The sequence below is a fragment of the Panthera uncia genome, chromosome D1 (genome assembly GCF_023721935.1).
Source record: "Panthera uncia isolate 11264 chromosome D1, Puncia_PCG_1.0, whole genome shotgun sequence".
In the NCBI taxonomy this organism is placed as follows: domain Eukaryota; kingdom Metazoa; phylum Chordata; class Mammalia; order Carnivora; family Felidae; genus Panthera; species Panthera uncia.
Genome location: NC_064808.1, coordinates 17114874 through 17184654, shown reverse-complemented (window position 1 = coordinate 17184654; position 69781 = coordinate 17114874). Strand labels below are relative to the sequence as shown.

The following is a 69781-nucleotide window of genomic DNA, read 5'->3' as shown; positions in this document are numbered from 1 at the left end:
GCATCCACCTCAAGGGGTGCTGGGCAGACTAAATGAGCAGGCCCACAAAAAGCCCCTGAGAGAGGGCCTGGATCGTGTCAGTCCTCGATACACGTGAGCCTTTGCGATAAATAGTGTTGCCATTGATATTCCTTTCTTCGGCAATTGAATAGGGAGGGAGTTTGGTTCAGACGGGACAAGGTGCGATGAGGAAAGGCATGACTGTCCTCAGGGAGGGCAGGGGCGGGGTGGGCCACATAGGCACCGCCTTTGTGCCTGGCCCTGATACGGAGGGTACAGACAGGCCCTACTTGAAAAGCTTCATGGCTGAAATGAGCTGGGGACAGGGGGGATCACTCAGCCAGAGAGAATGTTCCGACCCAGCAGGGTGAGTGCTGGCAGAGAGGGCAGCCAATGGGGAATCGGGGAGGCCCCAGAATGACCTTGGAGGGCCCTCAGAGCAGACTGGCATGGGCGAGGAGGGACCAGACAGGCAGACAGGAAGTGGGGAGGAAAGGAGGGGGTTCTTGATGTGCAGGAGACAGTGGGGGCAGGCAAAACAGCAGAGGCAGCGTAGGTATTTTCTGGAAGAGCAAAGGGGCCAGGGCCTGAGAGGGAGGCGGGGGTGGGGTGGGGTCGGTGACGGTGGTAAGAAAGGAGGGAAGTTTAGACAGCCGGCCTGGGCCAGGCCAAAGAGCATGAAATGCTGAGAAGCGAAATTTCGATTTCTCTCCCTAGGAGACCCTGGAAAAAAATAGTAAAGCAATCTACGAATAGCATATAACGTGTCAGGTGCTTAGACACCGTATCATTTCGCATTCTGAACAACCCTCGTGTCATCAACAACCGTTATTATCTCTGTTAGGGATACAGACACTGAGGATCAGAGAAGGCAAGTGATTTTCTCAAGGTCACACAGCTGGGCCGTGGTAGAAGCAGGAACAGAGCCTTGACTCGCCCTCTGGGCTGCCCTTCCGAAGGTAGGAAGGGTGGCGTTCCGGGCTGAGAACTGGGGGCAGGGATCCGGTGGCCTCTGCCTTGCTGTGTGACCCTGACTCAGAGCGTCCTGCTCTTTCTGCCGCAAATGAAGGGGATGCTGAAAGCGAGGCGGTCTGGAGTGTTGAGAGATGGCCTGGAGGAGAAGCAGGTGCTGGTGGCGCTGGGCCGTGACCCGGGCAGGCGCCAGAGGCTGGGCTCCCCCCTGCTCTGGGGAGCGATGGTCCCGTCGGGGCGAGGTCCCAACTCGGGAGCGTCCAGGGACGCGGCCTGGAGTTAATTAGCCCCTGGAAGGGGCGTGTGCAGTCCGTGACCTTCAGAGGCAGGCTGGCGTCCTGCTGGCCCGACACCGGGCCAGCACCCACGGCATCCGGCCCACTCTTAAGCAGGCTCAAGAGAGGCTCCAGGGTGAGGGGCAGAGGTGGGGTGCAGGTTGGTGGAGAGGGCCCAGCTCAAGCCTGGGAGTCAGGGGGCCTGGCTTCCATTCCTGGCTCTGCCCTCAGGCCCCGGAGACCTTGGATTAATCCCGGCTCACCTCTTGGCCAGTTTCCCACGCGGCTATGAAACACAATAGATGCAGCCACGGACTCCCTTCCACGGGCCCCCTTCCAAGCCCGTGAGCGTGGGGACAAGCCAGGGAGATAGGAAGTCCCTTGGGGGTGGGGGCCGTCTGGGCTGTGGGAGGACTTGCAGAGTCATCAGACTTGCATTTGGAAGGGACTTTGAGGAATTGGCCTGTGCTTTGGCTTAAAGCAGGCTTCTACTGCTAAAGGTCAGCCTGAGAATCCCTGAGCTAGGCCTCTCCCATTTCACAGAGACAGAGGCCCAGAGAGGGGAAGGGACTTGCTTGAGTCACACAGCCAAGGAGGGGACAGAGGTGGGAAGGAGCACCAATCCCACCTCCCTTATGCCTGTAACTCTAGCATGTTTTCCCCTCAAGTAAGTTTTTTAGTCTCGCCAGGTGGGCTCACGCAGGCACAGAAGTCACCCAGAGGTATGGCCCACGTGGGCCATTGGCTCTCCTGACGTCTTTGGGCCAGGAGACCGTCTCATTCATTCTTCATTCTTTGGCCTTCCTGCCTCAGAAATCCGGGCTGGTGACTTTTTCATTTCATTTCCACTCAGAGAGCCAGAATTGGTAAGGCGGGGGGGTCTGCCCCTGTCCCCAGCCTTCCCCAGCAGATACGGGGGAGAGATCAGCTGAAGAACAAGCAACGAGAAAGCAAATCAAACGCTTGCCGACCATCAGGCAGGGCCTGGTAACCTACCTAGTCCTGTCGTAGTATTACCACTCCCATGTGGCAGATGAGGAAACTGAGGCTTCAAGAGGTAAACAGCAGCCTGGTGTTCCCGGCTGGGAGCAGAGCCCAGGCCTTGAGACTCCGCAGCGCATGCCATGGCGAGGCCTTTTCTGCCCTCCCGACTGCAGGAAAACTTCACCCTGGTCCTCCATCTGCTGGGCCAGCGTCATCCTCAGGGTCACCTGCCCCTTGGTGAGCCTGGAACACAGGCTCAGGGTCCCCAGGTGCCCCATTTCAGAGACAAGGGCGACACCTGGTGGGGACGTGTGAGCCTGACATGCCGCTACCAGTTCCCAGGATAAGCCGGGAAGATGCCCGCGCCCCTCCCTCCCACTTCCTTCCTCCCTCGGTGCATATTTATTGAAGACTTACTCTGCCAGGCTCAGCCTGAGGTGTTGGGAACATAGCATTAAGTGTCTAGATGTGATGTGTTCTCTCAAAAACGTTCCAAAGTTAGAGAGAAGTTTCCTTCAAGAAACTTCCAGCATGTAATACTGTTCTGTAACCACAATGACCACACGAAGTATGAAAACCAAGCATTCGCCTTTTCCTCGGAGCAAATGAAATCCTGCATGGAAATGCAACGTGCATAGTAGCCAACACTTAGGGAGCATTCGCTACACGCCAAGCATTGTCCTCAGTGCTTTGCTTGAATTCAACAACCAATTCTCCCGACAACCCTTAGGAGGCGGGCACTATCATCAGCTTCACTTTGCAAGAGTAAACGTGTTTCTAGCTGCCCATAACGTCACGTGCATGATAATATCATTAGCTCCATTTGCAGACAAGTGATCAGAGACAGCGGGTTACATGGCCAGGGTCACGCAGCTCAAGAGACGCAGAGTCAGGGTTTGAACTCAGGCCGACTGGCTCTAGGATCCTTGCCCTTCATCTCAGTGTTAGACCGCCTCTGCGTGCAGCTGATGGAAATGAGGCTTTAGGGCGCCTGGGTGGCTCAGTCCGTTAAGTATCCGACTCTTGGTTTCGGCTCCGGTCATGATCTCACGGTGCGTGGGTTCAAGCCCCACATCGGGCTCTAGGCTGACCGTGCAGAGCCTGCTTGGGATTCTCTCTCTCTCCCTCTCTCTCTGCTCCTCCACTCTGCATCTCTCTCACTCTCAAAATAAATAGATAAAACTTAAAAAAAGAAGAAGAAGAAGAAGAAAGAAATGAGGCTTCTCTGGCTGAAAGGGAGGGGGATGATTTAGGAGCCATGCTTGTTCAGCTCATCCCCCACCTCCTCTGGGCACCCGAAGAGCCATCGACAGCTGTTAACCTCAGTGTGGAAAGCAGTACGTACCTCATGCGGAGACATTGACAGGTTTTAAGCAGAGAGGAGGAACAATTCGATTTTTGTGTTGTAATTTCTGTGTCCCTCCAGAGTGGAGCACGGGGCTCGGGACCAGAAGCCGTGATCAGTTACTGGGCTGGACTGGGACAGTCGCCACAGGAGTAGAGGGCAGGAGGGCAGAGGCGGAAAGGTGATCTGTCTTCGCCACGGAATCATGTGGACACAAGCTTAGCTTTTCATCTAGTTGGGAGGAGGGAGAGTATGTTTGTAGTTTGCTTCCTGAGCCATCAATTCATTCATAACTATTTATAGAACACCCGCTATGTGTCAGCCATTGTTCTAGATGCTGGGGATATAGTGGGGACACAAGGATACAAGGTCTTGCTCTCCTGGAGCTTACACGATAGTGGGGGGAGTCCAACAGTAATCTAAAAAGTAAGTAAGATAAATGAAGATGGTGATAAATGTTATGGGTCAGATAAAGCACGGGGCTGTGCTCAGAGAGGCAATATTTGTAGTGATTCAAAGTAAAGACTTCAGATCCAGACCAGCTGAATTCTTATATTGCCACGCGACTATGCAGATCTGGGAATAGAATGTTTCTAGCAGAGGGCACAGCAAGTGCAAAGGCCCCGAGGTGGGAAGGTGCTTGGAGTATTAGAGAAACAAAAGCGTGACTGAAGCAGGGGAGGGGAGGGGGCCCGAGATGCAAGGCAAGGGTCAGATCACACACATGGGAAGAAGCTTAGAGTTGTATCCAGGGCACAAGACACCATAGGAAAGTTTGGGGCAGGAGCAGGACAGGCTCTGATTTGCATTTGTTAACAAGCACACCGGCTGCCCAGCAGAAAAAGATTACAGGGTAGTAAGAGCAGGAGCAGTTAAGAGCTGATTATTTTCATGGGGGTGGGGGAGACGAATGGTGACTTGGAGGAGAGTGGACGTGGCAGAGATCAAGAGAAATGGAAGGATTCAGATATATTTGGAGGTTGAATTGGCTGGGCTTCCTGATGGGTTATTAATGAGGGGCACACAGGAAAGGGAGGAATCAAGAGTGTGTTTCAGAGGTCGGACCGTGGACGATCAGTGCTGGGATTTGCGGAGACAAGGAAGCAGGAGGAACAGGTGTGCAGCAAGAGGCTGAGGAGAACAAGAGCTCCACGTGTGGTTGTGCAAGAAGAGAAGAGACATAAACACATGGAGACGTGAATCTGGGAGTGATGGAGCAGATCCGATCTGGAATTATAAACTTGGGTGTCATCTCATTGAGAACAGGCAAACCATGGGCTGGGAGAAGATGCTCACAATTCTATGTCTGGATGCAAAACGAACTCTCATCAAGATCACTATCAATACCACCAATGTCAATGCCAGACCATTATCAGTGGTAATGTGAGTATCACAGCCATCAGGGTCATCAACAGTTACAATCTCCATCATCACCACCATCATCACCACCACAATCATCAACATCACCACCACCGTTACCATCATCGCATCACCCTCCTTGTCGCCATCACCATGATAATTATCACCGCCACGGCCGCTCTCATCAAAATCATCACCACGGCCGCCACCACTCTCGGTTCTCTATCAACACCACCAGCAGCACCACCGTCCTAACCATACCCATCAGCATTACTGTAACCATCACTGTAATCAGCTCTGTTACCTTTGTCCCCACCTGTGCCGTCAATCACCATCACTGTCTCTATCACACTCTTATCACCAGCAGTGACAGCAATGTATCACTGTTACCACCCTCACCAGCATCACCACCATGATCCCCATTACCTCATAGCTTACCACCACCCTCCTCGTCACTATAGCTCGTGCTATTGCTTTCATCACCATTACACCATCACCCCCCATCACCGCCAGTGTCACCATGAACACCATCAATGCCATTGCCAGCCTCACTGAAGCCCTACAGTCATCACCTCCATCCTTATCATCACCATCACCCCCCATCACCGCCAGTGTCACCGTGAACACCACCAATGCCATTGCCAGCCTCACTGAAACCCTACAGTCATCACCTCCGTCCTTAGCATCACCACCATCACCACCATCATCCCCCCATCACCACCGGTGTCACCATGAACACCACCAATGCCAGCTTCATTGTAACCCTACAGTCATCACCTCCATCCTTATCATCACCATCATCCCCCATCACCACCAGTGTCACCATGAACACCACCAATACCATTGCCAGCCTCACTGAAACGCTACAGTCATCACCACCATCACCACCATCATCCCCCCATCACCACCAGTGTCACCATGAACACCACCAATGCCATTGCCATCTTCACTGTAACCCTACAGTTATCACCTCCGTCCTTATCATCAACACCATCACCACCATCATCCCCCCATCACCACCATTGTAGCCACTACCATCACTGTTGTCCTCATCATGATTAGCTCCTGAATTTCATCCTTCCAGCAAAGCCAAAAGCCTTTCGCCTGTGATCTCACTCACCTGTAGTATTCCTCGGTGATGTTGAGCTCACACTCTTTACTTTACAAATGGGGGTGACGAGAGACTCGAGCAGGGGAAGTACCTTGTTCAGGACGAGCCATGGAATAAGAGGTTTTGGGTCTGGCAACGGGGATTTGAGTGAGGGGTCCTGGAATTTACAGATGAGTTTGGAGAAAAGGTCACTCTCAGAATCCATAGACACTGAATGAATCTTTCTAAGACAAGCTTCAAAGATACAGATAATCTGCTGCTAGCAAGACTCCAAAATCCAGTGGCATCAGTAAGATGGAAACTTATCTCTGTCTCGGGCCAGGCTGGCACGCCCAAGGTTGAGGGAGACCCAGACTTTCTGTCACATTCCTTCGTCACCCTCAACATGCAGCTTTCCATTCACAGCCCAAGAAAGCTGTCCCAGTTCTCACAGCTGTGTCCCCCCTCCGGGCAGTGAAAGTAGGGGTGAGAAAGGCATGCTCATATCCTGTGGGGACATGACTCAGAAGTTGTGCACATCACTTCTCTGCACACCCGGTGGCCAGAGAGAGGGGCCTCTGTCCATCCAAAGTTTGGATTCTAATAATACGAATTATTATATTAACGCTGGTGGTCAGACGTCAGCAGCCTTGTCTATTCACTCACCCATGGAATCAGGTTTAAAAGGGTCCTGGAGTTAGAATGCCTGGATTCAAATGCTAATTTGATGACCATGGTGATGATGATAAAGTTGATGAGGGGCCCCTGGGTGGCTCAATCAGGTAAACATCTCAGCTCAGGTCTCGGTCTCATGGTTCCTGAGTCTGAGCCCTGCATCAGGCACTGACAGTGTGGACCCTGCTTGGGATTCTTTCTCTCTCCCTCTCTCTGCCCCTCCCCCCCCCCCCAAAAAAATAAACACACTTAAAAAAAAAGAAATCTAAAAAAAAATAAAGGTGAATGGTGAGGCTAGTAGTGACACTGATGATGTCGGTGGTGACACTGATGACGGTGGCCGGTGACAGTGATGGTGGGTGTTCGTGATGGTCCTAGTCATCCTGTCGCTAAAGCTGATTTCTCTTCGGTGTGAATATTCAGGTAGGTGGGCCCAGCCGAGTGCACAGTTGAAACCCTGGTGCCTTCTGTTGTGTTGCTCAGCTCCCTCAACATTTGGCCGCTAGCTTGAGGTCTAAGATGGCTGCTGCAACTCCAGCCATCACATCTGTATTCTAGCCAGTGGGAACGCAGTGAGCAGGAGCAGGGGGCAGAGGAAAAGGCACTCTTCAGGCCTTTTAAGGGTACCACCTGGAAATTTTTGAAATAGAACTCGGACAACATTCTTTTAAATACAGCAATTGTGGATAAAGTTCATTATATGGCGATGTTCCTATCCATAAAGACCTGTAGGCGAATTCCTCTCAGATCCAGAAAAAAGTATTTAAAGTTTGTTTGGGGGCACCTGGGTGGCTCAGTCAGTTAAGTGTCCCACTTTGGCTCAGGTCATTATCTCATGGTTTGTGAGTTCGAGCCCCACATCGGCTCTCTGCTGCCAGCCCAGAGCCCACTTGGGATCCTCTGTCCCCCTCTGTCTCTGCCCCTCCCCGCTTGTGCTCTCTCTCTGTCTCTCTCCAAATAAATAAATCAACTTTAAAAAAATTGTTTTGTTTTGTTTTTAGATTCCAGTGTACAACAGAGATCATACAGTATTTGTCTTTCTCTGACTTATTTTATTCAGCATAATGCCCTCAAGGTCCATCTATATTTTCACAAATGAAATGGCAAATTCTAATTCATTTTTATGACTGAATACTATACCATTATATATCTATACCACAGTTTCTTTATCCATTCTTCCATCGATGGACACTTAGGTTGTTTCCACAGCATGACTATTGTAAATCACGCTGCATTGGGCGTGGGGTGCACGTATGTTTTTGCATTCGTGTTTTCATGTTCTTCTGATAAATACCCAGAAGTTGAATTACTGAATTAGAGGGTAGTTCTGTTTTTAATTTTTGCGGAACCCCCATACTGCTTTCGATGGTGGCCGCACCAGTTTGCATCCCCGCCAACTGTGCACAAGGGCTCCCTTTTCTCCGCATCCTCATCAGCACTCTGTTACCTTGTGTGTTTTTTTTAATTGTCGACATGCTGACAGGTGTGGGGTGCTAGCTCATTGTGGTTTTGATTTGAGTTTCCCTCATGATTAATAATGTAAGCATCTTTTCATTTACCTATTGGCCATCTGTGTGTCTTTTTGGGGAAAATGTCTATTCAGATCTGCTCATTTTTAAATCAGATTGTTAATTTTTTTTTTTTTTTTTTGCTATTAAATTGTGAGCTCTATATATTTTGGATACTAGCCCCTTATAAGTTATATGATTTGCACGTACATTCTCTCATTCGGTAGGTTGTCTTTTCATTTTGTTGACTGTTTCCTTTGCTGTGCAGTTTTTGTTTTGGGGGGTTCTTTTTTGTTTTGTTTTGTTTTGTTTTTTTGCTTGTTTTTTTTAAATCTCATTCTTTTTTTTAATGTTTATTTATTTTTGAGACAGAGAGAGACAGAGCATGAACGGGGGGAGGGTCAGAGAGAGAGGGAGACACAGAATCGGAAGCAGGCTCCAGGCTCTGAGCTGTCAGCACAGAGCCCGACACGGGGCTCGAACTCATGGACCGCAAGATCATGACCTGAGCCGAAGTCGGACGCTTAACCGACTGAGCCACCCAGGCGCCCCTTTTTGTTTTGTTTTTTTTTAACTTGACATGGTCTTATTTATGTTTGCTTTTGTTGCTTTTACTTTTGGTATCAGATTAAAAAAATCATCGCTAAGACCGATGTCAAGGAGAACTCCACCTACGTTTTCTTCTAGGAGTTTTATGGTTTCAGGTCTTACATTCAAGTCTTCACTTGATCTTAGCCAAAAGGCCGAGAAGCGATTACCTTCAAGTCTTCAATCCATTTTGAGTTAATTTTTGTGTATAATGTAAGATGGTTTCTTCCTTTTGCATGTGGCTGTCCAATTTTCCCAGCACTGTTTGTTGAAGAGACTGTCCTTCCCCCCACTTTATATTCTTGGCTCCTTTGTTGTGAATTAATTGACCATATACACATGGGTTTAATTCTGGGCTCTCTATTCTCTTCCATAGGTCTATGTGTTCTGCAGTTTTCTTTTCTTGTAATGTCTTTGTCCGGTTTTGGTATTAGGGTAATGCTGGCTTTGTAGAATGAGTTAGGAAGAAGTCCCTCTGTTTCTATTTTCTTTTACTTGTATTTATGGCGAAATTTAGGACATGCACCAATGACCACGAAAATGGGTATGTTCATTATAAGGACAATGCTAAAAACAAGTCTCTGTTCTACCCAAGCCAGGAATTGTGACCCTGGGATAATGACTCATCCTCTCTCTTCACTTTCCTCATGTGTAACCTACCATCAATCACAATAAACAGATCTCACCTATTCTCCTGTTCCAAGTGTCAAAGTACACGTTAAAGGCTTGGCATGGTGCCGAGGACATGAGAAGTGCTCATAATATTAAATATCACTATATCCAGGTCTATAATTTTATAGAGAGAGGTACGCTTCAGTGTAAAAATCTAATCCATGCCTGAAGTGGTAGGTCGTCCATGTTGCGTAGCGAGCGACTACATTCTTTTTTCTCTAAGAAGGAAAAATAATGCATTCCTAACCCACCCAGAATTCCCTACCAACTCCCCAAATGTCACGTAAACATACAAAACAGTCTACGAAGGATTTCTGTATAACATAAAACAGCGAAAACACCAATGGCCTAATCATTCCACCCCTAATGGATTCATTAGTCTGTCTGCTTGTCCCACTGGGCATGCCCGGTGCCGACCTGACGCTCAGGGGCTCCTTGGTGGACGAAGGTCGTCTGTCCACCATCCAACCGTTTTTCTAGGTTTTTCAGAAACATCATGTCGTGCTCAGGAGATGTGGTAATGCATTCCAGAACCAGCTACACTCTTATAATCGTCCGTTACTTTCTCAGACGTGAGAAAAAAGTACGTGCAGTAGGGTGGAGGCACGTGAGGGGCCACAGGAATGGTCCCACCCTTTTGTTTCCTTTATTACCAGACTCTTCTATCAGTAGATTCGATTTTCTAGGTCTCTTGGCTCACCTTCTCTCTTCACAGGCATCGCCTCTTTCAGAGAAAACATTTATACCTACCAATGCGGGGACGACGATCATGGTGGCTCATGGCCCATTGGGCTGTGTAGACACTGGATGTGGTTCTCCAGGAAGAACCGCAGAGATGCAGTTGTGATTCACAGCGGTCTCACCGGATCCGCCCGCAGTAGAGACGCCCTGATGGCACTTTCCTGCAGACTCCTTAGAGCTGGCTGCTTGCCGGGGTAAACATTTGTTCAAGTAGTGTGTGTGTGTGTGTGTGTGTGTGTGTGTGTGTCCCTCCCTCTCTTCAGAAAAAAATCTCATTCTGACATCTACAAAACAGCTGAGAGCCGGGCTGCCAGAGGAAGGGGGTGGTGGGCCCGAAGCCCCTCCCCACTGGACCACCACAGTGGACTCCAGGCACATCCTCAAAGACTACAAGGTGAATGTCACCATAAAGCTTGCTTTGAAAAGCACTGAACCAAAATCTTTCTATATTTCTATCATGGCAGCGGCTGCCAGAAGACCTAGTCGTCAGGTTCGGGCTCACCTGTAGGAGCTGATGTGGAATTCTGCTGTGTGACTTACTTTAACCAATGGAATTGAGCAGAAGGGATGGATGGGATGTCTGAGCAGGAGTTATGGGAGCCGTCATGGGGCTTGGCCACTGCCAAGAGCGTATCCCAGATAGGGGCTGATTTTTCCTCCTGAACCTATGAACGACAAAGACACAAGGAGCAGGGGCCACCTGACCCACAGCAATCTTCAGCCGTCATTAACATACATGAGAAACAAACCTTTGTTGTTATAAGTCAGTGCGGCTTTCAGGGTTCTTCGTTACTGTAGCATAACCTCACAAAAGCTGACTAATACAGGGCGAAGGCGGGGAGGGCCCTGGAGAAGCAGTTCGGTTAAGATGACCCCTGAAGTCCCTTGCAGGCCCTCATTCTAGACGCCCTGGGTCATTCTCGGTACATGGGACATGGGTCCTGAAAAAGAAGGCACTGGAGGGAGGCAATAGAACCCATTTATTAAGTTTTGGACTCAGGCGGTCTCTGGCTTGTTCCCAGCGTTGCCATTGACCAGCTGCGAGCTCTTATTCCAATGATTTAAACTCACCGAGCTTTAGCTTCCTTCTCTACAGAATGGAGATGGGATGTTCCCACCCCAGAGGGGCAGGGTGAAGGTGAGATGAGCTAGTTCCCGGTGCCCGGACCGCAGTCTACCTTCCGTCAGCAAGAGCTGTGGTGGACGCCTGTTACTTTCATAGCTGCCCTGTGTCTTTTGAATAGGCTTTCTGTGTGTGGAAAAACTCCCCCCTGCCAAGCTCCACCTCCCAAAGTGGGCATCGAACTCTCACCCCCAGCCTCCGTGCGTCCAGAGGCTCCCTTGCAGGGCTGGGCTTCAGAGGGAACAGGCTCTCACGAGGGGCTTCTGCACTTTGCTCTTGTGATGAGGGTAGCGACCTCCCGGGGAGGGGGGGGGGCGCGGTCTCCCAGGAGGGGCCGCGAAGTTGGCTTCCTAGGGCAGGGAGGCATCGGGCAGAACGTGGTGACAGGGCCAGTGGTCTTATTCGGCCACTTCTGCGTGGAGTTTGAGCCTGACGCTCCACTCAACAACTTAGGGGGCTTTGCAAGTGCCTTTTACTAAAGTTTTCTACGGAAACAACTAGATTCCTAGCACATCTTGTGCTTACAGGGCCTGCTGTCGTTAATGGGATTTAGTCACCATTGTTAAATCAGAGTCACCAGGTCCTCGAGGCCTCCAGACACCAGGGGAACTGCAGGCCAGCTGGCATGGGCTCTTAAATCCTACACCCCAAGTTTCCCTTTGTGGGATGGCTGGGGAGTCAGCTGGAGCCTCTAAGAAGATCTGATTTCATGTTTACCCGAGCCTGGCCCTCAGGCCAGGGCCCCACTCTGCTCCGGGGGAACTTGACCTAACAGAGGCCAGGAGCAGCAGATGGGGAGCCGGTGGGAACCCTTCCCCCGCCCCCTCCCTCCACCTTTTCTCTCCAGGCTTCGCCGGATTGGTTGCACTGAGCAGTGTGGACACCAGAGGGCAATACACGCTCGTTTTGGAGGGAAGGGTGTGGCGAGCTTTTGTTTTTTTTTTTTTCTCTCTCCATTTCTGTTGGTGACAGCAATGACTTGGAGACCACTAACATGTCCATCTTCCAGCGCTAAGGTAGCAAGTGCTGTGTGTGCACCTTACGGTCCAGGTAACAGACGCAGAGAGGTGAAGAGACGTGCCTCAGGTCGTGAAGTCAGCAGGGCGGGGACAGCAGCCTAGCCCATCTGTCACAGGGGCCTGTGCTAACCCTGCAGCTTTCACGGGGAGGGTGGTGGAGAGGAGGAAAAAAGAATGTGGGGTTCTGGTCTTCCTCAAAGGTCTGCGTGGTGACGCTGCCCCTCAGAAAGCTCTCAGTATGAACACCAGTTCAACCAGTATCTGTCGGACCCGGGATTGCAAACCCAGCTCGTCTTCAGGGGGCGAGCAGGCAGCTCACAGAAATAAGGGAAACAGGCTGGGTGGACAACAGGGAGTGGTGGGGACTGTGGTCAGCTCGAGGGCGTGTATTATAACCGAAGGGGGCAGCCACGCTGGGGCCCCTCCAGTTGTTGCCCTGTGGGAAGGCGTTCTCAGGGGGTTTGGATGTTCCTTTCAACAGAAGCCAGGCATCTAGATGTTACATGAAATTTCCCAACTTGGAAATGCTGGTGACAAACTCAAAGCCTTTTCAACTCATCCCTCTTAACCTCTTCTACCTCAGCCTGATCCAGAGAAGGATCTGGCACTGATTTTGTGCAGCTCTACCCATCGGCGGGTGTAAAATGGCAGGTCCCCGGGGAACCTGGGTGGCTCAGTCCGTTAAGCATCCAGCTCCAGATTTCGGCTCAGGTCATGATCTCAGGGTTCGCGGGTTCGAGCCCTACACTGGGTTCCACGCTCACAGTAGAGCCTGCTTAGGATTCTCTCTCTCGTCCCCTCCCCTGCGCGCGCTCTCTCTCTCTCTCTCTCAAAATAAATAAATAAGCTTTAAAAAACTAAAAAAAGAAACAGCTCCCCTTCCTGTTCCCCTTTCTGCAGCACCGCCCTGTTCACCTTAGAGACTTTTAAGTATCTGCAGATACTGACAAAGGGTTGCCCAGAGGACTTGTCTCGTTGGTTTGCTCCCACAACTCCTACGTGTTAGCATGGAGGCCGTGGTAGATGGACTCCAATGTGATCTACGGGCATTCAAGGAAACAATAACAGGACTGCTTTATAATTATTTTCATTTTTGCATACATTGAAACTTTTACACAATTTTTGCCTCCTATTTTTAAATTTTGTTTTTGTGCCTCGTTCAAACGATGCAGCTTGTCTAGCAAAATAGTACGTATGTCTCAATGATAAATAAATAGACTAACATATGTTGGGGTGTGGACCCAAGACTGTTTGGGGTGTCCGGCCCCTGCCACAGGGTTGAGCTGCTGCCTGAAAGGGGGAAAGAAACAGGTGTCCAGGGAACTGTGGATGGGGAGCTGTCACTGAATCATTTCAAACAAACAAACAAACAAACAAACAAACAAAGAAGCTCTATAATATGCAAAGTGCTTCGCAAATGCTAGTCATCAAGTTAGTTAAACATATTCAAGGTCATTCTTTAAATGTCTGGCCCAGGGGCGCCTGGGTGGCTCAGTCCGTTAAGTGTCCGACTTTGGCTCAGGTCATGATCTCCCGGTCCGTGAGTTCGAGCCCCGTGTTGGGCTCTGTGCTGACAGCTCAGAGCCTGGAGCCTGTTTCAGATTCTGTGTCTCCCTCTCTCTCTGACCCTCCCCCGTTCATGCTCTGTCTCTCTCTGTCTCAAAAATAAATAAACATTAAAAAAAAAACAATAAAAAAAAATAAATACATACATACATACATACATGTCTGGCCCATGGTAGTAGCTTACTTTTAAAGTGAAGGCTGTTGGGGCGCCTGGGTGGCTTGGTCGGTTAAGCGTCCGACTTCGGCTCAGGTCATGATCTCACGGTCCGTGAGTTCGAGCCCCGCGTCGGGCTCTGTGCTGACAGCACAGAGCCTGGAGCCTGTTTCGGATTCTGTGTCTCCCTCTCTCTCTGCCCCTCCCCTGTTCATGCTCTGTCTCTCTCTGTCTCAAAAATAAATAAACGTTAAAAAAAAAAAAATTTTAAAGTGAAGGCTGTTAAAAAATAAATGAAGGTTGCTATTAATGCTGTCCCCTTACTATCGGTGTTGTGACACTACCACGCATCACCCCACTGGTTTCTCTGCCAGCTTCCCCCGGGCCAAAAGTCATCAGGGCTGGGTGGCATTAACCCTCACACCCTGAGGTGTAGTAGGGGTCTAAAGGATTTTGGTCAAATGACAGACAGGAAGGAATCCATGGGTCAGTTTCTCAGGCAGGAAGCAGGGCCCCTGCAAGGCCCTGGGGCGTGGGATGTGGGGGGTGGTGATGCTTGTTAACCCACTGCGGGCTTTTAGGGATAAGACTGAGTGGCTCAGTGTTGGGTGCTCAGAATCTGGATTCCCTGGGCCTCCCGTTTCTGCAACAGAAAACTGGGTTGGCTGCAAACTGGTATTTCTCTTTCTTCCATCACTGACTAGTTGTATGAGCTTGGGCAAATTACTTACCTTCTCAGGGCCTCCATTTGCACATCTTGGAAATGGGCATCACAATAGATAGTATGTAGCTCATAGGGGTCATTATTAAGAGGATCAAATGAGTAGTGTTTAAATGTACAGCTTCAAAGAAACAGTATAGGTGGTGAGGAGAGAGGTCTTAACCCTATTCTGAGGACTCCCTGAAGAAGGAAAATCCTAAATAACCCAAGGGCACCAGACTCATTGTCCACCGGACTTCCTATTCGTATTCTTGTGCACAGATTGCACGGAGGGCTGTGCAAGGAACATCATATACCTTTTCCTTCTAAATCGGCTAAGTCAGACACTCAGTTCCCACCAGAGGAAATTTTTCTCCACTTATTCTGAGGACCCACTTGGTGCAGATTGTATTTTCCAGAGATGGCTGCGACGGTATCTTCCGTTCTGCAATCTCTTCTAGAACTTTGCCACCCCCTCATCGACAGAGGGAGGCTATGTCTCTCATTCCCTTGAACCATGGTGTCTTTGTGCACTGATCGAATACAAAGGAAGTGATGCTACATGACTTCCGAGGCTAGGTCATAAACTGCCACGTGCTTCTACCTTGTTCTCTGTTTGCTCTTGAAACCCAGCTGTCTTGCAGTGAGGAAGCCCCAGCAGCCTGCAGAGGGGCCTCATGCAGAGGAACTGAGGCCCTGGTCCACATAGCACCAACTGGCTAGCCACGTGAGTGCGCCATCTTGTTAAGGGTCCTCCGCTTCCAACTGAACCAGCTGATAGTGCACAGAACAGAGACAAGCCTTCCCCCCAGTGAACCCGCCCCGAATCGCAGATTTGGGGGCTAAATAAATGACCACGAGGACCTTCAGGCTTCCTCCTCTGAAGCTCCTGTGCCAACTCTGGGGTGGGGGAATCTTCTGAGAGGCTGGGAACCCCATAGACATACCCTTTGAAGGTCTTGCCAAGCCACCATCTCCCCTACCTCCACGTTGGCCATTTGATACCTCCTCTTGTCTTTCTAGAGTAGTTCTTCCTGCCCCTGTTCCCACCTCCCAAACTCCTGGCTTCACCTCTGGAATGGACCGAAGAATTTCACAAAAGAAGGAAGTCGTCTCTCCCTAGAGGCTGCCTTTGCAAGATGCCCAGGGTAAACCGTGACAAAGTCTGACTCCTGCCAGAAGAGAGGAAACAGGGGAAGAACCAAGCCAATTTGATATTTCAGTAAATAATTCAGATACAGCTCTCCTTAATGACTATTCCTTACGCTCCTAATATGCACCAGGCAGCGTGCTAAATGCTACGGAGGCAAGGACAAACAGCAGGGCCACTCACAGACCCAGGCAACAGGGTCACCCGTGTCTACTTAAAACCTATACCCCGCAGCCTTTCAAAATCATGCTTCAGGTATCTAAAAACCCTAGAAATCTCTGCCTAAATGGTCCAACACTTCCCAAGGCCCATCCTTCTGAGGGTACAACTTGCCCCCATGTGCACTCCTGGAGGGGCGACTAAGTGGTGGCTGTAGGCAAGAAGTGTGGGCAGAATTTGGGCATGTGGCCTGAGGTGTTTACATCCCTGGGTCCTAGGCTACTTGTATGCACAGGACAGACATGGGGCCGGGAAGAGAATCCGAGTGGATGGGCTGAGGGTTGAGGGGTCAGGACCAAACCCACCCCACACTGCCATGTTCCTGCAGAGAATTCTACGGAGTCCAAGAATTCTAAACTTGAACGTGGCCTTCTTGGTCAGTATGAAGAATAGTTCTCAAGGTAGGAGAATAAACATATTTTATTTTATAGTCTTTTACATGTTTAGATGTAAGATAGGTGGGTCTCGATTTTTAGCATTAACATGTTGATATTTTTAGCATTTAACAAAACATTTACTTTAGCATTTAATTCAAGCATTTTTTTAGCATTTAGGGTACTTAATAGGACAAATAGGCTCTGAGCTCCTATAGGAAGGCCCTCATCCATGGGGCTGCAGAGGGGGGTAGGGGGTATGGCAGAGATTCGAAAATCTGCCTGCCTCCATGTTGCCACAGCTGCCCCCATCTCTAATCTGGAGTGACAGACCCAAAGGGGTAGCAGATGGGCCTCCTGTGATTGAACGTCTGTCTGGAGGCGAGGGAGGGACTGATGTGATCCAGCTGTTTTGCCAACTGCCAATCACCATCACAAACACCCCCAGCTTGAGGGGAGGGGACGGGGAACAGGGTGGAAGAGGAGGGTGTTTTATGCCCATTTTCAAGGGTTGGCCAGGAGCCCAGTCCAAGACAGAAAAGCACAGTGGTTCTGAAGATGTGAGCCCTGGACCAGCTGTGTCGACATCATCTGGGAACCTGTTAAGCTGTTGGCCCCTCGCAGGAATGATGGTGTCCCTTTGTGGGAAAGACAACAAAGTGGGACCCTGTTGGCCTTAAAGATTCTTTCGCCCCAATCCCTTGACTTGGTGTGGAGATTCTATAAAGGAGACTTTTTACTGGAAAGAGAACATTTACTGAGCATGCACGGTGTCCAAGAGTGGGCAAACATTTCGTGAACGCAGCACGTTTAATCCCCAGCGGCCACCCTCAAGGCTGGTATTATTATCATTATTCCCCTTGTACACGTTTCTCCCAGAGTTCAGGACCTTACCTTGCCTTGGGTCGCAAGGCTCCCAGGATGCTACCAGGCCTTTGTGACTCTCAGAGCACCCTAATTTCTTCACCAGTGTGCTCGATGGTGATTCTCCAACTTGCTTGTGATTCAAAATCACCTGGAGGCCTTGTTAAAACAAACTGCTAGGCTCCTCTCCCAGAGTTTCTCATTCAGTAGGCCTGGGATGGGGCTCCCAAACACGCAAGGCTAACAAATTCCCAGACACCAATGCTGTTGCTGGAGGTCTAAGGACCATGCTTTGGGAACCACGGTGCTGGGCTGGGATCCAGCTCCCCACCCTAACTCCACCCATGCAAAACCGGCATAATCATACCTTCCCCATAATGGCGTCCTTGTGAGATGCCAATGAGATAATGGGAGTTAAAGAGCTTTGTCAGCTGCAAGGTGAATGGTCCCCGTCATAAGTAGGAAACCTGCCTGAGGCTGGCCCCTGGGGTCTGGGAGTGCAGAGGGCTGGGATGCAGGTCTGGGCACCACAGCCATCTGGAGATCTTTGCAGCCCTTCTTAATTCTGAGTCACTTCTTAAGGGAGAAAACCAGCTTCTGGGTCTCAGGCCAGCAGCCCCTCCTGCTACCCGCCTCATCAACCCACGCCTCCTCCCTCACCTCAGGCAGCCTGCTGAACACAGCCCCAACAGCTGGCTGGCCAAGGCCACTTCTCCAGGGGCCAGTCCAGGCAAGCTGGGGCAGTATCAGGCTTGTGATTCAGGGCGTGCAGCCGGATCCTGCTCACCTCCAGCGTGAGACTCGGAGGCCACGACTTCCTTTCTCTAAACCTCAGGTCGTCCGTCGGTAAAGTGGGAGCAAGGGCCAGTCCTTTTAACGGGGCTTGGCATAGAGCCCGGCCCCTGGCGAGAGTCCAGTCGGTAGTAGTTGTTAGTATTTTCAAAAAGTGCCCGGGCCCAGGTCGCCTGCTGATAAAGGCTCGGACTTGGAACGCAAACCGCTCCCACGCCGTCCCCGGTCGCACCCGGACGCACCCGCCCTGGAATGCCAGCTTGGGGGCCCGAGGCCGGCCCGCCCCAGGTTGAGGTTGGCAGGGCAGAACAGGATTAGGGAGGCGCTGAGGCGGGGAAAGGCGTGCCTGGGGAGGGGGCGCCTCCCCCATGGGGGCTGGGGTAGGCCGAGAGGAGATCGTGACCCAGGCGGGGTGGCGGTAGGGTCTGGGGGGGGCGGGGACAGCTGACGAAGGCCGAGGAGGGGCGGGACGGTTAGGCAGCGCTGTGTTGGGGCTTCCCACCAGCCGGGCTCCCGCGCTCGCCTAGCAAGGTAGGGAGGCAGGCCTCCTCTGGGCGCAGAGGACAGGGTCGAGGAGGCGGGCCCGGGGGCGGAGCTACCGGGCTGAATTAGGGAGGCCATAACGGAGAGGGGCGGGGCAAGAGACGGGCCCACCCCCCGTTGGGCGGCTGCACGGGAGGCCTGGTGGGCGGAGCCGGATCTGGCCCGGGGCCGACTACATTCCCGCGGGGCCCGGGAGCAGGGCAGGGGGCGTGTCCGGGGCGTGTCCTCCAGGAGGGCGGGGCCTGGCCCCGCCGCAGCCATCCCCGACGGCCGCCGGGAGGGGGACCGCAGAGAGACTGAGTCCAGGGCTGCGCAGTTGGACGGCGAGGGGCTTGCGGCTTGCAGCGCCGAGCAGAAAGCAAAGCCAGCCGGTGAGAAGGGGCAGGGGGGAGGCCGGCCGGACAAACAATAGCAAAGTTAGTTTTCGTTCCCACTTCCAGAGCCCGCTCGGGCAGCTTTCTCGGAACAAGTGACAGATAGGGCTACGGAGGCAGCTGGTGGGTGAAAGGGAGCATAAAGTCTCCGAGTCCTGACCCCCCAGTACTCCAGCTCCGCCACGTACCCGCAGTGTGGCCCCGGGCCCGACCCCCCACCCGGGTCGGGACTTAACGGGCTCAGTAAACCGAGGAGGTTGAACCAGGTGCTCCTTGTTGCCCTTTCTCACAAAAACCCTGGTAGGTGCGGGCTGGCAGATGAGAGCAGCCTGCAGTTCGGCGAAGGGTGTTCACAACGCTGCCCAACTGCGGTTTCTCTCCCTGCCGAGCAGCACGGAGCCAGGTGAACTCTCCTGGAGCGTTAAGCGAATTACTTTAGAGATCACACGAGTTCTTCGCATGGCCCTTGAGCCCACAAGCCCTGGGAAGCAGCCTAAATCAGGGAAATTTCAGTCTCCCCTTCCCCCCAGCGCTGAGATCCCAGTAAGCTTCAGACCAGAACCTCGGTGGGGCTTTTGTCACCCTCCTGGGGCATTTCCAGGTGAGCTGGCCTGGGAGGCCCTGGTTGGAAACCAGGGGACAAGTTCTTACCAGGGTGAGTGGGGAAAAGAAGGGAAAGCCCCACCAAACTGTGGGCCCAGAGTCAAGACCCCGGCCCAGGGTTCTTGTTGCTGCATGCTCAAGGTTAGTTCTTGGATTTCTGTTCCTGGCGGTAGTAGATCTGTGCCACGGCTGTGGTAGCTGGGCAGTCTAGTTCAGTGGTCAAGATCTTAGGCTCTGGGACCAAACTGTCTAGGATTCCATTCTCCTCCAAGCTTCAGTTTCCTCATCTGTAAAATGTGAGTAACGACAGTACCCAACGGCAGCAGCAAAGACTAAATAGAATAATGTATACACAGTGTTTAGCAAGGCACCAGGCACCCAGCGAGGCCTCACTATATGACAGCTGCCCTGATGCAGATGGGCAGGTGATGATGGGCTGGCTTCCTGCCTAGGAACGAGCCTGGTTTTGGAGGGCCGGATCCTGGCTGCAGCCCCTCCTGACCTTGTGAGAGCCAGAAATTGCCACCCTTTCATGCGGATGAAAGGGTCCGCATCACTTTGTCCATTTCAGGTTTGGGGAGTGTGTCATCTGGACCAAAGAGTGGCTGAGTTTTCTGCAATAGTGCTTGAGGTTGGTGGTTGTCCAATTCAATAAACCCCAAAGTGTTTACTGAGCACCTACTATATATTAGATGGAGCTAGGAGATACAGAGGTGACCTAGCCAGACCTGGGCTCTGCCCTCATTTTGAGTTGCTGACAATGAGGGCTTCCCCACCCCCACCATGCTCCTGCTGGGGAAGATAACTCACATCCAGGGCTTGGTGCCAGATGAGATTTCATGAGTCTGTTGCTCTAGTGTTTGGAATCCAGCTGTTCCATTGCATACTTGGCTTGGGGTGAGAGTGAGGGTTAGTGTGTTACCTGTTGCTTTTTTTTTTTTTTTAAGATTTTTTTGAAGTTTATTTTATACATTTTGAGAGAGAGCAGGGGAGGGACAGAGAGGGAGAATCCCAAGCAGGCTCCGCGCTGTTAGGCGGAGCCCAAAGCGGGGCTCCAACTCACAAACCTCGAGATCATGACCTGAGCTGAAATCAAAGAGTCAGATGCTTAACCCACTGAGCCACCCGGGCGTCCCATAAACTGTTTGATCAAGGCTGGGCACCGAAGGAGACTGGGGGTGCTGCATGTCGACTCCCTGAATGTCCTGGGGAGATGAGCCCTACACTTTGGAACCAGCTAGAAAGTAGTATGGGACGGAGGCTGATTGAAGGCTGCACTGCATGGAGGAGACAGTGTCTGTGTCTATGGGAGGGGAGGGTGCTTAGAAGCAGCGAGACAATGGAGAAACCAGAGCAGAGGGAGAGGGGCTTCCTGGAGTTGCTGACACTTGAGCAACATTTTTCTGCCTGGGCTCCCAAGTCCTGGGTTGGATCGACTTGGGGCCACAGACTCCCCTGTCCAAGCATGTGAATGGCATAAGATTAGAGTGTGGTGTGGTGGGAGGAAGAGGGTCAGTAGGTGGAGCCCATGGGGGAGGAGAAGACGTTCGTCTCAAACAGAACTTAGTAAGCAAATACTGGAAAGCCTTCCCCACTACCCCACCAGCTCACATGACGAATGATGAAGGATGACACATTGCCCCCATCCTTAGTTGTTTACGGTCTGGGAAGGGACATCAGTGACTCTGATAAGAGATAAATGAAGAAAGTATCACTGGGAACTTTCATGGAGGAGGTGGAGTTTTGGGTGGGTCTTCAGGATTGGGAAGGTTTCAGCAGCGCCAGTGAAAGTTTTGGGCAGAGGAAAATACCTTGGCAAAGTCCAGGAGGTCAGTGGGTTGAGGGAATTTTTAAGAAATCGCTGCGTTGATCAGTCTGGCTGAAGAATTGGAATCGTGCAGGGATGTGAAGGGGGGGGTGGTAGGTTGGGTCAACTCACGGAAGGCCTTCAATGCCAAGGTGAAATGTTTAGATCTGATTTGTAGAAGGTGAGAGCCACTGAAGGTTTTTGAGCCAGGGAGTGACATAATCAGAGGGGCTCTTCAGGAAAGGCAGCCTTGCTTGATGTGCTGGGGTGAGGGACCCCAGGAGTCAAGGGAGAATGATCTGATGGCTGTGGTGATGGGGAAGGAGCCGGGCGTGAAAGAAGGGGCACCGTCAAAGGGGTGGGAGGGGAGCCAGGGTCACGTGGGAAGAGGAGAAAGGGTCCCTATGGATGCCCTGTTTTGCTTGGTTTCCCCATCCAGCCTAGACCCTGGTGCACAGCAGGGGCTCAGAGGTGCTGGGGAGGGTGATAACATGCTACAGAGTGATAGGGAGGGAGCCGCCCAGGGAGGCCCTGTGCTTGCCCACGGGGGAGGCATCTGGGCCAAGTGGTAGGAGCTTGCACCCATCAGCGGTGGGTGTGAGAGCAAGGTCGATGGGAAGAAGTGCCCGTGGCTCTCCCCCTCCTAGCTGCAGTCCAGGAGGGCTGGGGTGAGAGGTTAGCCAGTGGGGACACATTTCCCGCGTGTGTGGGGGGGGGGGGGGCGCTGAATTTTGGTTGGCTCTTGTGAAGTTTCTGCAATATGAGGCAGTCCCCTCTCTCGAAGTTTCAGACAGACGTGTGAGCCACCTCCTGGAAGCTCCCCCACCTCCTCCTCACTCTTCCCCACCCTGGGGACCCAACCCCAGTCCACCTGAAGACTGGAGCCAAGCCCTGAGCATTCTTTTGGATTTGGAGCATCTGGGCCCAGCTGGCACCCCCGGGTTTTGGCTTGGCCTTGACCCCTGGCTCCAAACCGTTATACCCACTTCCTCCACTGCATGAGAAGCTCCGAGGGGGCGGTTATGACTTAATCAAGAGCATCAAACAGTCAGGAGTTGGCTCCGTGAAAAGTGGGAGGGAGGGAAGAGCCTGGGCCCCTCCGTGGGACAGGATGGGGCCAGGGCTGGGGCTGGGGGGGGGGTTCTGTTTAATCTCAGCAGGAACTGCCCTGCCCACCAGCTTCCCCTCCTCTAAGCCTGGATGTGAGGAGCCAGGAGGGAAGCTCAGAGGTAAACACGGCCTGCAGTGTGGTGTGCGTTGCTTTCCTCCCGCCCTCGTCCCCCGATGCTGCCTGCGAGGTGGCCAACCACAGGCTCGGGGCCTATGTCACAGACCCAGTTGCCGTCTGGGGGCTGGCGGGTTCCTGACTCACACCTGGGGTTCCCCCTACACTATGGTTTTCCTGTCAGTGCTGATTCACTCTGTGCTGACTTGGAGACACAGCTGAGGAGAGGGAAGAGGCCCGTATTCTGGTTCTTAGATTTTGTGCCAGCTCCTTTGGTTACTGGCTGCGTGACCTCTGATAAATTCTTTCTCTCTCTGGGCTTCCTTCCCTTCTGTACTGGTGACCCATCCTTTACTTGGCTTTTAGGAAGTTCTGTAGCCTGGGATCTGTGTTTGTAAAGTAGGGCACATGTGAGCACATGCACACACGCACCCCCCCCCCCCGCCCCCGTCTCCATATAGCGTGGAACTGGGAGACGGCTCTCACACATGCAAGAGTTGGACCCACCTCCCTCCCTTGCTTCCCCCACCGGAAGCAACCTTCCTACCTTCTGTCTGTCTGCGGATTAGGGAGATAGTAGAACAGGGTGGCCAAAAACTGGACTTCGGAGCTAGAGTCTTGGCTCTGCCCCTTGCTGGCTTTGTGATCCTTTCTGAGCCTCAGTTTCTGAATCTGTGAATTGGGTAATGGTAATGACCTCATAGCATGAAATGAGGCCAAAAGCATGCGCCTCCCCAGTGGCACTCTAAGCTTTCTGAGGGTAAACAGGTCCGAAGATGGGGGGCAGATTTTCTCCAAGCCCTTCCTTTCCCTACACCCCCCGCCCCCCACCACCCCGTGCTTGTCTACACTGAGTACTTTCCTCTTCATGTTATTTTGTGGCATCTGGAGTGTCTCTGTGAACCCTCCCAGGAAGGGACCGCCCTGTCCATCTCTGTATCCTTGACTCCTGGCACAAGGCCTGGCACACAGCAGGCTGTCAGGAAGTGATGGTTGAATGAATAAGTAAGTGATTCTCCTTGGGGTGGCCCAGCAGGACCCAGCTCGGTGCCAGATCCTTGGTGGCTGCCTGGCAAAGGTGGAGCCGGGAAGCAGGGTTTGGATGCCTGCGCAGCCGCCCCCCTGCCCCCGCCCCTCTCGATCCTGGAGCCCGGGTCCAGGGAGGCGAGATCGGCTTGGCTGGCATGGGATGGCTTCAGTCAGGGCTTCAGCTTCCCTTGTGAGGCCTGGCCTTTCCCCTCCTGAGAGGGGAACAGCCCGACTTCCTCCAGCTCCAGTAGTGAAGGGGCCACTTTGGCCCTTAGTGAACCCTGACTCAGCCAGAAAAGGTGCCTTCAAGTCAGCAGTTATTGGGGTAAAATGCTGTTCCCCTGTGAGGGCACGGACTCGGGGCTGGGGGAGGAGAGGGGCCCTCTGGGAGGCCATCCATGACAGCATCTTTGCAGGCCATGAGCTGTGCAATTCTGGGAGGCACCTCACTCTGGCTTCTTTCCCCACAGGAGGGCTTCTGGCTCTTCTTTGGGTCCTGTGCCTGACTTTCCTTGCTGGGTTGAGGGGTGATCTGTTTCTGGACCTAGGCTTATAGAGCCAATGCAGGAACGTGGACAAAGCGTCAGAGTCTGGGGGTTAGGGAGTCTGGGCTCAGATCCTGGCTTCTCTGTGGAGTTGCAGAACGACTTTGTCCAGGGAGGTGAACTTCCGGGTAGGTTTCCTAATTCTTCAGGCAGTAAGTGCTCCAGAAGCCTGCCTGGGGTAGAGCTGGGCTTGGCGCAAGTTGGGAAGGAACCATAAGCAATGTCACAAACCAAAGTGCCTGAGGATGATTCCTGGCCCTGCCGCTTACCTGCTGGCCATGACCTTGGGCAAGTGTTTAGCCCCTCTGTGCATCGGTTTAAGCATCTACAGTGGGGATCATGATAGTACTCACTTCATAGGGTTGTTGAGAATGATCTGAATTAATGTATGTGAAGCGCTTATGATGTGTGCCCGGCACATAGTAGGTGCTGTATATATATCAGCTCGTTTTGGTAGTGGTGCTATTATCAATAGGAAGCAGGATTTCAATCTTGGGGCGGGGGCAGGAAAGCTTGGCGAATAGCCTGAGTCTGGGGATCAGGAGACCCGGGTTCTGATCCCAGCCCGTCCTCTACCTGCCACGTGACCCTGGGCGAGTTACAGCCCGTCATGGGGTTAACTGTTAACTATTACCCTGCATTTGGCTTTCGCGAATGAGGCACATGCAGAGTCACGGTGGGCGCTTGTAGGGTTTTATTCAGAAAGAGGACTCTGGGTGCCCAGCCCATTCTCCTGCACCGGGACAGCCACTGTGGGTGGGTGAGTCCCGGATGCCATCAAGGAGGCACTGCAGACACAGAATGCTAGGGCTACACACCACCCCCCCCCCCCCCCCGTCCCCCACCCCCCGCCCCATCTCATGACTGTACTCAAGGCTGAAAAGTGGATGGAAAAGTACGTTTGAATACTCACATAACAATGGGATTATACAGATCAGGTTACAGACCTTTATTTATTTATTTATTTTACTTTTCCCCATTTTCTGAATCGTTTGCAACGACTTCCATGTTTTTATGCTCCGGAAAGAAGGAACACACTTATACAATACAGCTATCAAAGAACTTGCTATACATAGTTAAACAAAAATGTATCCGTGAACTTGGGGTCCAATTCAGGTCTTTGTTGTTAATAAATTATATATATGTCATTTTTTTCCCCCCAAAGGGGGTGGGTTTGGTCTGAAGTTGAGTATCAATTTGTCAGGCCTCAGAAGACAGATGGAGTGTTTGTGGAGGGCCCCAGAGCCTGGGAGAGAAGAGTCTGCTCTGCATGGGCGTGTCCTACGACTTCCATCGTGGGCGATACGCTCTGAGTGATGCTTGTTTAGAAAACTTTTCAACAGCCGACACCAGAGGGCTTAATTTCCTCATGTGTAAACTAGGGATGAGAGTAGTAATAGCTAATCAGGGCAGGAGCTTAACACATGTTGAGGTTTTAGAGCGAACCCCGCTTCTCCTGAATTTGGAACCAAATGAAAACAGATGGCAAAGATGGGAGCTCCACACGGAAGTGTCATTACTGAGAAGGCTGGCCGGAAAACGTGGCTTTCGATCTGGGGCCCAGAGGGCCTGCTAACCGTCTGCCCTCGAGCTGGCAGAGTTACCTGTCTGGTCACAGGCAACGCTGGACAGGGGCCAACCTCCCTGCAAGGAGCAGGTGGTAGTACAGAGAGCAACCCAGATGGAAGGCTTCATGCAGGCAGCCTGGCTCTGGGGGAGGCGGGACCCCACAGAGAGCACGCCCAGCGCGTCTCCTAGATGAGCCAATCACATAAGCCACTGTTGGGGTCCGGAAGTAAAGGAGGGGGCAGAGCCGGACCAGAGGTGTTCTCCCGGTAGAGGTCCCTCCACGGAGAAACAAGTGGAGAGGGGAATGTTCGTTCCCCTGATAAGCATAAGGCTCTTTGAATGATGCTGGGTATTCAGTAAGCGCTCACGAAGTGTTCATTTGTCGTTGCTTATAATAATGGTAACAATGAATAATTCTGCTACAGTTGGAAAATCATTTTCCCGCTGTTTCAGGAGAGACGGTTTATCAGAATGTTTTTGCGGTGGGACCTGATGAGATGTCCTGGTGTATAGAGAAAATAGAAACTCCGTGGGGGTGGGGGAGGATTGATTTGTCTGAGGTCCTTGCAGACGTGAGTGGGTGGCTAGTCCTTGGGTCACTGTGGTTTTGCATAGACAACTCACCTCCCCGACCTCTCTTGAACACATAACGGAGGAGCAGCTGGGGCAGGGAGGGTGTGTCGTCTACTCGCGCTGGGCATTTAGAGGCTCTCGGAAAGATCCTCTGATCTCCTTTGTCTCTGCCTCACACCCGCTCCTGGCACGGTTGAGCAGCAGGCTCCTCGTTTGCCGGGAGACTGTGTAGCTGGTTTTGCAAACCTTGCATCAAATCCCTTGGGGACGAGCTGCAAGCAGGGGGCTTAGGTACGGGGCCAGCTCTTCTTCCCACCATCTGCTCACCTTTGGGCAAGTGTCTCAACCGCTCAGAACCGTGGTTTCCTTATCTGTGAGCTGGGTAGCGATAGTGGTGCGTCTACCACGGCTTGCCCTTGGGAGGATTAAATGAGGTAATGGATATGGGTGAAATGCTTAGCGGTGGGCCCAGTGCAGAATGCACCCTCAGTAAAAGCCAGAGACTGATGAAGGTGGTTATGAATGAAGGCTGCTCCTGCCACTCCTATTGAGAAATGACAGAGTCCTCCTCCCCGGAGACTGAGATCTCCGATCTGACGTAAAGGAGCTTTCCAGGACTCTTTGGAGCTCTGAGGGCCAAGAGGGCCTCCGGCTTCCATGTGCTTAGTCCTCGATCGGACTGTCTGAGCCCAGCTTTGACTTGAGGGTTCCTGGCTTACAGTGGAGCGCACAGTTAGGGGCTTGTGCCTGCATTAATGGGATTGTGGTCTTGTGGGCATGTCTGTGGTTCATCGAGTCAATCTACCTGCCCAGTCTAGTGGACAGCATCCAGTCTTTGTTTGCATACCTCAAGGCCGGGAGAACCCACTAACTGTCATCTCTGCACAGATGTGACTTTTAAAACATATGGTATAGAATTTGAACAAACCCAGCCTCCCTTAGATTCCACTCATGGTCCTGATCATGCTCATTGGGATGATGTCCGCCTGGAATGTGGACACTCCCTAGGGGAGACCAAGTCCCCCTTGCAGCAGAGGTGGCCCCAGGCCAGTGGCTCTGGTGTAGGAAGGAGATATTTCTGTCAACTGTTCAAAAAACATCTGTCTCCATCTGAACCAAATGGGCATACACACACACACACACACACACACACACACACACACACAGGCTTTATAATTATTGAAGACATAATTTTTGTGGAAAAACTTGGAAGTTAGAGAATAGATGCAAAGGAGGCAATAACAACTCGGAAAGCAGCACTGGGGGTAGTTCGGTGTCCACACACACACAATCGGGATTATACCATAGGAACCACGTCCTGTGCCGCCACTTTAGGTTAGCAGAGTAGAGAGAGGATTTTTCCATGTTATTCAATATTCTTCCGCAGCCTGTTTCCCCGCTCCATAGCAACACACCCCGTAGATCTACCACGACCCAGTTGAGCATTCTCCTGCTGTTGCACATTTAGGCCATTTTGAATTTTTCATTAGCTTCCACATTGCTATAGTGGCCACTTTGTCCCTCCGTATATCTTGCGCTCAAATCTAATGCTCTCCGCGGAGTGAATTCCTAGAAGTGGTTTTCGAGTCAGGTGGGTTTTAAACTCATGGTCTGAGGACCATAAGCCCTTTCCCCAATATCCACCAGAATGTAACCCCCCCCCCCCAAACACTTAGCTCCAGCACTACCGGAGAGAGAGGGCACTGTGTCTGTGGGTGCTAGGGAGCAAGTGCATGGAAGGAAGGAGGCTGGTTCTGTGTGTGTGTGTGTGTGTGTGTGTGTGTGTGTGTGTGTGTGTGTGTGTAAGAGACAGAAAGAGAAAGACAGATATGGGGGAGCTTTTCCTCTTCAATCGTAGTCTGACTTTTGACCCTCTTCCTGTCTCCTTTCCAGGAGCCTGTGGTGTCATTAACTAATTATGAGATCTCTTTACTATTTAATGACCTTTCTCCATGGTGACTCGTTCCTTCCCAACAGCCTTCGGGGAGCCAGGGAATGGGAAGAGGAATCTGTGGGAGGATGCTTGTCTGGAGTAGGAGTTGGGTCAGGAAGGGGTCCAGTGGTTCTCAAACTCTGACATGTGGCAGAATCTCCTGGAAGGTTTGTTAAAGCACAGATCATACCCACAAGGTTTTCTGATTCCATTGGTCTGAGTTGCAGCCCGAGAATGTTGCATTGCTAATATGTTGCTAGGAGATACTGGTCTGGGAATTAGAATTTAAGAATCCATGGAGTAGGGGAGGCTGTGTGGTGAGTCCAGCTCCTGGTCCTGCTGACAGTAGGAACCTTGTCCTGTTTAGTAAAGGCTTGTGTGAGGTCTGAACTCACATTCTGCCTGCCGCCACCCCGGTCACCTTTTCCAGCATGTGCTATTTATATATTTATGTGCAGGAGGATAAGATGTTTATCGCCATCCCCGTTTCACAGAAAGGAAAACTGAGGCTCTGACAGGCAACCTAATATGTCCAAGGGTGCCCTGAAAGTCAGCAGGGGCACCAATACAGGAACCCTGTCCTTGTCACCTCTCCCTGCTCCCCTACAACACCCCTCCCCACCCCCTACACTATATCACACACTCTGGGCTTCTCTCCTGCCGATCTGGGGCAGAGCAAGAGGTGCCTTCCCTGAACACTGTGCCTGCCCCAGGGGACCCCAGGTGAGGGGGCTTCGAGGGCAGGTTTCTCCACACTGTCTCTGAGCCAGGGTATTGCTCTATTTTTTATCCCCCCCCCCCCCCCCGCAAGCCGCTACCCACTAGCCATTCAGTAACATGATCTTCTTCTAAGATCTAGTGTTCTCCAACCAGTTTATATTCCCAGTTATTGTTCTGGACATTTTTCTGGGAAGCCACGGAAACGTGTGCCCGACCATCCCCTGGCAGACACAGCAGAGGACGAGGAGAGAACCCTCCTCTGTCGAGCATCTAATATGTGCCGGGCCTGCCCTGGACACTGTGTAGCCATGTATCAGTCACCCCCCTGCCAGCCCCCATTGTACAGATGGGGAAATGGAGGGTCATAGCAACTTGGCCAAAGTCACAGCTGAAAGGCACAGAGTTGGGCTTTCGATCCTGAACTCCAAGGCTGGGCCCCCTCGTCTAGAGTAGTGGTGGGTCCTGGACCAGTACAGCTGGGGGGCAGCCTATGCCCTACCCTCGACTCCTGCAAAGAGGGTCGGCCCAAGGGGCACAGCTGCCCTGGAATTCGGCGTCTCGCCCTGGGAGGGCCCTGGCCTCACCATAGGGAGACCCAGTTCAAATGGCGCTTTGCTACCATCTGGCTGTGTGACCCTGGGGAAGTCACTCCCCTCCTCAGGGGGTTCTCATTTCTGCTAATGATACCTTACGCTTTATAGCTTTTAGCAGTGGACATTTTCTCACGTACTTACTCCTGTAGACCTCGCAACACCCTGTAAAGTGTGCAGGGAGGGTATTATTTCTGAGCCCATTTTATAGATAATGACAGGCTGCAAGTGAGATGCCCGGGGATCCTACAGCGACAGAGCGCTGGGGCCAGGACTTAAAGCTGTGTTGCGTTGCTCCCCATCCTGAGCCTGGTCTGTCACCCTGAGCTGTCCTCCTTAGTAAGGAGAGAGAACTCTGGCCTCCTCTCTATTCTCTGCCTCAGGATTGGGCATCCCAGGACTCTTCCCCGGGCTGGTGGCTCTTGGGTACAAGGGGCTCTAGGAAAGGACTGGACTGGGATCCTCGCTCTGGGCCAGGAGCCTGCGGAGGGAAGATGGAGTGGTTCGGGCTGTCCCTGTTACTGTCTCCTGCCTGGCCATTTGGGGCCCCTGCTGATGGAGGGAGGTGGGGTCCGGCCCGGCTGTCCCTCCTACCTCAGCTCCTGGCTTCCCCTGGGGATTGTGCCTGCCCTCCTGTACTTCTGCACAGTACAGAATTTTCCAGACTCCCAGACAATGGTGTCTGGGCCCTGCAGTTCTGCCCGGATGCCCTCACCTCCTCCCCTGTCCCCCGACTCAAGTCTTCCTCATCCTTCTAGGCCCAGCTCTAGCCACCTACCTCTCGGGGGCCAGCCATGTGCTCTGGCCAAGCCAACTCAGCTGTCTTGGGTTCTGCCCAGCGGGTGAGCTAATTAACCGGGTTAGTTAACTCCTCCCTGAGGCCATGAGACCAGGGGCTGTGGCTGCTGTAGGTCTGAGCCCCTGAAGGGTCCACCAGGCTGGCAGGGCTCAGGGTGCTGGGTCTGGGTGGGCCGGGCATGGCCGACCCCCTCAGGGTCAGCCTCACACTTGTGGCTCTCACACTTGGTGACCTTGAGCAAGTGCCCTATCTTCTCTGACCTCTGGCTCCCTTCTCTTAAAAATGAAGCTACTTTTCTCACTGACATTTGTGAAGCTTGCATGAGATAAAGCGTGCAAAGTACCTACCACCACTGACGTCTGTTGGGGTTGAGGTGCTCAGGAAATGCCTCTGCTTCCCCTCCCCTCCCCTCCCCTCCCCTGCAGTCAGCTCGGGCTTCATTCTGCCTCCACCCCCCTAACACGTTTGAGCCCATATCTGGTTGGGCCTTGGTCTAAGGCCTGCACTGTATCTGCTCTAGCTAGGGGCTGTTCTAGGCTGATAACCGAGGAAGGATTGGGCAGAGGGACAGAATCAGCTGCACACATAAATGTGGGTTTTTTTAAAAAAAGGTGGTTTTTTTTTAACGTTTATTTTTGAGAGACAGAGCACGAGCAGGGCAGGGGCAGAGAGAGGGGGACACAGAATCCGAAGCAGGCTCCAGGCCCTGAGCTGTGAGCACAGAGCCTGACGCGGGGCTCGAACTCACCAACTGCGAGAACATGAGCTGAGCCCAAGCTGGATGTTTAACCGACTGAGCCACCCAGGTGCCCCCAAACATAAATGTGTTTAATCAGGCTCTGCCGGTTCTAAGTTGTGACCCTGGGCATAATCCCTCCTAGAGCCTGTTACCTGATCTTCAGAAGGGGGTTACTCCTACCTTCTACGTTCTCAGGATCACCCTGGAGCCTTCCTGGTAGGGTAGGGGTGGGAATCCAGGTGACCCGAAGCCCTGAGGGCTGCCTCTCATGAGCCCAGCATGGTTCATTTACCTGTCTGTTTTCCTGGTGCAGCATGAACGGTCCCCTTCCCCTCTGGACACCCGGAGGCTCACCAGGCCATTGAGTTCTTGGCTCCTGGCCTGGTGTGCTGGGTTGCCTGGGGGCAGTAGCCTGTCTAGGGGAGCGGGCCAGAGGCCCCACCTGACTGTGAGACCGAGGTGGTGCCCCCCACCCCCAGCAGGTCCCTATGCTCACAATTCTTGGAATGCCAAGCCTGGCCCTGGGGCCCACTGGGGACACAGATCCCTTTCTACAGTGCTACACACCTTTCCTTTCCATGCCTATCTGTCTGCACATGGGACCTTCTCACGGTGATAGTAATCACACGCTTCCCTTTATTGTGCGAGAGCATTTTTATTCCTCAAACCCCCCACCTCCCTGTAAGGCAGGAATGAACTGTTATTATCCTAGAGAAGGAAGGGGGCTTGCCCAGGCCCGCTGCTGGGACTCATGACCTCTCCACCCAGCCCCGTTCCCCCATCCACGGTGTTTGCAGTCTTGGCTACATTTTGCCTTGCAGAGACATGCCCACCGGGAACGGGGAGCCCGGTTGAGAGGAGGTAGAGGTCTCCAGGGTGAAGGGTCCTAGATTCCTGCCCCAGGAGATCCGGGAGCCGGCATAGGGCCTACCCCACTGCACAGATAGGGAAACTAAAGTTTAGGGAAGAGCTGTGATTAGAAGGTAGAGGGTAGCCCAGGTTGAGCTCTGTTCCTTTCTTCTTCCCCTTCCCCAGGGCCCTGAGGGCTCAAGTTGGGGAACTCCGTGGGGCTGTTTGGGACCTGGGTGCTCATTTTGGCTTAGCCACTTCAGGCTGAGGTCATGTCCTCTGCCTGCTTCAGCAATCTTCGGGGTCTGTGAGTACCTCTAGTATTCCCTCTGGTGATACAGACCCAGACTTCTCAGAAGGGGAATCTCAGAGGGGGCAGTTTCCGGCCATGGCTCTGCCTGGTGCTCCCAGAATCTGGGGGAGGCCAAGGCTGAGGAGAATGTTCTGGGGAGGGGATGGGCCATTGTTAATGGCCGGTGGGGGAAGGACAGTGCGGGTAAGAACTGGAGGGCACCAGTCTCAGGGAGGCCACAGGGGAGGCGGGCTGTTGGCTAGAGGAGATGGTGGGTAGGGGGAGGCCAAGCTGGGCTGGCTCCTGGGGTGGGATCCTGCTTGGGTAAGCAGGGACTTCATTCCTGGCCGGGTTTTGCCTTAGGCTTCCCTGGGGACTTCCTGTGCAGACCAGAGAGGGCTGGAGTCCTGGATGCACAGAAGGCTCCCTTCACCTAGGATCTGTGTCCCTCCCTCTCTCCCTGTCATTCTCTGTCTCTCTTTCCTTACCTCTCCCCTGTCCCGCCCAGCAACACCCCCTACCAGTCTACCTCTGCCTACCCACCAAGTACCTCTGAAGCCAGAAGGTCTCTGGAGGTACCGAGACCCAAAGCCACCCTGGCTGGCTCTGCCCAGGCCTGGGGCTCTCTGTTCCTGGGAATAGAGCCATAACAGGCTGTGCCCCAGCTGTCGGGTGTCTGGGCTGCCTAAATGGCCATCACCCTGCCCGGGAACCTGGGGCTTGGGTTCTACCCACCACATGGGAGGTACAGCCCTTCATCCCAGGCTCGGAGGTCCCGGATGCCTACAGCTGACTGTGGAAACGGATTTCCCCAGGCCGCTCCTTGCTGGAGCTGGGACCTGCTATGGGGAAGGCTGGCTAGGCTGGAGCCGGGGGCCTGTATGCTGGTGAGGTTGCCCTGGACATTCCGGACGTCAGAGGCTCTAAGGAGGAAGGATGCGCGAGAAGGAGGCTTGAGAGCTGGTCTTGAACACAGGGAGAGACAGGGGCCAGGGCGAAGCTCAGAGGAAGCCACGGGGGGAAATAGGGACAGATACACGGGGGAAGAGGCAGGGGAGGGGAAGGACTGAAGGAAAAAGCAGAGAGCCCCGCTCTTCCCTTCTCTCCTGGCCTGAGCCACTTTAGTTGGGTCCCAGCCAGGAAGACCCCCATGCCCCCAGAGCTCATGGGGTTCGAGACCTGCTCCTGCCCTCCACCCTTGGCCCCATCTTTTCTGTGTCTCCCTCCAAGGACCCATGAGAGAGACAGTCCCCATACCCGTGTGCGCAGCACTTTTCCTGGACTGCGTCTCATTCACCCCGCCCCCGTGTCTGTCCCTGGCTCTTCCCATCAAATATCCCTGGAGCCAGAATGCCTCTCAGGCCTAGAGGCGCTGAGAACTGTAGCCTTGGGAGGTGGGAGGTATTAGTCCATTTTACAGATGAGGGAACTGAGGCTCAGAAAAGTTTAGTGGCAGTTAGGAGTAGACAGAGCTAGGGTTTGACCCCACGGCTGTCTGATGCCCACCCTAACTCCTCATGCCGAGATAATTAGGGCTGCCAGACAGCCCCTGAAAGAGTCTGTGCAGGAGAATGTTCTGGGAAGGCTGCCTGGAGGAGGTAGCATCTCTGCTGCCTTTTTTCTTTCTTCCTGAACCCAGTGCCTAGGGACAGGATGCTGTGACCAAAGAGCTTGCCTGATGCCATGTGGGGTCCCTTCCTTCTCCCTAATTGCCTCCCTAGGGCACACTTAGCACCCAGCCTCAGAGTCTTACGAACCCCAGCCCTGATGCAGAGGTTAACCCTTTGCTAACCGCCTGCCTCCAGGCTCTGTGATGGGTGTGCGAGCTGGTCCCTGGCTCTCGAGTGTGGTTCCAGAATGTCTTCAGTTGGTTGGGAGGCCAGACTGTAAAACCCAGTGAACTTGGGTTAGGCCTTGGTGAAACTATTTTAGTTGGCTATCATTTGTAACTTTGTTTCTGCAGACAGTGTAGATAACAGCAAAGGGTCGGACTGGTGGGGTTCAACTCCCAGCTTTACGGTCTGTGTCACCTTGGGCAAGTCCCTTTCCCACCCCGAGCCTCAGTTTCTCCCTCCGTAAAATGGAGATAAAAGCAGAAGCCACCTCGTCGGGTCATCGCAAGGGTGAACTGAGCCGTGTGAAGCGCTTGGCATGATGGCTGGTGACAGGTAACTGCAAAAATGTCAGCTTTGGTTAGTATTGGCTGGGTGCCGCTTTAAGATGATGTTGGTGTGTGATTGCTCCCGTTCACATCCGGGTCCCTCCAAACGGGGCACTCCCTGAGGGCAGGGGGGTCTCCTCCTTCCTCCCCGTGTCCGGCTCAGGGCCTGCCTGGAGTTGGAGATTCAATGGCCTGCAGTGGGCTCGGTGCAGGACGCAAACTCTGAGCGGAGACAGCCACTTGGGAGCCCCCGGGTGGGCCGGGCCGCCCCTCGGGCCACAAAGTAGGCAGGACCCTGGACTCCAGGGTTAGGGGGTCTGGAACGCAAAGCTCATGTGACAAGGGCAAGGGCTACCACCTTCCTGGGCCCCCGCTGATAACCCAGGATGACGAAGCCACGCTTTCCGCCTCACTGAGCGGCATGGGGTTGATTGGCTGAAGTTAGCGAAGCACCGCTCCCTCGGAGATGCTTCCGTAAACGCTGATGCCATCCATCGGTCTTCCCTCTGCCCGATGTCTGTTTCAGGTTTGCGGGGACAGGAAACTTCCTGGGGCAGTTTGCGGGAAGCCGTGTGTGTCCTACGTCTCAAAGGACAGTCTTCGTGCACACCCTCCTCCTGCCGTGTGAGGAGGGGAGTCATTTCGCCTGACTCTTCCCACAGCCCCCCGTCTCTGTGTGCTTGCATCCGAGCGTTTGGCAAGCTGATCCCACCATTTCCCCGGCCAAGGCTTGATAGCCCCATTTTACAGATGAGGACACTGAGGCTCAAGGTGGGTAGGCAACTTGCCAAAAGTCACACAGCTCTGTGAAGTGGGATTGGAATTTAAGTCTCTCTCAATTCAAAGGCCATACTATGACCTGGTTCATTGTTCTGTCCTCTGCCACGGGGATGGGGAGGGGTCCTCGGAAGGTGGCTAAATTCTGAGGGCCCATCCGGGTCTTCCTGTTAGGGGCCCTCGAATCTGAGGCTCCTGGATAGCCTCTCAGAGAGTTCTAAATATTCCTCCAAGTTAGGGCTTCCCAGCCGATGTGGTGAGTGTCCCCAATGTGTTGAGATGGTTGGTTATCTTCTCAGCCCATGGGGACAGAGCCCTGGGCTGGCCAACTCAGACCAGGAGCATTCCTCTCTATCCACCCCAGGGACCAAACAGATACTTCTCTACATGTATCGTTATGTGAAACAGGTTGGGAAGGAGATGGCTTTAACCAATCCCCTCCCTTCCCCCACCGTACATACTGAGCACTCACATTCCCCAGAAGGGTGGGGATTCATAGTCCTCTCTGGGCCTCAGTCTCTTCATCTGAGAAATGGGGACAAAGTAGGTGATGTCAAAGGCATCCTTCTGGCACTGTGAGTCAAAATATATAAGCCCTAGGATCAGCATTGGGAGGGGGCAGGGTCTGCATGGGGCCCAAGTAGCCTGCTAAGAAGGCCAAAAACAGTCCAGAAAGGGAGCCATGGAGAGGGAGAGGTCAGAGGCTATGGTTCAGCCTCAGTTTGAGCCTTTGGCTGCATGGTGCCAGGTGGGGAGGCTGGAAGGCTCAAGGTATCTGCGCTTCTTGGTGTCGTACTGTCTGTAAAGTGGCCTCGTCCTCCTCATGCTAATGGCCTGCCGGTCTCATTGCTTGGGTTTCAGAGCAGAGCCTCGTAGGAAGGGCCACATCTGTCAGCCATCATCAGCCACGCTGAAAGAACACTCTGGCCAGGATTGGTGGGGCTGATCTTTTCCTTCCTGACAGGAAGCCAAGAAGCAGCCTTGGAGCCGTGGCGGGATGAGGGGCAGGCAGGCAGGGGTGCGGAAGGGTGGGCTGAGCTGGCTCCACCATCTACTTCATTCACTTCGGCAGCAGGTGAGGAGGAGGGAGCTTAGCCACTTCCTGTGTGGCCTTGGGCGGGTCACTGAACGCCTGAGACTCAGTTTCCTTATCTATTAAATGGGTATGGCAGTATCTCTGTGGGGTTCGTTACAGAGATTAAATAAGAGACAGTGGGAGTGGTATGATACAAACTATAAGGTGCTGTTACTCCTGTGCCACAGTCCGGCCAGCCATGGTGGCTGCCTGCGTTCCTGGAGTGCCCCTGGCCTTCTTCCTCCAAATGCCAGGAGTCAGTCCCAGCTCCAGGTGTTAAGGTCCTTAGGAGAGGACCCGTCACCTGGGCTCATGGGATGGTGCGGCAGAAGCGGGTTCCGTATCTGTAAGACAAACAGGAGGGCCTGGGGCTCTAAGATCCTGTGATTCCTGGGAGGGTCTGATCTGAGTGTCTTCTGACCCGGGATGGTGGAGGTGGTGGCATTCGTACCCCCATGTGAGAGATGAGATGGGAAGGCTCGGAGAGGTTCTGTGAAGCAGAGCTGGGATTCAGACTCAGGTCTTAAAGGAAACGTGAGCCTAATCACGTTCTGTGGCCTTGTGATTTTCCTGTTGCCCAGAGAAACGGCCTATTATACTTTTTCTTTTCTCTTTTAACAACAACAACAACAAAAGGGAAGATTGGGGAATGAAAAATAAGATCATGCAGAGGTCAAAAAGCCAGCCCCCGGAGCCAGCCGAGGTTTCAGGAAACACATCACCTGCCCCACATGAAAACAAACACAGCCACCTGTGACCAGCCTCTTTTCATGGATGACCAGGACAAAGTCCAGAGAACTGGGGAGCTGAGTGGCTGAGGACTAGTTTGCGGGTGGAGAGCCCGCAGGATAGGCCGGTTTCCAGAAACCAACAGCCAGGCCAGGCTTTCTCTGAGTTCCTGGTGAGATCAGGTGAGATCAGTTGTCAACTCACCAAACTGGCTGGCCCTCCAGGCCTCAGGCAGGCCTCTGAGACACAGCCAGAGGCTCAGAGACAGAGGCACCGCCCATGCTCAGGTCAGAGGCCCTGTTCCTTGGCCGGCCCAGCCCTGCCCTGCCCTGCCCTGCCCTGTTTAACCCCTACCCTCTTGCCCAGGAGCAGCAGCGGTCACACTCTGGCACGGAGGCCCCCAGGCCAGGCATACATTTGGAGGCTGGATCCAGCCCCCTCGCGCCCCCACCCCCCACCCCCGGCGAGAGCGCTTTGGACTGTTGGTCAGGAAATCAATGACTCTGGGTAGTAATCATCATTGTTGTAATTTGATAGCATTTATTTGACACTTCCTGGGGGCCAGGCACTTTACAGATATTAGCTCCTGGAAGCCTTGCCATAATCCATTAGTCCATTTTACAAGTGGGAAAGCTGAGGCACCGTGGTGAAGTGATTGCTCAAGGGCACATAGCTGGCTACGATGCGCAGATTTGGTATCTTCAGGCAGGGAGGGCGGGAGGGATGGCCAGGGTGCCCAGCACAGACTGAGCCCTACTATGCATAAACCTGACTGTGGTTCGTCTTCATACCTGTGTGGGGCAGGTACGTTTACTATGCCCATCTGCTGACAGAGGCAGCTCTGTAGTGTTTCCCAAGGCGATGTGGCTGAGCTGAGGCATATGAGGCAGCTCGGGGGTGGGAACGAAGGGCTGCCGTGTGACTGTCCTATACCTGTCTATGCAGAAGGCCCGGGGAGCCAGGACAGGCAGCAGGTGGCCTGGGGATGTCCAAGTCCTCCCTGTGCGTCAGCCCTGATCTTGCTGTGTGACTTGTGAGCTCTTGCTGTCTCCATCCCCTCTGGGAAATGCGGGGATCTGGAAGGTCTTCTGCAGAACAGATATTCCTCCTGGGATAAATCACCCCGGTGTTGTGTGGGGGAGGGGTGGCGTGAGCCTCTAGCAAGAGGAGCAGAGGTACAGGGAACTTCGTGTGAGATTCTCCCCAGCCAGGCCCTGCTGCCCCAGGACCCGCAGGCCTGCCTGCGTCGCACTGGGAGCAGAGGGACCAGGCCACGCTGGGGACCAGGCCGATGGAAGTGGGTCTCAACACATTAGCATCCCCTGGAAACTTAAAAGACCCTGTAGTCTGGACTGTAACCCAGACCAATTTAATCAGGATCTCGGGGAGGGGGCGGGGTGCAGGCACGAGCAAGCTGTACAGCTTCCAGGGTGATTCTACGCACAGCCGAGATTGGGGACCACTGCCCTAAGCCAGTTGGGAGATGGGCGAAGTACGAACCTCTTGGCTTTCCAGGGTGAGTGACCCAGGGAAAGCACGCGCCTGCCCATCTGCATCTAGGGATAGGGCTCCCAGCTTTTCTGACCTAGAGGAGATTAAAATCCATTCTTGGGAGTAAGCAGCCTCCCCTTCCCATAAACCAACAACGTCATTCTTAAGGACCAGAAACCTGCAGGTGCAGGATCAAAGTTGGTTTGTCTCATCTCCTCTGAGAAATCTTTCCTGAGCTCCCCAGACACCCCCTTCCCCTTCCTTCTTCCTGCAAATACATACCGAGCGCTTAGCACGTACTAGGCACAGCTCCAGGCTCTGGGATCCGGGGTGAGCGAGACAGACACAGCCCTCCCCTGAAGGAGCCATGTTCTAATGGGGGCTCTAGACGCACTAAGTGAACCAATAAGCTAACTGCGGTGAGCAGGCCATGTGATAGGCCCCAGTGTCCAGGGTGCTGTTCCTTACAGTCAACAGGGGAGACCCCCTCACCCCAACCTGAGATTTGGACAACTTGGTTGGGGCAGGGACGGGGGCTGGATGTTGGCATGTTTGGATTCTGCTGTGCAGATGAGGTGTTCAGGGAAGGCCTCAGGGAGGAGGGAACTTGACCTATAGGAAGTGGAGGAACCAGCCGGGAGCTTTGGGGGAACCACCAGGACAAAGGCTCTGAAGCAGGCAAGGACCTAGTGTACCAAGTCACAGAAAAGAGTGGCCTTAGGAATGAGCGTGTGTATGGGGAGGGCCAAGGCGTGCGGTGCTGAGGACAGGGGAGGGGCAGGGCAAACCAGACGGGGCCCCGCCTGCTGCCTAAGAGGCTGGATTTTATAGGGGACATGTTGGCTACGTCAAGGTTACAGGGCTGCAGGCAGGGGAGTGACAAGGTCTGGTTTACGGTTTTCAAACCCCTTCCTGCAGCGTGGATGAGGGATGGGGGAGGACAGGAGTGGAGCCTGTGACCAGCAGGGAGCTGCACTGGTCCAGGCAGGAGGTGAGATTTGGGCTGGGTGAGGTGTGGGACTAGAGGAGACACCTTCAGGCTGCGGGATGAGGGGGAGGAGGGAGAGGGAGTGTGGGTGGGTGTGGCTTTTAGGTGTTTGGTCTGGGACAGCTGTTGGGTGGAAAGGCCATCCCCACCCCATCCCTGGCCCCCGAACCCTGCAGCACGTAGAATCCTTAGCGCCGGCCCCCGAGCAGGCGCCTCTGGTCTGGCATTTCCTAAGACGTGCTCCGTGTGGCCTTGAGGGCTATTAAGTGAAAAGTGGTTTCAGTTCAGCAGTGTTTGCCGCGGCGATCTTGAGGATGTTAACAGCCTAGTGTGTGGTGGCTCTCGGGGAGAAGAAGTGGCACTTTACACACCCGGTGACAGCAAACCTTCTGTTCTTAACAGCGCATCTTCGAGGACTCATTGTGAGGCGCCACCCCAGGAAACGCTGATCTGGTTCCAGCCCGGCATCGCACAGGTGAGGAGGCGGGCCCAGGGAGGGCGGTCACCGCGCTGGGTCCGGTACCCCGTGTCCCACCAGAGTGGGCACTGAACCCGCACCTCCCCACTCTGGGCCTGCCGGTGCCGCTCCGTCACGTAACTGTTTTCCACGAGGCCGTTTGGGGACATGCATGTTCCAGGGTCAGGCTGGAGGGCCCCTGCCAGACTGAGCCTCCTACCCTACGAGTGCAAATTCTCAGGTGCCCCACACGGACAACGGTGCTCACGAAGACACCAGGTCTTTCCCAGTCCTGCTTCCTGTACCCAGGGGGCTTCGGGGAAAGTGAAGGAGCCTTGGCGGTGGGTCCTGGCACCCAGAGCTGGCTCAGGGAGCTCGCCCCACAAAACCCCCACCCCACCCCTTGGATGAGGACAGAGGAGGTCTAAAAACAGTCTCCGCTGACTCAGGGGCCGTGGGTATCAGACCCCTTTCAGGTGGCTGGGCGCTTGAAAGTCCACGTGTTTTATCTGGAAGTCCCTCCTCACTTCACCATCCCTCCATTCTCCCCTCCACCCATCCCTCCATCCGTCTGTCCATCATCCTTCCATCCACCCAGCCCGCCAGTTATCCCTGCATCCTCCCACCGCCAACCCCCATCCGTGGCTCTGTCCAGCCACCCGTTCCATCTTTGATTCTGCAACATTTGCTGGGAGCCTACTTTGGTCTCATAAATAATACATAGTCTTTCCCCTCAAAGTATCACGGTCCACAGGGGAGATGGACAATGAAGTAGACAATTACCATACAGCATCATGAATTCTAGTGGTAACCTCCATTTATTGAAAGCCTACCATATGCCAGGCATTTGATCCACATTATCTAATTTAATCTCCGGACAAAGCTTCCAAATGGGTTTCATTTTCCTCCTTTCAAAAATGAGTAAGGTGACGCTCAGAGAGGTTAAGTCAGCTGTTCAAGATCACACAGCTGGGAGATGAGAGAATTACATTCAAACCCAGGCAGGCCCTCTAACGCCGGAACCTGTTCTTGGAACAACGAATCCAGTATCCGAAGCTATTGGAAGGAAGCGGAGAGGGGGCGTGGCTAAGCAGCAATCTGTGTTGACAGGGACTAGGTGACTATGGTGGTAGAGACAAGGCTGGCTGGAGTAGAGGCGTCTTCCTGGAGGTGGTTTCTGAAGTCAGTCTTGAAGGATGAGCAGGCGTTGGTAAAATATCAGCGCAGTAATCTCTCAGTACAAATTGATTAGGCGTAAAATGGTGTATTTGGTCAATTTAAATTGTGGTTGCTTAGAAATGGTCAATTTACCTGCTATAAAGTATAACATAAAACAGTCCCTCCTACCTACTGCTCAGACAGCTGTCGGAGACTGCTCTGGAATTTTCCAATAAAACGCGCATTCGTGTCATTCCCTTGTGTCGTCGGCCATCCGTACACGCTTGCCAGGAGGCGTGGGCAGACCCACCAGTGTTTACGGAAAGTATACACAAGGAAGCATAACGTTCTCTTCAACTTCATCTGCAAATGAAACCCTCACCCCTTACTTCTTCCACAAGTACCGATCGACACAGGCCCAGGGAGCCCTGACCGTACGAGGTACTGACTTATCTGTTTACAGCAGTGGGTTCAGTCAGGCCCCTCACTCTGTAGGTGAGGAGAACGAGGACCTAGAAGTCCCTTCCCTGTGGCCACGTGTTGGCAGAGCCAGAACTCTTATCCGGGGTCCTTTGTCTCCTCCCTGACTGCAGTTCTTACATTCAACTTTTGCCACCTCTATGTGCTACAAAATCTTTTTATGTTTTTTCCCCAACTATTTAAAAATGTGCAATCTGTTCTTAGGTCGCAAGTTGTACAAAAAAATAGGTGGTGGGTTGGATTTGCTCCACAGACCCAGTTGGCCAACTCTCGCCCCACACCAGCCCTTCCGCCTGTCTCGTGGATGAGAAGACTGAGGCTCAGATCCCCAGGCCTTCTGACCCCAACTCTGGGAGCTCCCTGATGTTGCTGCCACACCCCGTCTCAGAGCCACCGGGGCACGTTCTCAGCCTGGGCTGTGACCCCGGACCTTCTTGGGGCTACCCGTCTTCTCCGTGTCGCTTTGAGGGGGAAATGTCTGTACCTTACAGGGAAGAGAGACTTTGCACCCTTGGATGTTGGCCAGTGTGCCACTGGTTCTGGGCACCTTCTCCTCCCTCAGGAGATCCCCAGGGAGCCTCTGGGGCTTCCCAGATTGGCCAAACTGCCTGCCAGTCGTGGGGCTGCTGGCTCCTGTTCTAACATCTGAGCCCCACCCCCCCTCCCCAGCTGCCTCCCGGAGAAGATGGGGTGGCCTAAGGGGTTAGGTGGCCTGAATTCTGCCCTTGCTGGTCAACATACCAGTGACTGGGGACAAGCTCCTTCACCCTTCTGTGCCTTTCTTTGCTTATAGGACACGGAAGGGCTTTGCCCAATGTCTAGTACAATTCATGTGAGTGCCCGAGACCAGCGAGGTTGCTCAGAGTCTGGAGCATCCGTGAATACCAGTTTAGCAGGTTCTGTCTCCTTCTTGCCCGCTTGGGAATCCCAGCCGTCCCCAGAGATCCCTTTATATAGTCGAGGCCACTCAGACAGGACGCACTTCACAGGGGAAGGGTCTTGGGCTCTGGAGCCCACCCCTGCTTGGGCACTGTGCGGCTTGGATGAGTTACTTCACCTCTCTGAGCCACGTCCTCCAGGGATAGGAACACCTCCCTCGCTTTCTGGGCGCGTGAGACGCGGGTGGCCTCCTGGAGTCGGTGCCACTCATTGGCGGCCACTCTTCCTCACTCAGCGGGCCCAGACTTTACTCTCGTCCGCCAACTGCCCTTTCTTTCCTGAGCACCCACAACCCTGTGAGGCTGCCCTGGCGCCCCAGCCTGAGCAGAGGATGTGGAAGTGGAATGTGTAGAAACTCCCTTCCCGTACTGCCTAGAAACAGACAGACAACGGTTGCCAAAGACCGTTTGCGTGTGTCTCCGGTTGCACAAGATCCCAGCGCGCGCTGCTCGGGCCCTTGGCCGCTGCCAGAGCTCCGCGAGGCTCTTCCAGTGAATCGTGACCTGTCTGTAGACTGCTTGGGGCTCAGCCTGGGTCAGCCCCCCGGGGCGTCCCGCGTCACTTACAGGGAGGAGACCTAGCCAGGCAAGCATGAGAAACACGCCCCCTTCCCCTCCAAGAGAGACTCTTTCCTCTGCTGTTTCTTGTTCCGCACAAGTTCATGAAGAACCTGTGGTCTTCTGTGCTGGAGGGGGGAGAAGAGAACAGTCACGCTCCTTCATGGGGACCGTCCCCTGCAGGTCTCCCTCAGGCCAGGCCTCGGTTCAAGATCTCAGATCTCTAGACCTCCTGACACAGGGAGCCCCTGTTCTCCCCGCTCCGGATCTGGGATAGGCCCCGGGGGGAGTTGCTATGGCCGGGGTTTCCCTGGCTCCTAACTCCCCGTTGTTGTCCCTGCGTTTCTCAGACCCCAGCCTTGGACCCTGGTAGACTGGAAGAGCCGTTCAGGCCCCTCTCCTCACGTTGCACTTGAATCCCCGCAAGCCTTTGTTCAGGCTTTGCTTCCATGCCACTTGTAACAGGGCGCTCATTACCACTCAGATAGCCTTTTCCTTCTTTGGACGGCTTTGCTTCATGTTGTGCCCAAATGCGACGCACAGAAAGGCAGCTAAGGAAAATGTTCTCTAATTGAGACGTGAGAAAACTGAACTGGGTCCCTTGGGAGGTAGGTGGTGGGTCCTCCCCCTTAAGCCCTCTCCCCCGTTACTGGAGGTGCGGAAAGTCAAAGCGGAGCTCCCACTGGCAAGGATGATAGAAGATTATTACATGCAGAAAAGGCAGAGGGGACCTCCATATGGACAGGATGTATTCACAAGGCTTAGGGCTGCCTTTTACCCTTGCAAGAGGAGGAAGGGGTAAAGCCCACCCCTTGGCCCTCCTCCCCTCTGCTCTGTGGCCTGCCCCTCCACCTCCCGTCCGCAGGCCAGTGGGAACAGCACTGGGCCCAGTGCCTGCTTCCCCACCCCCAAGCCCAGCTCTGCCCATGCAGCTGCCCCATGCAGCTGTCCCGGCCCCAGCTGCCCGGCCCTGGCTCCTTTCGCCCCACGGAGCCCAAGAGCTGGGCTGTTGTCATTCCTGGATTGTGTGTCTTCAGGGAGGGGGCGAGGGCAGCCAGCTTCCAGCTTCCCTCTTCCGGCCTGAGGTCCATCAGTGTGGGGAGGTACAGCCAGTGTGCTCAAGCACAGTTTGTGTCTCAGAAGCACGAGTGTATTGCCCAGGAAAACAGTGAAAAATTGGGAACAACCATGGGTCTAATCATAGAGTGTTGATTACATGCTTTGTGATATATCTGTATCCGGGACTTTAACCCTAGGATCCTTGGGGGTTCCTGAGCGAGCTTTGTGGGGCCTATAAACCTCCGGAAATTATTTGCAAAATGCTGCCTATACATGAGTTTTCTGGAGGAATCTCGCCCTCCAAAGTGTCAAATGATCAGCAGTATGGAATCCTACACAACATGTAAAGTTGTGTCATAGAACATTTTATCAGCATGCAGAGATAGTATATTGTGGAATGAAAAAGGCGGGTTACAAACCACTCTATACAGTATGAGCCCGGTTTTGTTTAAAACCATCTGTTAAACACACATGCTGGAAGTATAGCTCCTAAAATGGTGACGGTTTTTATCTTTGGGGTAAGATAAAAGTTTTTGTTCCCTTTGTGTTATTCTGTATTCGTTGGATATTCTACCGTGCATATTTGTTCCTTCTTTGAGGAAAAGGTGGAGGGCGCACTCGGTCCATTTTCTAAGAAGCCAGAACTCTCCTTCTCTCCCAGCAGCCCCCTGGCCCCAGACGGGGCTGCAAATCTGTGCCATAAGCTGTGGTCTCACCTCTGAGTCTCCAGCAACCACCTGCCAACTTCCTTGCCTCCTCCCTTTGACCAGCATCCATCTGGGCATTTCCAAAGCCCAAGAGGGTCCTACGTGACTTCCCTCCAGGCCCTGCCCAGTTGAGTGGCCAACCCAGACTAACTGTCAAACATCAGGCAACCGAGATGGCCTGTAGGCCCGCACTTCCTGGCTGTGTGGCTTTGGGCCAGTCATCGAACCTCTCTGGGCCTCCGGGTACCATAAAACAAGACCTCGTGTTAGTTCCTCCCTCTGGGATTGCCGTGAGGATGAGCTGGGATGATTTGGGGGCCGCTGGGTCACTGATAGCGGTCAGCATTGTTCCCTTTCCACCTGGCCCAGCCTGGCCCTGACCTACCTGCCTTCTCTCCCCTCCCCAGGGAGCTCCAGGACCAGCAGGATGGGGTCAGCCTGTGTCAAAGTCACCAAATACTTTCTCTTCCTCTTCAACTTGCTCTTCTTTGTAAGTACGACCAGCACCAGCCGATTGCCTCCAACAGAGACTCTCCTCCTGGGGGCAGCCCAGCCTGAGGACCCTCCAGACGCTCCAGGCCAGCGATGGCAGTGGGACGTGGTCAGCGAGGGCCGAGGACAGACCACTGCAAACGGAACTGGGTGGGGCAGCCGGGAGATAGCCTCCCCTCCAGCTGGTTCTGTGGTGGAGCACTGGATGCCTCTCCCAGCTGTCCCCTCTCCTGTCCCCAGCACCGCGGTCCTGGGCAGTCAGGGTTGGAAGTAGGCACGGGTGTGGAAGAGCCCCCTGGGTGTCCCCTAACTCATCAGCAGGGAGTTCTCTGAAATCTTTCTCGTCCTGTCCTGTCCTGGCCCTCCCCCTACCTGTGTCCCCTCTGAAGAACTCCTGTTACGGTTCGAGATTTCAGCTGCCCCCCTCCTCCCTCACGCCCGTTGTGGGGGGCACACCCAAGCTCCCAGAGGGTGTGCAGGAGAGACCAGGCTTGGGTCCAGCGTGGGGACCCAGTCCCCCTTCACCAGACCCACCCTGGCAGGCCTCACCAGGTCCCCAAGCCATGGGGCCGCCCAGATGTAAGCCCAGTGCACATCTGGAGCTGGTTTTCCTGGGGCCTCAATTTTCCTCTCTGGCCTGGCACTGACTGATTCTTCCTGCTTGGAGTTGCAAGGATGATGTTGGGGTGTGCGTGTGTGTGTGTGTGTGTGTGTGACAGAGAGAGAGACAGGGTGTGTGTGAGTATATGAGTGCATGTGTGTGAGTGTGTATGAGGATGGACGTGTGTATGAGTGTAGGAGCAATGGGTGTGAGTGTTCATGCATGTGTGATGCGGTGGGGGGGGAGTGTGATGCATGTGTGTAACTGTACTTGTGTGTATGTATTAATGTGTGTGATGGGCAAGGGAAGAGTGATACGTGTTCATGTGCATGTGAGTGCACGTGTGTGAATGTACACGTATGTGCACGAGTGTGTGACTATACACATATGCATGAGTTGTGAATGTACACACGTGTGTGAGCGTGTGTGTGAATGTATGCGCGCGCGCGCGCGTGTGTGTGTGTGTGTGTGTGTGTGTGTGTGTGTGATGGGGTGGGGGAGTGGCCTGAGAGGCCCTCCTGGGCCCAGGGTGGTGCTAGGGGCTATGTCTCCTCTGTGTTGCTGGTTTACCCTATACTGTTAAAAATCAGGCTGAAAAAGAAGATATTTATTATGATCCAGCTTAATTTTTAAAAGTTACACACACACACACGAATATTTCTGAGAGGGGAAGAAAATGCCTCTCCGTGTTAGTGTTGGGATTCCTCAGAACTTGGATTTTATTCTGGGTGCTTCTCTGCGTTTTCCAAATCTTCCTACAATACACATGAATTACTTGTGGGGAAAAGACGTTTTATGTCAAGTTACACAGGATTGTAGACAGTTTGGAAAGTGAAGAGTCATTCTAAATCCCCCCTCATAACCGTAACCCAACAGATACTTACGAGTGTGTTGGCACACGCAAACACACACACACCCTTATGTGCATGCACGTGCACGCACAGCTGTGGTGCTGCCTGTCGGGCCGTTTGTCCACCCAGCCCCCTCCTCTGAGACCTTGCTGTGGCTCTTGTCCTCCCCGGATGGCAGCCGGGTCTAGAAGCTACCGCAGCCAGGGCCTGGGCACCTGGGCTTCCCCAGCTTGGCGGTCAGGTCCCTCCTGGCTGGGCCAGGCCTCTGGAAAACAGTTGCCGATGCAGCAGGGGCCAAGCCTTCCCTGGCAGGTGCTTGGTTCCTGGGCCTCCGCCTGGCTTCAAGTCCGGCCAGGACTGGGGGACAGGAGGAGGGTGGGAGTGCTGTGGTTCTACCCCTGGGGACTCTAGGGACTGAAGACAGGGGTCTGGGCTACAGCCTGGGGAGCGCCGGGGTTTGGAGTCCAGGGACACAGACAGCCCGTCTCACCCCGTGCAGTGGGAGGGAGGGGGTAGAGACTGGAGAAAGGAAGCAGGCTTGATGGTTTTGGCCGAGGGGTCCCTTCCCATCCTGCTCCTAGCCTGCCCCGTGGAGCCAGAGGCTGGAAAAGCTTGTCTCCAGCCAGAGTTTTGGGGGCTGGCAGGAGTCAGGTGTTAACTCCCCGCGTGCTGGGGTCCAGGATGGCCGATCAGGATGTGAGAGGGGGTGGGCAGGGAGAAGGGGAGCTTTCATCAAAGGAGGGAGAGGGGAAAGGAGAGACTCAGAGGGACAGTGCACGTTTGTCCGTTCACTCACTCCTCCCTCGTTCGCCATGTGTGTCCTAGACACCTGTGCATATTCAGACCCTGTCATGGGTCCCGGGTAGTCGCTCACCAACAGAAGGGCCATGGTTTCTGTCCTACGTTCTTGGTGGAGCTGGGGGGGCTCCAGTCAAGTATTTCTTCAAATGAATGATAAGACGGCATTTGTCCCGTGTGCTGGGCATGAAGGATACGGCCCCCAGGAGAGGTGGTAATAGGGCACTTGACCTTGTCAGGATGGCCAGCTGCAGCTCCCTGGAGTTACGTGTGGGGGGTGGGGAGAGAGGAGTCCGGGCTTCTGCATGAGTCCCGTATGGGGGCGGGGGGCAGAGTGGGGCTTTCCGGGGTGCGGGCCTTGCAAGCCTTCCAGGAAGGATTCTGGTTTTATTTGGTGCATGGTGGGAAGTAGTTACGTGATCAGACTTGTGGTTTGGAAGAGTCGCTCTGGCTGCTGTGTGTGTTCGCATATGCATACGTGTACACGTGTTCATCCTTGCCTATGCTCCCTGCTGACCCCGGGCTTCCCAGAAAATTGCCCAGTCAGCTTTTCTTAGGTTCACAGAAACCCAGAAGCCGCTTGCTGATGCCGTACTGTTCTGGGGGAAGCCGTTGCTATAAGGGTCCTGGCTCCCGGCTGAGCCCTGAGGGGAGATTCTGGTGGACCTGGGGGGCTGGGCGTTGTCGGTTAAGGTGGGGGTGCCCCATGGTCTCAGCCTTGGTTCACAGAGAAAGAGAGTGCCAGGGTGCCTCCGCCATTCTGGTTGGCTGCCTGGCTGGGGCTGTTTCTGGCTGACTCACAGCCTGGCGGCTGGTCCAGCCACACAGATGTCAGTCTTTGGACATCAGACCCACATGGGGCTGAATGGATGAGTGCCGGGGACTTCCTTTTTGGGTGTCTTGAGGCGAGCCGAGGAAGTTAGCTGGGAAGTCCTGGATTTTGACCTACTTGGGATTATGTTTGCCCACAGGGAGTTTTCTGCCCTGCCCTGTGAGTGTAGGGAGTGAGCAAGTCAGGGGCTATGCCATACGGGTCAGAGGTGCACAGGAGCAGACTGTGGGCCTGACGCCTGGCCATCGGCCAGCTGTGCTGTGAGGGGCAGAGTTGGGGTGGGCAGGGCCTCAGGAGTCTTTGGGAATCAAACTCCCAAGTTCTGTAAAGTCCTGCTTCCTCCCAGCAAGCTATATAGTCCGAGGCACCCCCACCTGACTCGAACCCTCCGGCTCAGCAGGGTCCCAGTAGCCTCACTGTCCCCAGAGGCTGGCTTTCCAGGTGAAGACCCAGGACAGACCCCGGGTATCCCTGCTGAGGCCACCATCTGGCCTAGAGTAATAGACCTGGCTTTCAGCCCCTGATGGGAGGAATGGGCGACCTCTGGCAAATCGGGGCATCAGTTTCCCCATCTGCAAAATGACAGTAACAGGGCCCATCTGGCAAGGAGGGAGGAGGGGACTCGTGACCTGCTGGGAGACAGTGGGGGACAAATGTAGGGTTGCCATCAGCTGCTATTGTCTCTAAGGGGGTCAAGACTAGGGCAAGGTGCGTGAGGCACTCACTTGGGGATGAGAAATAGCCCCGCGCTGTGCCCTCTCAGGGCTCCACTCTTTTCAGAAGGAAAAACATCACTGGTACCGATCCTGCCTTTATTTAAAAGTTTGATATTTTGTTCATCATAGATTTTTTTTTTAATTTTTTTTTTTTAACGTTTATTTTTGAGACAGAGACAGAGCATGAACGGGGGGAGGGTCAGAGAGAGAGGGAGACACAGAATCTGAAACAGGCTCCAGGCTCCGAGCTGTCAGCACAGAGCCCGACGCGAGGCTCGAACCCCCGGACCGCGAGATCATGACCTGAGCCGAAGTCGGCCGCCCAACCGACTGAGCCACCCAAGCGCCCCATTCATTCATCGTAGATTTTTAAAATGAATTTTGGTTTTTAAAAAGTAATTGCTGCAAATTCTTATCTTGGGCTTTGTGTGTGTGTGTGTGTGTGTCCTCTTAATTTTTATGCCCAAGGCAAGCACCCCGTTTTCCTTACTATGGTCCTGGCTCCAGCTTTAATGACAGCACAGCAAGGCTGTTCAAGCCCCGTGGGCTGGGGTGCTCACCCCACGCTGAGGCTCAATCAGCAGCTGCTGGCCTCGCAGCTTAGGACCTGATGGCTGAGCGGGGAGCCCAGGGCCTGTGATGGAGGCGGGAGGTGGCATGCTAGGACCCTCAGGTGGGCTCAGGCCAGACCCCAGGTGAAGGCCAGCATTGTGGGGTGATGCAGGGTCCTCTGCTCCCAAAGGGAACCTGTGCTCTTGCCCCGGCTACAGGCACTTCCCCAGCCTTTGCTGGCTTGGGGGGATGTGAGCCTCCGCTGGGGTCCCACCTGGGGAGTAGGCTCAGGTTGGGGGCCACCCTGGTGTGAGGCAGGGAATCCCTGGGCCTATGCCACCCATTCTCCCCAGGTTTACCTTTCTACTCCTGCCTTCACAGTGGGTTCCAGATCTCGTTCATTTCCTGAGCACTCAGCACCTGGTGAGATAGGTGCCCTGGGGATACAGAGCTGCATACAGCCCAGCCCTGCCCTCAGGGAGCTCACCATGTAGCCTGAGGACACACACAGCTGGTGACAGCCAGTAGGAGGGGCGCCTGGGTGGCTCAGTCCGCTGGTTTGAACTTCCATCTAGAGATTTCCGCTCAGGTCATGATCTCACGGGTTTGTGGGATTCAGCTGGGAGTCTGCTGACAGTGTGGAGCCTGTCTGAGATTCTCTCTCTCCCTCTCTCTCTGCCCCTCCCCACTCTCGTGTGTAGGCACGCTTTCTGTCTCTCAAAATAAGTAAGTTAACATTGAAAAAATAAAAGAAAATAAAGCCAGCGGGAATGGCTGTTCAGAAGGTTGCAGGAGTGGTTGCCACAGAGTAGGGGCCCCTTGGCCGGCCTGGGGGAGTCAGGGGGGCTCCTGTGGAAGCCGAGCTCTGAGGGGCAAGTGGCAAGTGGGCCTTGATGTTCAAGTCCGTGCAGGGTTTTCCCCAGAGGTGGTTTGGGATGTTTGTGGCCCCTGAGATGGGCTGGGGGTGAGGGGGGATGGCCCTGGGGAAGATCCAGGAGGTAAAGCAGGAGGGCATCCCTGGGGGGAGGCTGATTGACTTGGTTTAACCACCCATGGGCCTACGGTGGGGGAGACTGGAGGCAGGCCCTGCTGTCTGGATGGCTGGGGTGCACCGGGACTTGGGGTGCAGGGCCTGAGGCCACCCTGACATCCCTGGGCTGGGGCGGGGATGGAGGTGGTGCCCCCCCCTTCCCCCCGCCGTGTCCTCCTGGCCTGGCTGCAGGGGCAGCCCGCGGGGCCCTCAGAGGTCCCCATTGACTGCACCCTCTCTTTCCAGATCCTGGGCGCGGTGATCCTGGGTTTCGGGGTGTGGATCCTGGCCGACAGGAGCAGTTTCATCTCTGTGCTGCGTAAGGACCCCTCTGATCCCCCTGCCCGGCTGGCTCTGGAGTGGCGGTCCGGGGGCAGCAGGCAGGGCCACCACACGAGGACTTGAGCCTCAAAGCCGGTCCCTCTTCCAGCTGCCCTCAGGGCCTGGCCCAAGTCCTGTGCTGAGCACTCTGCCCTGGGCCCCCTCTGCAGGGGTTTTCAGAAGGAATTTTCTCTCCCTCCCTAAACAAAGCTGCTGTTGTCTGGAGAACAGTGGGGGGTTGAGGGAGGCTTGCTCTCCCATTCCCGGCCCTTCCCTCAGCCCTGACCTTGAGAAAGCCTCTTATATTCTCCTTCCCTCCATTTGCCGGCTCAGCAAAATGTGGGCAACAGTCCCTCCCCAGTCAGTTTAGGTAGATGGAGGAAAGGCCGGGAAAGACGGATTGTCAGGAGTTGGTGACGTGCCTACTATGTTCCTGGTGCCAGTCAGACTCATGGGGCTTGTGGGCTGAGGAGGAAACCACCGGGCACAGCAACCATTGTTTGTGTTCCTTATGTGCCAGGCATGGGGCCAAATGTTTTACACATGACAATTGCCTTAGTCCCTCAAGAGCCCCGTGAGGTAGGGACGCTTCTGTTCCTGCCTTACAAATGAAGAAAGGAGGCTCAGAGGAGTGATGTCCCTGGCTCAAGTTCACTTAGCTTCGAGTGATGAGTGACAGGTGTGAGATTCGAACCCCGAGAGCTTTGGTCCTGAACGCTGCCCATGGTAGGGGAACCACAGCAGGGAGGCCCCTTCTCTCACTCTTGAAGCAGGAGGAAAGAAGCCCAAGGCACTCTTGCACCGCTGACAAGAGCCCTTCCAGGTCTACACACACACACACACACACACACACACACACACACACACACACAGCCTCCTCCAGGAAGCCTGCCAGGCTTGCTGCACTGATCTCATGGCTGCCCTGAGGTGGAAGGGAGGCACGGCCGAGGGCCCCCGAGTAGCACAGGGATGCCACTCCCATCAGTGAGTGCATCCTTGGCTCGCTTCCCTCCCAGCTGCTGCTGAGGCAGCAGGTTTGGACTCAGGCCCATGACAGCTGCTTGATTTGAATAAAGCGGAACCAGGCTAGGATGGGTGATGGAGAGGCCACACCTGTCACTGTGCCCCCAGGGGGCTAGGCTGCCCCTCAGACCTGAAAGGAAGCAAGGACGGTCCACCCTCCAGCCACATCCGATGTGGCCTGGGGCTGGTAGTCTGGCCTCTTCCTGAGGGGCTGCAGACTGTACCCCCATTCTGGGGCTAGGGTCTGCATTTCCCACCCCAGCGGGGTGCCCACGCTCCCCGTGCCCACTCTCCATGGGCCCTGATGAGGCCCAGGCTCCCCACTTCCTGGCCGTGGCCTACACCCAGCAGGCACTACGCCATGGGGCAGAGTCTAAGGTCCGGCTTGCCCACTGCATCCCTGCCCTCTGCACCTTGCCCCAGGCTCCAGGAACCTCCTGCCGCTTCTCCTGCCTCCTCCCATATCAGTTCTCAGACTCTGGAGCTGCCAGAATTTAGAGGTCCCCTAGGGGCACCTGGAATGTTTTCACAAATACAAGGGCCCCCAGGGATCTGACTCCATTGATGTGTGGGTGGGGGCCTGGAGTACTATGGTTTTGAAAAAGCTCCCCAGGTGCTTCCCCAGCCAGGGCTTGTAAACACTAACCTACCAGAGGAAAAAGACTAAGAATCACACACAAAGTGAGGCTCAGAGCTGGGACCTGTGTCCCTGGCCTGCATGACATAGCTCTTCCCTTACCTAACCGTGGGTCCACGGGGCGAAGCGTTACATCTTACAGTGGGGGAAACTGAGGCACAGGAAGGGGAAGTAACTTGTCCAAGGACACACAGCTAGGAGGCAGAGCTGGGATATGAACCAGGTGGCATGGGTCCTGAGCTCCCGGAGCCCCAAGCCCCTGTCCTGCAGGGTCCCACACATTCATGCCTTAACAAGAGGAAGCGAGTGCAGTGGTTAGGGGCACAGACTCTGGAGCTGGGCTGCCATGGTTTGAATCCTGTCTCTGCTGCTTACTTACTAGCTGGGTAATCCTGGGCAAGTTACCTCACCTCTCTGTGCCTCTTTATCTGGAAAATGGGGATAATAGAATATACTTCAAGGTTATTGTGAGAAATGCAGTGAGTTCATACATGAAAAGCATTTAGAACAGCTCCTGGTGAAAAGTAAGCCCTACACAAGTGATTACATTTATAACAACATCTTTAAGAAGTAGGATTTCGTTCCATTTCACAGAGCAAGAAATAGAGGCCAGAGAATGGCTTGCCCAGGCTGAGCCCGTTAGCAGCAGAGCTGGGATTTGAGCCCCAGTCCCTTTCGGTCTGGGTCCTTCCTACCTCACTGGTAGCTGCCAGGCCTGGTGAGACCAAGATGTTTCTGCTGTGCACAGTGGAGGGCCACCCCAGAATGTCCACTTGTCCCCTTCCTAAGTCAAGATGCTGAGACCAGGGCCAGCCTGAGACCGTGGGTGAGGTCAGGGACTGGTGTCCACTAACTGTTCTGAGAAACTGCGACCCCACATCTGGGCTGGCCTCCTGGGGGAGAACCCGAGTTGGGGTCTCAGCCCTGGGCACCTGGGTCGCCTGTTAGCCTCGCTGGGCTTCAAGGCTCGTAGGGACAAATTGGGATGTAAATCTACCCTCATCGGGCTGTTGTGGAAATTAAGCAGATGATTCGGATAAAGGGCCTTGTTCTGGCTGGCACACAGTGGATTCTAGGCAGTGCCAGTGTCTTTTTTCTGGGAGGTGTCCCTGGGAGGAACCCAAACCCGGGAAGCTTAGAGAAAGTGACCCTTGACGGCCTCCCCCCTGCCTGTGCCGATTGCCGAGAGCCTGGAATGAAAACTGGTTCAGTGCCCGGAGCCCCCTACACTCACCACAGCAGGGGCACTGCCCGCCTGCCTGGGGGCTCCTGTGAGGAACTGGGCGGAGGCAGCCCAGCCCTGGCACCCCGAGAATGGGGTGGGCTGTCCAGGGCTTTTCCGGAGCTCCAGAACACTCTGTCTGTGACCAGGAAGTGGAACTGAATCAGGCCCTCCTATCCACCCACATTTCGGCTTTGTAGTTTTTTCTTAAGGGCACTAACACCCCCTCGGTGGCCAGGGTGGGGATCTCAGCTTCTCCGAGGTCCCCCAGAGAGCCGGCCAGTGTTCTCCCTGCTGACGGTCACTTGTGTCAGCCCTGGCCAAGGCTGAGTCATTAGGAGAGCAGGTTAAACTTCTAGATTCCAGGTAGTCCCCAGGGAAGTCTGTTAGTTGTGACAGACCCAGGAATCCACACTAATACACTCCAGGCTGCCCACCAGGTTTCTGGAAACATCCTGTCCCGGCTGTCTCCCTGAGAGTGCAGGGGCTGTCGTGGGAGGAGTCCGCAGCCCCTGCCAATGGGAGGCGCGTGACGGCCTCCGGGTAGAGTGCATCCCAGGCCGGCAGGCTGGAGGAGGGCAGGAGCTATGCCCTGTTGTCGCGAGTGATGTGATGGGCTTCTTGGGAAATGTTGGTCACGTGCTCTGTTGGAACCCCGACCTGCACCCGCTGGGGTGGACTCGGCCCGCCCGAGGCCCTGAAGAGGGTCTCGTGCCATCAGGCCCCTCTCGCTCTGCTTCACGCATATTTCTGCCAGACTCACACCCTCGCCTTCTGTCTCTCCTTCTTCAAATACGTCAGGCCCACTGCTTCCTCCTTGCTGTTCCCACGGCCTGGACTGCCTTCCCCTCAGGTCTTCACCAGGTCACTTCTCCGTCCTGGTCTCAGTTCACATGTCAGCTGCTCAGACCGGCCTCCCCGACCCAGCCAACCCACTCCCTGCCCCGTGGTTCTCTACCTGAGCCAGGCTCCGTGGCTTCTTGGCCTGCCCCCAAACCAGAGATCTGTACTGTTTACGTATGGCCCCCCACGCCCCAGCCCACTGGAGGTCAGCTCCTCGGTGTCGGGACCTCATCAGTCTGTACCCCCAGCAGCCCAGCACAACGTCTGGCATGCAGCGGGCACCTGGTAGGTTTGTTGGCTGAGTGAATGAACGAGCATCACGCCTACGTCGGCACGCGTGCCCCATGCGTCAGGGGAAAGCGCGTGGAATTGGGGGCGTTCAGCTTTCCACACCCCAGCTCGGCGCTTGCCCCTGGGCCTCTCTGAGCCTCTGTGAGGTGGCTGTGCCCCAGCCTACCAGGCAGGATGACGTCAGAGCTAGAGACGAGGCAGGATGACGTCAGAGCTAGAGACGGTGTGCGTGAGGCTCTGGAGGGCAGAGTGGGCCGGAGAGGCTGGGGTTTATTATGACAGGGATAAGGAGGAAAGCAGGCCTTCAGTGTCTGGGGCCCCAGCAGAACCTGCCTGTCCGCAGTCCATTAACTCAGCAGATATTCATTCAGGTAGCTCTTTGCTGCACTAGACAGTATTCAGGGAGCTGGGGGTTCAGCGGGGACCAAAGTCCCTGCCCTCATCCGGCTCACCCCTTCTCGGAGCCAGTAGGCCAGGAGCAGGATACATCAGTAAAACATAGTCTTTGCAATCCTAAGTGCCCAGGAGAGCATCAAAGCAGGGCTGGGGATTAGGACCGATGAGGGGGTGTGGACATCCAAGGGAGGCAGCTCCCAAAGTGGGGAGGGAGCGGGTCCTTGGGTGGGGGCTGACCCCAGCACTCTGACTCCAGGGTGGGGCGGTTAGGAGCGGGCCCAGACCGGCGGGCTTTGCTCCGGACTGACGGTGGTGCGCTTCAAGAGGGTGAGCCGCCCCGGGCTGCACTCAACGCCCCTCTTTCCATCCCCAGAGACCTCCTCCAGCTCGCTCAAGGTGGGGGCCTCCGTCTTCATCGGCGTGGGGGCTGTCACCATGTTCATGGGCTTCCTGGGCTGCATCGGTGCCATCAAGGAGGTCCGCTGCCTGCTGGGGCTGGTGAGTGCGGCTGGCCCGCCGAGGGGGGCAGGGTGGGGGCGCCTGGTAGGGGTGCCCGGCTGACTCCGTGCTGCTCTGTGTCCCCCAGTACTTTGCCTTCCTCCTCCTGATCCTCATCGCTCAGGTGACCGCTGGAGCCCTCTTCTACTTCAACATGGGCCAGGTAAGCAGCCTCCCGGGTCCCCGCTGGGCGGGGATGGGCCCCGGGGGTGGGCGAGAGACAGGGGCCCTCTGAGTTGTCCCAGACTAACCCAGGAGGTGCCTGGCAGCCTCTCAGGCCTGCGGTCCCTGCGATCTCCCGTCTCGCGCAGAGTTGCTGCAGGGCCTGAACGCGGTAGCTGTGCCCCAGCACTTTGTAGCTGCGGGGCAGTGGGCGAGCCGCTTGCCCCTGTGCCCGTCTCGCCTTCCGCAAACTGGGGAACTAGGGACGATAATACATTCAACTCCCAAGGTTCTGGTGAGCATTCAGTGAGATTACTCTGGTAAAACCCAGCACAGCGCTTGGCATGGTTGTCCTTGTTCTTAGTCAGGCACCTCAGCAGGTACTAGATCATGCCATGAGGCCCAGGCAGGGGACTGTCAGCAAAAACATTTGTGTCACAGGGAAGGCACTCAGCTTTAAGGAATAGAAAAGCAGGCTTACTGTGGCTTAAACCCGAAAGACGTCTGCCATCGACGTAACCAGAAGCTGGGTTTGGAGTCTCAAAGACCGTGCGTGCCACTCACTATGTGACAGCACTCACCTCACGGTCACAAGACGGCTGCCACAGCACCAGGCACAACATCTGTGTTGCTGCAGCCAGAAGAAAGGGAAAGGGACAAAGGCAAAGTAAGTCCTCCCACAGCCTTCCCCAGACGGGGTCGCAAAGGCACCCCTGGCTTTAAGGGGTCTCCAAAGACAGGCACAAAGGAGAAGGGAGCCGGGAATAGCTGTGGGGTGGGTCAGTCGATTGTGACCATCAAAGTTACCGTTTATGGAGCGCCTATTATGTGCACATGGTATGTTCTAGAAGCTTCTCCCACACGGTCTTGTTCTGTGGCAGCTGTGCACTGTGTTATGTTGGCAGACGGGAGGCAGGTGTTGAGAGGGGTGGGTGTGGCCAGAACAACAATAATAGTAACTACAATCATCAGCATCCCTGCGGTTGGTTCAGCACATACCATATACTGAGTACAAGGCCAGCCACTTGACTTTCATTCTTTGACTGATCCTCACCATGCCTTCCCTCTCAGGGTAGCGTGTGAATCCCCGTCCTACGGGTGCAGGGCGAGGGCACCCAGCCAGCCGGTGGCCGGGCCAGGCGAGGGCACAGACTCCCGGACTCTCGGCCAGAGCTCGCCCCAGACCCACTGCACGTGGCCTGTGACCCAGCTGACCCTGGGGGCCCTGCCTTCCTCCAGCATTACAGTTCTTGTCCACCAATGGGGGAGGCAGAGCTGGTGGCTAGCGGGCCCCTGCCTGTTAGCACTTGAAGGTCGAGTTGCCTCAAATCACTCTTACAAGGAAGGTGAGAGAGCATTCAACCATCATCAGCCACTGACACCGAACAGAGCCTGGAACAGGCCCGGTACTGGCTGCTGCACGCACACGACAGTCACTGTGCTTTCCCCACCAAAAGGCCTAGGAGATCGTGGGCATGGTACCCTCGTTTTGAGACATGGGAGCACAGAAATTAAGCAGCGTGACCAAAGGTCACATAGCTAGTAAGTGGCAGAGCCAGGATTTGAACCCAGGCAGCTCGCTTTCTGGGTTCATATTGGTGAAATTTGCTTTGCAGTGGTCCCTACCTGAGTCTGCCTTACTTATTTATAAAGCACACCCAGCCTGTTTCTCCGGAGAATTAGAGCTGAATTCCAACACAGGCACAGGGTCGCTAAAATCAAAAAGAGAGATGGGAAGAGGAAAACCAGTGTCCCTGAAGCCAGGGGACGAGATGCTCTTGGTAGCTGAGGGCTAACTTGAATGCTGAGCTTCCTGGCAGCCAAGGCAAAAGGGGAAATAGTGGTTTCGGTAAATGAAAGGAAGTTCGCCTGGCGATCAGACAGGAAGGCAGTGTTTAAGGGAGGGAAACTCTTCCCAGTGAAAGCTCGTGAGATCTGGTCTTCATTTCAGCCCTCTTGGCACCCAGGGCTTCTCTGAGACCCAGTCCGTGGTACCTTATAATCAGGGTGAATAAAAACAGGGCCCCAGTGAGTTCCTGTGATTCAGAAGCTGGTCGACTCTATAAGGGTTTTGAGTGGTCCCCTTCTCATCCTCTGTGTGTTTCCCCATCTACCGTCATCTATCGGATGACAAGCACGTGCCAGGAGCTGAGTAGTAACTTGGTACTTGGTTCAGTTGTACAAGCATTTTCCAATTGAAGAAACTGAGGCTGAGAAAAGCAAAATGACTTTTAGACACAGCCACACATAACTCGGATGCGTCAGAGTGGAGAATTCCATCCCGATCCCTCTGACCCAAGGCCCATGCCTCCCGCTACGGTATGCTGCCTCCCTGTGGGCTGGTATAATCTCTGCTTGGCCAGTGACCAGGAGCTATGCCTCAGAGGCGTCCCACAGCCCCAGAGCAAGGCCTGTTTGGAGAATCAGGACTCCCGACTCCAGTCCAGACTGTCACACGCCACTGGTCCCTCCTCTGCCTCCTGCTTACCGCACCCCACCCCCCTCGGGCTCCACATCTCATGCCTCCGGGTCCCAGCCTGCCTCAGCTTGGCCCCCCTCTTCTCCTGGAAGGCAGAGGGATGTTTCCTGGCTCTGCTGGGGAAGTTCTGGCACCACTCTATCACCCCGAGTTGGAATGAATGATTTATTTTTTCTTTCCCAGCACATTGTAAATCCCGGTGGAAGACTAAACATGCCCTTGATGATGTTTATTCCTGCAGATGAGGTCCAGCTGGGGAGGTGAGCCTTGCTGAGCCTGAAGGGAAGAGGCCTTTTAAAAGCAAGGGCCCATCCTTCCCCTCACTCTCCAGGCCCCCCGGGCAGGTGGGAAGGACGAGCCACCGGGCCCCCCCTGAAGAGGTCTCCGGGGATGCCATTGGTCCTTCCTGCCCCAAGTTCTCAGCAGCCACTGTCCCCAGGGGAGCGACAGGGGAGGCTGGGAGCCTTGGGCAAGACACGTGGCCTCTCAGGCCCTGGGTTACGGCATCTGTAAATCGAGGGGAAGCCTGCTGGGCCCCCACTCCCAGGGCTGAAGCCAGCACACGCTGCAACACGTGTATAAAATAGGGTGGGGGCCAAGGCCTCAAGTCCACAACCTAACTGCCTGGGTGGCGATGCCTGCTGTGAGGCCCCCCGGCAAGTGACTCCGCCCACCTCTCTGTGCCTCTCGCGCCTCGCAGGTCAACCAGCGGTAACCGTGCGTGTCCACCCCCCCTTATCTGCAATCCTAAAACCCAAGAACCACTTTGAAAGGCAAAAAATGCCATTTGCAGCTCATTTGGTGGCAAAATCAAACCTAAGCAGAAGCAAGGCTATTTGTGGCCTCTGTTTACCCCCATTTAGGAGTCCCTCGGGAATTATGAATGGGAGGGACCGCGGGGTGTGGCACAAACCCCAGTCCCTTTCTAAAAGTGGAACCTCCCTCGGTGCCAGGGCACGCTGGCCCCAAGGGCCACCTCAGAGCGCTCTGCGGAGGGTGAAGACTGTCGCCGCGTGGGAAGGGCATAGCGTCGTGCCCGCCCAGGGCGGACATCTGCTGGCTCCGTGGCAAGGGTCTACCGCGATTGTCACCGTCATTAACTTCACTGATGCTTAGTAAGGGCTCAGTAAATGGCGGCCGTACCTGTTGCCATTGGTGGAACCTGAGTATTGGCAAGAGCTGTGGGCACCGGGATTTGGGAGTGAAGATTCCCTCTGGCTGTTTCCTCATCTGACTCTTTATCCAGCCCATTTAGTGGACACAGCCCAGGTCTGGGCTCCAGAGGCCCTGTGTTCTGGGGTGGGCTCGGACGATTTACCCGGCCTCTCTGAGTCTCAGCTGTGGTCTGGGGCCATTCCCAGCTCTGACACTCTGGGATCCTGACTTGTTCTCTGCAGGCAGTGGAGAGTGGGAGAGGGTCAGGAGGAAGCATGTGAACACACTGTTTGCCAGGATGTCGGGCACTGGCCTTGGCATGCTTAAGGAGGCCATACTGCTGATCCGCCCACAACCCGCACGGGGGAGGCCACCGGGGCTTCGGTGGGTTCCACCGGGGGCTTGAACAGAAGGCCTAGGGGCTGAGGGCTTGCGTGGGCTGGGTGGGAGCTGCGGGGTAGAGGTGGTGACAGTGGCCGGGCCACACTGCTGGATGCTCCCCCGGGAGGCTGGTCAGGAGAACTGTGATGCCCTTCCCCCACCTCCTCTTTCCCACCTAGGAAGCTCAGAAGAGCCAGTGTGCCCACACCCTAACGTACAGGTGGTAAGACGGGTTCCTTGAGGACAATGCAGTTCTGTGAGATGCCTGCTCACTGTGCTGGAAACTTCCTGGTCCACCGGCCTGGATTTCTACCGGCCTTGGGTGTGGGCAGCTGGAGCCAGGACAGAGAGAGGTGGCCTTTCCCTTCCCCCTTGGGAAAGGGAAGAAGGCGTCCAAGCTGCCCTTCTGGAAGGGAATCATGGAGAGAGTGGGATGGAGACTGGCGTACCTGTCAGGTGCTGGGGCCTGTGTGGTTCCATGGCAGTGGAGGGCAGTGCCTGACTCAGACTCTGCCCGAAGGAACTACGGGAGCCTGGGGAGTTCTGGGCTAGCTGCTTGTGTAGACTGTGGCTGGCTTTCAGGAAAGACGTAGGCGGTGGGGACTAGGAATAAACAGGCTTCCCCCTCTGAGTTCACCATTGCAAAGGGCCCGCGTTTCCTATCGGGATCCCAGGATGATGCCTCAGATCTGCTGTATCTGCATGCCTTTTTGTTTTTTCATTTTCTTTAGTTTTTATTTTTGAGAGAGAGAGAGAGAGGTAGACACAGAATCCAAAGCAGGCTCCAGGCTCTGAGCTCTCTGCACAGAGCCCGATGCGGGCCTCGAGCTCAAGGAACATGAGATCGTGATCTGAGCCGAAGTTGGACGCTCAACCGACTGAGCCACCCAGGCGCCCCTGTATCTTCATTCTGTCAAAGCACTTGGCAATGTGGGAACCCCAGGAGAGGACAGGAAGATGTGGGTCCATTACATTGCATGGCCGGGGTGGGGGGGGGCACCCTGTTCCTAGGGGGCAATTGACTGCATTAAAGAGCGTGGAGAGAGGTCTGGACACCATCCCAAGGAGTGGTCAGAGGATCCAGAGAGGAGGGGGTAAAGGGAGACACAGTCTGGACTTGAGTATCTGAATGGTTTGTCCTGGGAGAGAGTGATTTGATTTGTTCCCGTATGCTCCCATCTGGGACTTGGGAGGAAGGGGGAAGATGAGAACTAACAGGAATGGGTAGAAGTCATTTGAGCTCAACTTAAAGTGCATTGCTTGTATCAAAAGCCTCCCTGCTCCTGCGATGTGCTATTCTGTTAAGTACTGAGTTCCCCATCACAGGGAGCATTTAAGCAGAACCTGGACAAGTGTCGAGAAGGGAGAATCCAGTGCAGAGCGGACAAGTTGCGGAGGCAGGGGTGCGGTGAGATAGTGGGCATCTTCCCGCTCCCCCTCCCTGTTCCTTCGCGTCCCAGGAGAACTACCTGGTTGCCAAGGTGACCTCCCTGAGCTCCCAACATGGCTTCCTGGGCCTCAGGATCCCCAGACATCCGCTCTGGGCTGAACCAGCCCCACGCCCTGGCCCCTATGGCCCGGCTATGTCCTTCAGCTACCTTCTGGGCTGCAGGACGGTGTGGTGTTTCCATGGAAACCACCCAGCCTCGAAGGAAACCACCCAGCTTCCATCACTTTCTCATTTCAGGGGGACTGAAATAGGGAAGTCCGGGCTGCTGTGGCAACCACGCTGGGGAATAAATAGAGTCTAGGTCGCTTGGGCGGGCAGGTGGGACAGCCGTGGGAGAGGCAGCCCGCCATGCAAATGCCTCTGGGGAACCCCCTGCTTGCCGCGCCTCGGGGATCCTCCGCCCACTGGGGAGAAGAGGTGGAGAACAGACGGTCAGGGCCCAAAGGCCCGAGACCCGCAGGCAGCCGGTCCCAGCTGTGTGACAGGGGCCGGCCACTCAGCTTCTCTGGGCCCTCCTTGATTGGGCCCTGACCTACTGCAAGGTCTGGCCATGCGTTTTAAGTGCTGGCAGGGCTTAATGGGTGAACACTTAGGCCGGGAATCAGACAAGTCTGGGTCTAAATCCCAGCTCTTCACATGTTGACTGCGTGAGCCCGGCCAAGTTATTTGATCTTTCTGGGCCTCGCCTTGCGCATCTCTGAAAACTAGGGACCGGTCTGCCCTGAGGCTTAAAATGAATCAATGCCCTCAAAGTGCTTAGCACGGTGCTGGTGCAGATCACGCACTTGATAAAAGCTAGCCACTGTTGTTGTGATTAATACCAACAGGAAAGCTTTACAAATCGTGAAGCTCGTGGGGGTGGGGGGGGAGTAAAACAAAAAGTACCATGCTGGGAGTTGTGTCAAGAGGGAGAGGGGCAGGGAGCCCTCCTGGGGAGGGGGCTAGTCTCCCAGGGTTGTAGGGGGGGTGGGCAGGAAACAGGGAGCCAGGGCTGTGGGTCCATCCGGAGGATGTGGGTTCTCTGAGCGCTATGTGAGAGCCGCCTGTGGGGTTCTCGCGGAAACCCACTCACTGCACTATGAGCTTGGCTCTGAAAACCCCTGCCTGGAAGTACCTGTCCCATATCCTAATCCTTTCCCCAGAACCCAGGGGCAGGTTTGCAGCCGTCCCCTTGGCCCCCTGGCCCCTCGCCCTGGGGTTCTGTGGTGACAGCAGGAGGCTGTGACCAGCCTCTTCATGCTGATGTGCCAGGAAGGCCCCAGAACAAAGTCCACAGGAGGGACAGGCGGGGCCAGGCTGGGGCTGGCTCTTGCCCCCTCCCCCCCCCCCACTCCTACCTGGAGCCTGGGGCCCTCCCTGTTCTCAGTTCTCAAAGCCGGTTTCGGGTTTGCCTCCCTTTGCACAGCTGACTTGTTCCTCAAAAGCTGCCACATTGTGAGCCTCTGTTTGGAGCTCTGCTGAAGGGCCTTTGGGGTTGAACCATTTGTCCCCTGCACCCCTTCTCTGCCTTCTCTGCGAACCGCCGTTTTCTTGGTGGGGTTCAGGTGCCTCGCTCCGTCACCGAGGGACCCTGAATTCCCAAGCACGGAGGGGGATCAGGACGGTCAGGATCTGGATTTTGTGGGGCCTTGGCAGGCATGAAGATTAGTTACTTGGGAGAGTGTGAGTACCAGCCTTGTGTGAGGCGTGTCACAGAGTACACACCCATTCGCTATTCAGGCACACCACTCCTACTCCGGCCAGGCTTCAGCAGGTACAGCCCTTGCTCCCATGGAGCTGACATCCCAGTGAAGGGGAGAGATAATAAATCCTGAAAACAAATGAGCACGGGAAGACAGCACTGGGAAGGAAAACACAGTCTGCCTGCCCTTGCAGGTCGAGGAGGGCCTGGGAGGGGTGGGGGGAGGGGATAGAGAAGGGATGTGTTCTATAGGGTGATCTAGGAACACCTTTCTGAAGAGGTGGCATTGAAGCAGAGCCCTGGAGGAGGTGGAGGAGTGAGCCTTGTTAATATTTGGGAGAAGGGGAAAAACAGCTGGTGGGAATAATAAGTGCAAAGGCCCTGGGGCAGGAGTGCGCCTGGCAGGAAGACAGCAAGGAGACCTGTGTAATCGAAGCAGAAGCAGCCAGAGCAGAGGAAAGGGGGTTTGGGAGGAGCAGGGGCCAAAAAACGTAGGGCCTTGTGGGCCACTGAGGGGATGATGCTGGAGTTCTCCCCGAGAGGGACAGGGGGCCACTGGAGGGTTTGCAGCAGTGACATGGAAAGATGCACATTTAAAGGGTCCTGCAGCCAATGACTGCTGAATAGAGCATAGGGCGGGAGTGGCTGGCCCTGACTGCTCTGGGCTTAGTGTGGCGGCCAGCAGGCGGCTGGCACCCTGGAAGTACCAGGAAAGTAGTTGGAATGGACAGTGAAATGCCTTCAAGCCAAGAGCATGTCCCTAGAGTTGGGGTGGGTGAGGAGAGAGGCCTTCTGAGTAGATGTGACCACAGGTGGCGCACGGGTTTCAGGAAATCTGCCCTTGATCTTGTTCTCCGCTCTGCAGCTAAAGGAGGAGATGGGCAACGTCGTGACCAAGCTCATTCAGAACTACAAGGATGGTCACGAGGACAGGCTGCAGGAGGCCTGGGACTACGTGCAGGCTCAGGTGAGGCGGGGGTGGCAGGGACAGGGAGGCGTGAGGGTCCCGGCCTGTGTGGGTCTGGGTCTGGGTGTCCGTGTCCCTGACAGAACGTGCCAGTGACTGTGTCTGTGTGTGTGTATCTGTTGGGGGCAAGGGGGCCCCTGAGTCGTCCCCTTCCCTGGCGCCCCAACCACCACAGTCCCTCGCTCAGGGGGCCCAGGGTCCTGGGGGCTGCCCGAGGCTCGCAGCGCTCCGGTCTGGGGTCAGGAAGAAGGCCCTTGTGTCACGCCAGGCTGGGGAGTGTCGGGAGTCCGTCCTGGGGGCTGAGGAACCGTGTGCCAAGGCTGATATGCTCACACGAGTCTGAGTGGAGGCTACCTCTGGGAGGGTATTGACAGGACAGGTGCTGTGGGAACCTTCTGGGGTGAGAGGAAGGTTCTATCCAAATCCTGATGCAACTGGCAGTTAATGCCAGTATGTGTGTGTGAACATCAAGCTGTTTGTGCCAGTGTTTGTGTATTCCGCCTCAGTTACAGTGAGAGAGATGGACTGACTGAATGAATGAATGAATGAATGGCTGAATTAATGAATGGCTGAATGAATGGCTGAATGAATGAATGAATGGCTGAATGAATGAATGAATGAGTGAGTGAGTGACTTGCATTCTGTGTTCCCAGCCTGCCCTGGTGGTGAACCATTCACCACACCCACAAATGGACCCCGGTGATGGTGAGGATCAGATGGGGCGAGTTCAGGGCGTGGGGGGGCTGTGTCAGCTGGAAGGCTCTGTGCACGCAGGAAGATGTTTTTGTCACACGCTCCGTGTGACCCACCATTGCTGAGATTAGAAGGAGGCTGCTGTCCCAAGATGAGCACGTACACCTTCAAGGAGTCTGGGGGAGAGCTGGGTCCCTCGAGGGATGGCGTGCACCCTACCGTGGGAGGTAGCTGACTGGTTGGGGGGTTCCCGAGGCAGACAAGGCTTCTAGATCATTCTGTCAGACGCTGCTTGGAACTGGGGCTAAGAAAGCTGACTGAGTCAGGCTCCCGGGGGCTGGAATACCAACTGTGACACTTCCTGAGCCTCAGTTTCCTCGTCTGTAAAATGGGGCTGTTGATCCATGCCCGTGTGAGTTGTTTCTGAAGCCCACGGCCCTTACGCACCACGTGAGTGGGGAGGTTTTATTGTTCCTGCACAACCACTGAGACGTGGGCCGGTGGTGGCTGGAGACAGATCCTGGCACCAGTCAGGGTAGGAGGCTCTGCCTGGTGTGGTGGAAGGGCCCAGGAGACCTGTCTGCTTTTGCTGAGCATGTGAGGGCCTGGGGGTGCCCCTCAGAGGCGTCAGCCTCCCTGCCAGAGGAGGCAGCCAAGTACCGGAGCAGATGAAGCCGGGAGGAACTGCTGCCTGCAGCCCGGGGAGCCTGAGCGTGCTTGGCTCGCCCCCTGCTGGCCACCGGGCTGCTCGTCAGGCACCTGCCACCCTGAGATGGGAGGGAAGCAGGCGAGGGGCACAGACCACACGCCTGAGCCACAAAGACCACAAAGTTGAGCCGCTGGTCAGTGGCAGAGCTGGGATTTGAACCCGGTAGCCCGACTCTAGACCCCCCCCCCCCCCGCTCTTCAACTATGTGCCGTTCACCTTTCTTGTGTCCTATACGACTACGTTCTGTCTTTCAACTTGAACGTCCCTCCTGTTCTCCTTTATTATTTTTACTGCTCCCAATTTATTTTTCCTCCTGTTTTAATATTTATGGTATGTGTTTCCTGAAAGCCCCTTTAAATTCCCCGTGGCTCACAGAAGCCAAAGTGAAACCTGAACTCTGATCCTGGCGATTTGGGGCGGTACCTGAAAGCGGCAGATCCGAGCCTCCGTCCTGGGAGACCCCACCCTGGCCAGGAGGGCGGCCTGCCTGAGGGCTGTGGCCACAAGCGGCTGGTCTCCCCGGCAGGTGAAGTGCTGTGGCTGGGTCAGCTTCTACAACTGGACGGACAACGCTGAGCTCATGAACCACACCAGTGTCACCTACCCCTGTTCCTGTGAGGACCAGGAGGGGGATGACAGCTTCCCTGTGAAGACGGGCTTCTGCGAGGTCCCTGATGGCAACAGGACCGAGAGCGGGAACAACCCTGAGCTCTGGCCCGTGTACCGTGAGGTGCGTGCAAGGTGGAGCTGGGGCTGGGCCTGGGGCACTCGTGGGTTCGGGCACAGGCCAGTCAGGCTTGCCTGGGCTACTCCTTCCTGCCTTCCCTCCTTCCTTCCTTCTTCCCTCCCTCCCTTCCTCCCTCCCTCCCTCCCTCCTTTCCTCCTTTCTTCGTCCCTCTCTCCCTCCTTTCCTCCTCCCTCCTTCCCTCCCTCCCACCTAACCTTCTTCTTTCCTTCTCTTTTCCTCCTAACCTTCCTCCCTTCCTCCCTTCCCTTCCCTCCCCTCCCTCCTTTCCTCCTTCCTTCCTCCCTCTCTCCTTTCCTCCTTCTTTCCTTCCTCCCTCTCTCCCTCCTTTCCTCCTCCCTCCCTTCTTCCCTCCCTCTCTCCTTCCTTCTTCCCTCCCTCCCACCTAACCTTCTTCTTTCCTTCTCCTTTCCTCCTAACCTTCCTCCCTTCCTCCCTTCCCTTCCCTTCCTTCTTCCCTCTTCTCTTCCCTTCCTCCCTCCCTTCTTTCCTCCCTTCCTTCCTTCCTCCTCCCTCCCTCCTTCCCCCCTCCTTCCCTTAGCTGTTCCTGCCCTTGATTCATCTGTTTGCTTGTCATTTGTACCTGCCTCTACATATTCGTTAATTTATCCATTCAAGGAGCATACTCCCCTCTCTGCAGGCCCTCTGCGCTGGGGGCAGGCCCTCCTGGTGATTGGGCATGGAGGGGTGAGGCGGCTGGGCATGGGTGACATGGCTGTGTTCTCCCCTTGCAGGGCTGCATGAAGAAGGTGCAGGTGTGGCTGCAGGAGAACATGGGCATCATCCTAGGCGTGTGTGTGGGCGTGGCTGTCACTGAGGTCGGAATCCTTCCCCCCCCCCCCCCCCCCCAGCCATATCCCATTGTCCTTGCCCTGCTGAGGCCCCCTGGAGGCTGAGGCCCATCAGCTTCTAGAGGCCCTGCAGCAGGCCTGGCCTGACCACTGCCCCTCCCCGGGCCCCTCTGCCGCTGGAATCACAGGCTGGGCATGAGGCTTTAGTTGTGGGTCTGCTTAATCCTGTGCAAACCCCGTGACCCTCGCTGACCCGGACAGTGAGATGCCGCTCCGGGGGCCTGGGTGGCCCTGCCTCCCTCTGACTCTTGCCCTCTCCCCCAACAGCTCCTGGGGATGCTCCTGTCCATCTGCCTGTGCCGGCACATCCATTCCGAAGACTACAGCAAGGTCCCCAAGTACTGAGGCAGCTGCCGCCCCACCTCCCTGTCCATCCCCCAGCCTCATGGCTTCTCGGGGTCTCCCTGGCTCTCCTCCAGGCTCACCTCCCACCTCCCTCCCCCACACCCATCCTGTGCCGGCTGGAAGCAGGGGGCTTTCTGGGGCCTGGACCCCTCTCCCTACCTTTTTGCCTCCAGACTTGAGCCCCGGGTGCTCTGTGGATCCTCTGCTTACCTACAGGGTTCTCTTAGCAATCCAGAGAAAACGCTCCCCGCAGCGTCCCTGCACAGGCGGACTGGGTTTCTACCTGCCTTGGGAGCTGTTATATTGGATGGCAAAGTGTATTGAAAATTGAGGGTCGGGGTGGGGGTGGGGGGTGGATAAGGCACCCTGGGCTGTCAGGGGATGCCCACTACGTGGGTAAACTTTTTTTCCACGATAACGCTTCTGTCTTTGGTTTTCACATTTTCATTGAAGGCAGTGGGAGAGGGCGGGCTTCGCCTGACCGTAGGAGCAGCAACCCTTCCCCGGGCGGCCCCAGCCCCGCCCTGGCAGCTCAGCTCAGCCTAGGCCCTGCCGTGAGCTGGCAGAAGAGCCCCCTAGACAAGGCAGTCTGGACTGGCCCCGGGCTGCTTAGGGAATCCGAAGGTCGAACCCTTGGGGCATGACACAGAGCTGACCCTGCATTCGCCAGGATCCCGCGCTATCCAGGGACGGGGGGAAGGATGCTTTCCCCCTGGAGAAGCTAGGCTGGCCTGTCGTCTGCCCCCTAGGGAATGGGTGGGTGAGGCTGTGCCTTGTGAGGGGGTGGGGAGAGGCTCTGTGCGTAGCTCTGTAAAACATGTTCGAGGTTTGACAACTAACTATTAAAGAGGATTTGTAACAATCCAGTTGGCTGCGTGGAGATACTGCTTCTGAGTTCGGGAGGACCAACGGAGAAGAGGCCGGCGGCCCCTGAAGCGGGGCCCCCCGAGGGCCGTGGCTGGGAGGTGTTTCCGCTGGGCCCACCAGGTGGCGCTGCTGTCCCAGCCAAGGAGCCCGGCGGAGCCCGAAGTTGTTCCTTCTTCCATGGCTACTTCCAGGCACCCCATCAGCCCCGGGCTGGTGAGCCTTTCATACCAGCGGGAGCACTGGTGAAAATGCAGATTCCAGGGCCCCGGGGGTTCTGATGCAGCAGATCTGGGTTGGAAAAGAATCTGCATTTTTAGCAGCCCGCCAGTGATTCCTGATTCATGAGGCCCTGATAAGATGTAGCCACAGATGCTCCCCAAAGGGGGGGGGGGGGCAGGCCAGACAGCCTTGTCTCCAGCCGGGAGGTAGGAGCACACACTTTAGGGACAGTGTGTCTGTTGACCTGAACCTAATTAATTTCTTGCAAAAGACTTTCTGTGGCTGCTCCACAGGCTCAAGCCCGTGGAAGGCACGGGGACAGCCCCAGGGGCCGAGGAACCCTGCAGCTCCATGGAGGCCGCTCTCTGCTGCAGTCAGAGGCTCTCCCTGGAGCTCTTACAGTGCGCGGAGGTCTGAGGGCTCTGAGTGAAGCCATTCCAGCTTATTTATGACCTGCTTCATTCCACGGGGAAGTACGGGTAATAAAATATAAAACATAACAGGGAAAATACAAAATTATGAGGAAATAGAGGCATGGGTGAGATAAGTGCTGCTGAGTTGCCCCACCTGGTGGTGGCACATTCGTGCTGTGCACCTCACGTGTTCTCCATGGCTGTACTCAGAGCAGACATCACTAGTCGATCGCCATTCTCATTGCCTTAGCCCAGATGCCAAGGCCATGCTCAAAGCAAATGTTACTCATTGCAGCCTCAGAATCCTTCCCTAGTCGGTACTATCCATAAATCAAGTTGGCATGCAAAATGAAAGCAGTTGCCGTCTTTGAGCTCTGGTTGTTTGGTTGAGCCATATCTAATTTTGCCTCCGAGCTTCCTGGTGGTCAAAGCAAAAAGGGAAACTGTCAGCTTTATAGCTCTCATTTCCCAAGGTTTCCTTAGCTTAGCTACTAGGAAGAGTGTGGCTGGCTGGAATCTAGAATTCAAGACCACCCTCAAACACACAGACTTTGATATCCCTTCGTGACTGGAGCAAAAAGGATAAGTGAGCCTACTGGGCCCGACCTTACGCTGGTTATTGG

The 69781-nt window shown here is 55.0% G+C and overlaps 1 protein-coding gene across 3 annotated transcripts; it reads left to right on the top strand.

The window, feature by feature from the left end:
* The first annotated feature begins 18941 nt into the window (after positions 1-18941).
* Positions 18942-68278, top strand: CD82 (CD82 molecule). 3 transcript variants are annotated; one of them, XM_049617644.1, is made up of 11 exons: positions 18942-19084; positions 35048-35292; positions 39984-40056; positions 45346-45428; positions 51057-51129; positions 55917-56041; positions 56130-56204; positions 64215-64316; positions 66245-66448; positions 67198-67281; positions 67582-68278. In XM_049617644.1, the coding sequence occupies exons 4-11, from the start codon at positions 45366-45368 to the stop codon at positions 67657-67659; spliced, it is 804 nt and encodes a 267-aa protein (XP_049473601.1). In that variant the 5' UTR covers positions 18942-19084; positions 35048-35292; positions 39984-40056; positions 45346-45365; the 3' UTR covers positions 67660-68278. The 3 variants fall into 3 exon arrangements, with proteins under 3 accessions (XP_049473601.1, XP_049473595.1, XP_049473588.1); XM_049617638.1 differs by lacking the exon at positions 35048-35292; XM_049617631.1 differs by lacking the exons at positions 18942-19084; positions 35048-35292; positions 45346-45428 and adding an exon at positions 34339-34528.
* Positions 68279-69781: the final 1503 nt, after the last annotated feature.

Coding starts and splice junctions, on each gene's coding strand:
- CD82 (XM_049617631.1), top strand. Junction 51,130..55,916: donor CAGTTTCATCTCTGTGCTGC/GTAAGGACCCCT, acceptor TTCCATCCCCAG/AGACCTCCTCCAGCTCGCTC. Junction 64,317..66,244: donor GGGACTACGTGCAGGCTCAG/GTGAGGCGGGGG, acceptor TCTCCCCGGCAG/GTGAAGTGCTGTGGCTGGGT.